The sequence below is a fragment of the Peromyscus maniculatus genome, chromosome 7 (assembly GCF_049852395.1).
Source record: "Peromyscus maniculatus bairdii isolate BWxNUB_F1_BW_parent chromosome 7, HU_Pman_BW_mat_3.1, whole genome shotgun sequence".
Classification (NCBI taxonomy): Eukaryota; Metazoa; Chordata; class Mammalia; order Rodentia; family Cricetidae; genus Peromyscus; species Peromyscus maniculatus.
The window spans coordinates 51,587,468-51,657,683 of record NC_134858.1 but is presented as its reverse complement, the minus strand read 5'-3'; the positions used below and the strand labels follow the sequence as shown (position 1 = coordinate 51,657,683).

The 70,216-nt window shown below is 47.8% G+C and overlaps 2 protein-coding genes across 4 annotated transcripts; one reads left to right on the top strand and one right to left on the bottom strand.

The window, feature by feature from the left end:
* Nucleotides 1–13,360: 13,360 nt before the first annotated feature.
* On the top strand, nucleotides 13,361–30,526 carry Cib2 (calcium and integrin binding family member 2). 3 transcript variants are annotated; one of them, XM_076576297.1, is made up of 6 exons: nucleotides 13,361–13,580; nucleotides 19,170–19,204; nucleotides 25,539–25,650; nucleotides 27,032–27,179; nucleotides 29,786–29,981; nucleotides 30,337–30,526. In XM_076576297.1, exons 1-6 carry the CDS (start codon nucleotides 13,530–13,532, stop codon nucleotides 30,356–30,358), a joined length of 564 nt encoding a protein of 187 aa, XP_076432412.1. In that variant the 5' UTR covers nucleotides 13,361–13,529; the 3' UTR covers nucleotides 30,359–30,526. The 3 variants fall into 3 exon arrangements, with proteins under 3 accessions (XP_076432412.1, XP_076432414.1, XP_076432413.1); XM_076576299.1 differs by lacking the exon at nucleotides 19,170–19,204 and having other exon boundaries at nucleotides 13,364–13,580; XM_076576298.1 differs by lacking the exons at nucleotides 13,361–13,580; nucleotides 19,170–19,204 and adding an exon at nucleotides 25,074–25,176.
* Nucleotides 30,527–31,132: 606 nt separating this feature from the next.
* On the bottom strand, nucleotides 31,133–41,288 carry Sh2d7 (SH2 domain containing 7). The gene is made up of 6 exons (XM_006971584.3): nucleotides 41,107–41,288; nucleotides 40,426–40,515; nucleotides 37,187–37,352; nucleotides 36,731–36,943; nucleotides 34,073–34,756; nucleotides 31,133–32,526 (listed from the first exon to the last, which is right to left on the bottom strand). Exons 1-6 carry the CDS (start codon nucleotides 41,280–41,282, stop codon nucleotides 32,476–32,478), a joined length of 1,380 nt encoding a protein of 459 aa, XP_006971646.1. The 5' UTR covers nucleotides 41,283–41,288; the 3' UTR covers nucleotides 31,133–32,475.
* Nucleotides 41,289–70,216: the final 28,928 nt, after the last annotated feature.

The following is a 70,216-nucleotide window of genomic DNA, read 5'->3' as shown; positions in this document are numbered from 1 at the left end:
CCAGTTCATACAAACTCACTCTAACAAACTTTCCTAGTTCATTCTAAATGTCTTTACTAAAGTATCATGTGGTGACCCAGGCTTGTGATCCCAGTCTTCAGGAGGCTGAGGCAGAAGGCTCTCCAGGAGCTTGAAGCCAGCTTTGACTACAGAACAAGACTCTTGTCTCAAAACACAGAAATAAAATGAATCTGGGAAGATGGCTCAGCAGTTAAAGGCACCTGCTGCTCTTCCAGAGGACCTGGGTTCAGTTCCCAGCACCCACATAGTGGCTGGCTCATAACCACCCATACACCAGTTCTAGGGAATCTGACACCCTCTTCTGACCTCTGTGGGCAGCAGAAACACATGTGTTACACACATGTGAGTAAAACACTCATGCATAAAATGAAAATAATAAATCTAAAATTATTTTTTAGAGGGGAAGCTGCAGAGATGGCTCGGTAGTTAAGAGCACAGGTTGCTCTTCCAGAGGACCAGAATTTGATTCCAGCACCCACATGGCCACACCCTCTGTAACTCCAGTTCCAGGGAAACCCAGGAATTCTTTCTGGTCTCTGAAAGCACCAGGCACACAGACATACATGCATGCAAACACCCATACACATAAAATAAAAATATCACCAGTGAAGCATGCATCTGTGTATTTAAGGTTTTTATTGCTGTGATAAAACTCCATGACAAAAAAAAAAAAAAAAGCCAGGTGGTAGTGGCACACGCCTTTAATCCCAGCACTTGGGAGGCAGAGCCAGGTGGATCTGTGGTCTACAGAGTGAGATCTAGGACAGGCACCAAAACTACATGGAGAGACCCTGTCTCGGAAAAAAAACAAAACAACAACAAAAATCTCCATGACCAAAAGTAACTTGGGGAGGAAAGAGTTTATTTGGCTTCCACATCACTGTCCACCATTCAAAGAAGTCAGGACAAGAATTCAAACAGGGCAGGAACCTGGAGTCAGGAGTTGATGCAGAGGCCATGGAGGAATGCTGCTTATTTGCTTGCTCGGCCTGCTTTCTTATAGAACTAAAGACCACCAGCCCAGGGATGGCCCCACCCACAATGGGCTGGGCCCTCCCCCATCAGTCACTAATTAAGAAAATGCCCTACAGACTTGCCTGCCTCAGCCCAATCTGGTGGAGGCAATTTCTCAACTGAGATTCCCTCCTCTCAAATAACTCTAACTTGTATCAAGTTGACATAAAACTATCAGCACAATTCCCATCTCAGTTTTAGGGGGAAATCCAACAAATCTGAAGAAAGACATTAAATAGAGCAGTAAATAAGTAGACAAAGGATCTGGACAATCAGTTCACAGCCAAAAACACACAGAGAAGCTTTAACCATAGCCAGCCTTCGTTGTATTCAAGTGCATGCATATCGAGGAAACACTAAAAACTTTTTAAAACCCCTTTATGCCCAGGGCTGAACTAAGACTCTGGGGTCATACACTATTCCAAGGTTGTGGCTGACCTTGAAGAACTGCCACGGCTTTTTGGAGGACAATTTAGCAATATGTCTCAGGAGTCAATAAGCGTCTCACTCTTTCACCCAGTTCGCTCTATTCCTGGGCGTTCATCTCTTACAAAACTCCAGAAAGGGAAGCTGTCAAAGTTATTCATTATAGGACTTTTCTTCAATTTTTTTTTTTTAAATTTTGGACACAGACTGTGTTGTGTTAGTTACTTGGGTTAAAATACTCGATAAAAGCAACTTAAGAAAAGAAAGGTTTATTTTGACTTGGCAATTGAAGGGTATAGTCTGTTATTAGAGGGAAGTCATGGCAACAGGACCAGGAGGGAGCTGGTTGCCTTGTGTCCATGGGGGATGGGGGTGGAGTGGCATGTGGCTGGAGAGACAGCTCAAGAGCACTAGCCGCTCTAACAGAGGACTCAGGTTCTATTCCCAGCACCCACATGGTGGCTCGCAGCCATCTATATCTCCAGTCCCAGGAGATCTGATGCCCTCTTCTGGCCTCTTGGGGCGCTGTGCACATGTGAGGCTCATACCCACTTGCACACAGGCAATAAAAATTAATTAGTAAAGCAAATAATTTTTTAAAAGAAGAAGCAGAGAGCCATGAGTACTCTGGTTCAACTAGCAGTCTCCATTTTATGCTGTCCAAGATCCCAAGAATCAGGCCAGCCAGAGCCACATAGTGAAAAAAAAAAGTCCAAAGCCTAAAGTATGTGGAGGGACACAGTGTACTATGGGTGGGAAGGCATGGTTGGGTGGTACTGTGTTGTCAGGATCAGGTAGCAGCTGGCTGCACCCATCAGTAGTCAAGGAACAGAAAGAGGTGGATGCTAATGATTGGCTTGCTCTTTCCTTCTCCCTTTATCTCATCTAAGCCCCATCCACGGGACAGTGTCACTCATATTCATGGGTGGGTCACTCTTGGGTAGCAAGAGCAAAGATCCAGAAGTGCGACAGTCAGGTGGTGTCTGGGAAAATAAAGGGCAGAGCCCAGATCCTCACAGGTATGTCATAGGAAGTGGCATGGACTCTGTCCTGGAGGAGCGAGGGGACATCATCTGACAGATCACGTATTTTACTCACAAACCATTGTTTTGCTTAATGAATTCTGGCCAAACAATTTGCCCTGTGAGGTTATTGGGGGATAGTATCTCTAGGGTTGCCCAGTAATAAGACCTGAAAACACAATTCATGGGAATTGTTCAAATTGCATTGATCTCAACTGTCTCTCATATTTGCTTACCCTGCGGAACCTGGCTTTTCTCTGTCTGCCAAGTCCACAGGTCAAGGGCTCAGGATGCTATGCAAACAGCAATAAAACTTACTTCAAAGCAGATAAAGAGTCCCAGGTCTTGATTCTCCCTAGAGTAGCTGAGCACAAGGCATCAAAGGTAATGGAGTGAGCCTGACTTGGTGACATAAGCCTATGATCCCAGTTACTTGGAAGACTAAGGCAAAAGGATTAAAAGTTTAGATCCTTCCTGGAATATACAGTTAGTTCAAGGCAAGCCTGGGAAACTTAGTGAGACTGTTTCAAAACAAAAAGTATGGGGCTAGATAGATGATTCCACAGTTCATAACACTGGCTGCTCTTGCAGAGGACCTGAATTTGATTCCCAGTAGCCACATGGCAGCTCATAATCATCTGTAACTCCAGTTCCTGGGAGTCTGGACACACCCTCTTCTAGCCTCCATGACACAAGGCACACATGCAGGCAAAACACCCATCCTCATAAAAAATAAAAATAAGGGCTGAAGAGATGGCTCAGAGGTTAAGAGCACTGGCTGTTCTCCCAGAGGTCCTGAGTTCAATTCCCAGCAACCACATGGTGGCTCATAACCATCCGTAATGAGATCTGGTGCCCTTTTCTGGCCTGCAAGGATGTGTGTAGGCAGAACACTGTATGCATAATAAATAAAAAAAAATAAATTTAAAACCAACCCCCCCCCAAAAAAAAGCAAAAGCTGGGAGTAGGGTAGGGCCTGGAATATATTCCAGTGGTAGAGTACTTGTCTAGCATTTATGAAGCTCTAGGTTCTGTACTCAGTACATCTGAACACATAAAGTAATGGAATGAACACTGGAAAGTCTATCGCCTGTGTCCACAGTACCTAGGACAGACAGAACCTGTTGCCATTTGAAAAGATATGGCATCTATTTTCAGTGAAGGTGTCATGGCAATAGCAGGTAATCCCCAGGCAAATACAGGCCCTCATCCACACTCAGGCATTCTCTAAATGCATGAACTTGAATTCCCACTTCCCTACCTAGAAAACCGAGTCATCAAATCCACAGAAGTTTCCGCAGAGCTCTGTGATGAATGCAAATGATACCTTATAACACCTCAAAATGCTTGGAGCCAGATGTGGTGCTACACGCACCTATAATCCAAGCATGTGGAAGGTAGAGGCTAGAGGACAAGAGTTCAAGGACATCCTTAGTCACTCAGGGAGTTCAAGACCAGCCTGGGCTATGGGACCCTGTCCCTAACACACAAAACAAGTGCCAGTAAGATATTTCAGTGGCCACTTGTTCACAAGTCTGAAGACACTGGGTACTTGTAGCTCCCTATAACTGCAACAATTTCCTCATTCTCAAGCCTCTCACCCCATCCCTATAAAGGGTTGCAGCCATATTCCCCCCACCCCACCCCACCCCACCCCCGGCAGATCCCCCACTTTCACTCAGGAGAGGCTGGCGATGTATATAGTAATAAACGGTCTGCTGAAGGTCAGACTCTGGTCTCTTTCTACCTGCTGTCTCTTTACTCTGCCTCAGAAATCCAACAACTGGGATCCCATTATAAATATCCACATCTTAGAAGAAAGCTGGAACATCTGTGTAACCCCATCATCCCCTTAGGAGGCCAAGGCGGGACGGTCGTAAGTTCAAGGTGTCATTGGGCTACAGTGAGTTCAAGGACAGCTGACTTAGTGAGCGCTGTCTCATAATAAAAAAGTGTGTGTGTGTGTGTGTGTGTGTGTGTGTGTGTGTGTGTGTGTGTGTGAAAGAGAGAGAGAGAGAGAGAGAGAGAGAGAGAGAGAGAGAGAGAGAGAGAGGTGGTGGTGGCTGGGAATACAGTTCAATGATAGAATACTTGCTCACCCATTTGAGAGGCCCTGGGTTCAATTCCCAGTACCACAGAAAGAAAAAACAAGGGAACAAGCAAAGCCATTGATTGACATGGAAGGGCTGTGGGAAGACAGAAAGAACGTAGTGATTTATTGCATCGATGCAGCCCCTTTTACCTGTCAAACTCACTTCTTGGCTACTTGCTGATATTGGTTTTCCTTTCAAATTTTAAATTCATCATGAGACTCAAAAATGAAACAAACAAAAGGCTAATGTTTCAAAAGTAATTACAAATTGTCAGATACCTCTATAGAATCCCCAACCTCAACCCTGAGGTCCCTTCTCCTACCTCTCCCCCTTCACTGTCTTCCTGTGTTATAGATAGCATCGACAAGTCTGCAACTGACTAGGAGCATGGATCCCTTAAACAGTGGTAGCTATATGTTCCATTTCCTGCCCCGACAGTGTAATCAAGGGAAGAGTCAGGGCTCAGATATGCTTTTTTCTTTTGAGGTCTCATTATGTAGCCCAGGCTGGCATGGGACTTCCTATCCTCCTAGTGAAGTTTCCTAAATGACAGGATCCTAGGACTCAGATTTAAATCCATACATTAGCCTAGCATGGTGGCGCGTGCCTGTAATCTCAACACTCAGGAGACAGATGCAGGTCAGTTGCCACAGGTTCCAGGTCAGCCTGGACTATATAGTAAGACCCTGTCTCAAAAGCAATCAGTCAATCCACCCATCTATAGTTGTGGCACTGGGTGCCTTCTCTGAGACCATTTCTTCATCTATTAATAGGAAAGTAGCCGGGCGGTGGTGGCGCACGCCTTTAATCCCAGCACTCGGGAGGCAGAGCCAGGTGGATCTCTGTGAGTTCGAGGCCAGCCTGGACTACCAAGTGAGTCCCAGGAAAGGCGCAAAGCTACACAGAGAAACCCTGTCTCGAAAAACCAAAAAAAAAAAAAAAAAAAAAAAAAAAATAGGAAAGTATCACCAGACGCTACAGACTAATGAGGTGCTTATGGGTGATTGTGTTCAGTTGATATGAAGTATCTGATGTGGTTTTGGACACCAGGTATACACTCAATGTTCCTTCTCCTTCTAAGTAACAGCCTGTCTTCCTCAGGGCCTGTTCTGAACATCTGGAATGGCTTAGGGCATAAGGCATAGAGAATGAAATCAGAGCCTTGCTTCCCGAATTCCTAGCTGGGTGGCATTGGGCCAGTCACCTTGCAGTTTGTCTGTCACTCGGGATCCCTTGGCCTTCCTCCCAGTATCATAGTTCAAAAGAGAGGGCGTCAATTAAGGCCATGAAAATAGCAATTAACGGGGAATTAAAAAGGGAACGTTCAACTCAAGTTGGCTTCCTGCATTTCCTGTGAGGGTTTGTTGAGGTTCTGGCTTTTCTACCTAGACTGTGTGGTATGCAAATGAGCAGCATGTCAGCAATTACACAAGAATGTCCCAGAACAGGATCTGAACACACAGAATTCTGGTTTGTTCCTGGACACTCTAAGATGGGGAAAACATTTGTAATAATGATTGTAGTTTGGCAAGGGCTTCTATTTCCCCCAACTCTTAACATTTGAGAAAGGGAAGTCAGGCAGAGAGTCTTTTAAAGGCCCCTGTCTGCTCCACAGCTTCCGGCTTCCTGAGCCTTAGAGGACAGACCTTCTTTCCCACAGGCCCTTGCTGCATGTGTCTTCACGGAGTGGAAGAGGATGGCAGCCCCTGAAGACTGCTCAATAGTTCTGTGGACTGCTTAATTGCTTCCTGCCCATCCCAAAACTACCAATGGCAATGCTCCCAGGAATCTGCAATTCCTGTGGTGGGACCTGACTGTTCAGGTGACCTCCGCTGTGCGCACTGGGGGCTGACAGAGTAAAATCCCAACTGGTTATGAGAAAACGCGGAAAGTACGAGTGCCACCTGCGGAGCTTCGGCTGCTCTCACAACAAGGCGCAGCCTGAGCCTGAGCACAGGTTCAGGTGTGGTCCAGCAGCAACTAGGAACTTGTCAGATGCCCACAACCTCAGCCACAGTCGGACTAAATCAGAACCTCTGGAGCACAACTTCCCTCGTGATTTAGAATCGAGAACCTAAGAAACAAGGCACATCTCGAAGGCCCTTCCTGTCTTGAGTTCCATCTTGATGCTCAAGGAACGTGAAGTATTTTTGTGAGCTATGTGGAGTTGTGCAACAAGGGGAGAAGTCCCCAAGCAGAGAAGGAAGGGTCTTTCTCTTCAGAGCCTTCTCCTTCTCCTCTGCTTCAGAGTGTTGTGCCCAGATCGTAACCCCCAGAGAGACCACCAAGGACGAGCATACCAGAATGCAAAAGCAAGGTTTATCTGTTACAAGTCATGACAGGGAACTCAACTCAAGCCATCTCAAGTGAGGCAGAGAAGAGTTACTCTTTCTTGGGGAAGTTAGTTTTTATAGGCAAAACCCATACAATTTCTTAGAGGGGAGGGGGTTAGTACGGGTCCATCCTTGATTGGTCCAGTTTTTCCCGGGCCTGGACTTTATCTTATTCTAGCTTATCTGTTTGCCCTGTCAGGAGTTTTACAACTCATCTCCGGGGTCTGGTCATGTTATCTCTGGAGAGGGGCATCTTGTGGTTAATTGGTTACCATCAGACATCCTGACTTTGTTCTTTTGAGTTCCTGGGGCTGGCACTATCATTTCTGGGGACTTGAAACTGGCCTGGGTCTATCTATATTGAGATATCTTTGTCTAAGGCCCCCTTTTTGAGACAATAGAGTGAGGGTCTTGTTGTGCCTAGATCGTGTCCCCAAAGCCGCCACTGGAGACTTTAGGTACAGAATGCAAAAGCAAGGTGTTTTCTAAGTTTACAAGCCTCCAGGGAGGCTCTTCCAAATCTCTCACTCACAGCAGGGAGGTTGGATGGAGTGCTCCCCTTTCTTTGTGAGGCTAGTTCTTAAAGGCACAGACCATATAATTTATTTTAACCCGCCTCCCTTTTTAGTCTTTTGGTCGAATATCCTGACTGTTTTCCAAAGTCCCTGTAGCAGATACAGCCACCTGGGGAAAAGGGGTCTAAGTTCTTATCTACACTTAGGAATCCTGGTTTAAGCTTCTCTTTGTCTGTAGGGGATAGAGTGGGGGCGGGGGGTTTACTGAGGTATCACACAGAGCTGACTTTTCTTTTCTTGTTTAACATTCTTCTTCTTTTTTAAATTTACATTATTCTGTCTATACAAGCACTCATGAGCATAGGTGTAGGATTGGGGCATGTGTACCAAGATGAGTGTGCAGGGATCAGAGAGTAACTTTGAAGAGTTGTTTCTCTCTTCTATCATGTGGATCCCAGGGAACCAACTCAGGTCCTCGGGCTTGGCAGCATGCTTTATCTGCTGAACTGTCTCACTGGCCCTGGTTTTGTTTTTTTCATGCAGGGTTTTGCTATGTAAATCAGGCTCACTTTGGTCTTGCAGCAATCCTCCTGCCTCTGTTTTCTGAGTACTAGAATTATAACTGTACCACCATGCCTCAAACTTACTTGGTTTTGGGTTTTTATTTTTTGACATAAGATCTCATTGCGTCACCCAGGCTGACCTGAAACTTGTGGGTTTTTTGTTTGTTTGTTTGTTTGCTTGCTTGCTTGCTTTTTGTTTTTGTTTTGTTTCGTTTTTTTCGAGACAGGGTTTCTCTGTGTAGCTTTGGCGCCTTTCCTGGAATTCACTCTATAGCCCAGGCTGACCTGGAACTCACAGAGATCCGCCTGGCTCTGCCTCCTGAGTGTAAGGATTTGGTCCTTAATTACATCATCAGCCTCCGACTGCGCCCCAGCCTAAAAAGCGGGCGGGCCCTCTGTGGGCTCTCTGTCCCCTCTCCTTTCCGCTCCTTCCTCCCGTCGGCGCCCCCCTCCCCATCTGCCCCCTCTCTCCCTCTCCCCCGCCCCCCAATAAAGCTCTAAAAAGGTAACCATGGCTATGATTCTTTTAATCAGCACGTTCCTCCACCGGCATGGAGGCATGGACGCCGCGGGCGGTGACCAGCCACGAGGAGCATCGCTGTGGCATAACCAACACTGAGTACTGGGATTAAAGGCGTGCGCCACCACCCCTCCACCTGGAATGTGTTAGGTAGCCTGGGTTGACCTTGAACTGAACTGAACCCTCCTGCCTCATTCTGAGAGCTGAATACAGACATGAAAACCACATACTTGACTAGATTTTATTTTTCTTATGTATTTGTAAACTTTATGAATTTTTACATTCTTTGTTTTTAATTTTCATTATTAGTGTTTAGTATTTATTAAACTGCACCCAAGGTTAAATTTTAATGGCAGTCTTGGGAGTATCAGAGTAAGATCAAAATATCCCGCATTTCCCCTGGTAGGGTCCTGGAGAAGTCCTAAAGAAGACCACCATCCACATGTGCAATCTGCAAGAGCATTTATTACCAGCATGCTGGGGCAATCCATCCTACACAAAGGCAACATGGTGACACGTGGGCTTCTTTTAAGCACAACTAAGGGGAGTTCCTAGGGCAGTTAGATCATCTCAGATATGATTGGTTTAAGCAAGTGGCAATCATATTAGTGCGTTCTAATTGGCTAGGACTACTCAGGGACTGGTTAAGGCTACATCTTCTCCATTTTTGAGCAAGTCTGGATGAGCCCCAGGTTCTGTCCTTATTTGGTTATTACCTTGAGCTGTTGTGGAGGTTGGCTGGCCTAGTATGTGCTGACTATGGGGGCTGGCTCAGTGGCCCAGGCCTGGTATGTGCTATCTCCCGAGTAAACAAGAACTGGAGTTATAGATGTGAGCCTCCACGTGGATACCAGGAGATGAACCTGGGTCCTCTGCAAGAGTAACAATCACTTTTAACCACGAAGCAGTCTCTCTGTATTATTATTATTATTATTATTATTATTATTATTATTATTATTATGAATTGTGAGGATTTTCCCATGTTAGAAACAGGTCAGTGGGCAGCTAGTCTCTGGAGACATCCTGGCATTATCTTGTTCCTGGTGGCTTTTTCATCTAATGACAAGGAAGGGGCTAAGAGGTAGGCCCATTTCATACACTGTTAAAAATGAAAGTAATTTTTCATGGGCAATAGATGGGTAGGGCTTGAGACACTCTCATCTCTTGTCCTCATGAGTACCCCTGTTTTTATTTAGCTATGGCCCTCTTCTTTGAAGAATGCACTGGTCAGAGCCCAATTTCTGGGGTCTCTGTGGCCTCTCTAAGAGTAGAGATGACTTACCAGAAATACAAGGTCCTTTTAGAGGAGTCCTGTAAGCCTTTGGGTCTTAGTTTACCTTAGACAGCAAGGGCCAAAATAGTGGCTATCTTCTTAGCTGTCTTCATTGTTGCTTTGGTCTGTAAGAACAACTAACACTCTTTAACTGCTGAGCTCTCTCTCCAGACCAATAATCCCCTATTAATGTATACTGATTTACTCTCTTAAGTGACTAATCCTAGGTGGCAATCCTTAATATATATAAATTTTATTTATTTGTTTGTTTATTTATTTATTTATTTATTTATTTATTTATTTATTTATTTATTTATTTATTTATTTATTTATATACAGTATTCTACCTGCATGTGTCCCTGCAGGCCAGAAGAGGGCACCAGACCTCATTACAAGTGGTTGTGAACCACCATGTGGTTGCTGGGAATTAAACTCAGGACCTCTGGAAGAGCAGTTGGTGCTCTTAACCACTGAACCATCTCGCCAGCCCGGCAATCCTTTTAATTATCAAAGTGGCATTGCTTGGAGTGTCCAGTGTTTAGGCACACCTAATTATCTTTGCTTAAGGAGCACCCCAGTATAAGCTTGAAAGGACTGTCCTTACTGAATTTCAGTTTGGAGGACAGCAGCTTGATTGTTTTCCTAAAAAGGCAAGCTTTAGGTCTCTTAGAAGTTAGGAAACAGTGCTAATGGCCATAAATGGTTTGGGTACCTGATGCACAAAAGCATCTCATATACACAATAATGCTTATTCGTTCAAAACAAATGTAAGCAGCCTAGATTTTAAATGACAAAGATGCTCTGAATGAGAAGTTGTGTTTTTTCCACTTGTAGCAATAGGACTGAATAGCTTTGTATGTGCTAGGTAAGTGCTCTACCCGAGCTATAGCCTTCCTCTTTTCTTCTCTTTCTTTCCTTTTGTTGTTGTTCAGTTGATATGTACCCCTGTAACTCACTATGTAGACCAGGCTGGCTTTGAACTTGTGTTAATCCTCCTGCCTCTGTCTCTTTAGTGCTGGGATTACTCACATGATCCCCAAATAACACCTCAGTCCTCTTTTTAAAATTTGAGTCAGGATCCTGGAAGGAAGTTGGCCTTTAACTCAGTGTATTCCAAGCTGGTTTTGAATTGGTAATTCTCCTGCCTCAGCTTCTGAGTAGCTGGGATTACAGGCCTGCTGCACCTTTGGGCCTTTGCTTCTCTTTCTTTTTTTCTTATTTATTTATTTACTTACTTACTTATTTTTTTTAAAGATTTATTTAGTTATTACGTATACAGTGTTCTGCCTGCATGCCAGATCTCATTACAGATGGTTGTGAGCCACCATGTGATTGCTGGGAATTGAACACAGGACCTCTGGAATAGTAGCCAGTGCTCTTAACCACTGAGACATCTCTCCAGTCCCCTTACTTACTTATTTAGATCTCCTGGACCTTGCTCTGTAGAGCAGGCTGGCCTTGAACTCAGAGATCCACCTGCCTCTGCCTCCTGAGTGCTGAGATTAAAGGTGTGCACCACCTGGCTCTGAGCTTTGTTTCTTTGTTTCTTTATGAAGGGTCCCATGTCCAGTTGGTTGTACACTCAATAGTATATCTGCCCTAAATCTCTTTTATGTCAAATTAGTGTTTAGGCTCAGGCTAAGACACTAAAAGGATTCTATTTCTCTTACAATGCATTTAATTAAAATGCCAAGGAAACATCACGGTCTTTGTCACACTTCTCTGGATATAGTAAGTTCTCTGAATTTTCTCAAGTAGCAAAGAAAGCCAAGCAAACTCTATCCTCCTCCCCAAGGAACCCAAAGGGCCTGAGAAGCCTTACACAGTTGGGTCAAAGGCCAGATGCTCACCAGGCTTGCAATCTTTACACTACCCTCCCCCAAAACCTCACCCCAACCCCTGGTCACCCGTGCCACACTGCCTTCTTTTTCTTGCTAGGGATGGAACCCAAGGTCTCCTGAATGTTTTGTAAGCACTCTACAACTCAGCTACATTTCCTGCCTTCCAAGAGAATTTCAGAGCTCAGACCTGCTTCTCTGCAACAGGGTTGGCAAAGAAGGGCTTGTCCAAGGTCAGCCCATGTGGCAGAAGCAAGGCCTGATTCAGACCCTCCTGTAACCAGCCTGCAGAAAGGAAGACCTTCTAAAGAGACACTTGTGTCCATCAGAGTGCTGAAACCAAGGACCCCAAAGAAATGGGAATTTCCACAGAAATTTCATCCTGGGAGAAGGAAAATGTACCAGCAAGAGGGGGAACTTGTCTCCAGGAAAGGGATACTTTTTTCTTTTTCCATTTTTTGCTTTTTGAAATAATGTCTTATTGTATAGACCTGGCTAGCTTAGAACTCACTATGTAGACCAGGCTGGACTTGAACTCACAGCAATCCACCTGCCTCTGACTTCTGGAAAGAGATTTAATACAATGTTGGGTCAGGGGTGGGCAGGACCATACCTTGACCAGGACTGCTTAGATGTGCATATCCTTGGCCCTCTAATTACTTTTTTTTTTTTTTTTTTGGTTTTTCGAGACAGGGTTTCTCTGTGTAGCTTTGCGCCTTTCCTGGAACTCACTTGGTAGCCCAGGCTGGCCTGAACTCACAGAGATCCGCCTGGCTCTGCCTCCCGAGTGCTGGGATTAAAGGCGTGTGCCACTTTCTCTTCAGATCGTATAAATCTTTCGCCTTTTTTTTTGGTTTTTTGAGACAGGGTTTATCCTTGTAGTTTTGGTGCCTGTCTTGGATCTCGCTCTGTAGACGAGGCTGGCCTCGAACTCACAGAGATCCGCCTGCCTCTTCCTCCCGAGTACTGGGATTAGAGGCATGCGCCACCACTGGCCGGCTCTATTTAATTTTTTAATCTCAGTTTAGGATTCAAAAGGCAGACTTGGGTTCTCTGGACCTCTTAGTCCCTCTTCCCAATGCGGCCACATTGAAAATTTCCTTTTTCTGCTTTCAACTTTAATTTCCTTAATTTATTTTTATTTTATTTTTTTTCAGAGCTGAGGACCGGACCCAGGACCTTGTGCTTGCGAGGCAAGCGCTCTACCACTAAGCTAAATCCCCAACCCTGCTTTCAACTTTTAATTTGGTTCTTTTAATTTTTAATATTGAAGACGGACCTGACTTGGGAAGTAGGTTGTGACCTCGCCAAGCTCAATAACACTCTCCTTCTCAACCTAGGACCACACACCCCATTGGAGGCTCCAGGATTGTGCCCGTTCTATCACACTCAGTCCTCAGGCACGACCCTGCGGGTCAGAAGTGCTGGGTGCGACGGGAGGCATAGAGAGTGGCCGGCTAGGAGTCAGGCAGCCTTCGGAGGCCACCGCTTGGCCATCCCAGTGCGCTGCAGGAGCATAGACTGAGAAGGCGTCTGTGCCCTGGGAGAAGTCACCTCCCTGCTCAGTATAAACTGGCCTAAGGCCCCGCCTCCTTCTCCCCCAGGCGCGCCTCCGCCCCAGGCTCGCCTCTGGCCCCGCCCCATCCCAGGCCCGCCCCTGGCCCCGCCCTAGCCTTAGCCCCACCCCCGTCCCAGGCCCGCCCAGGCCCCGCCTTCGCCCCGGCCCCTGCGTCCCTCCCACTGAATTGCGGGACGGAGCCGAGCGGGCCAGGCTAGGCTGGCGACGCTGCCGGCCGCTAGGCTGGCAAGGGCCGCGGGCGCCGGGCTCGGGGCTCCAGAAGCCGCCGATGGGAAGCGACGCCCCAAAGGGCGAGAGACGCCGCCGCGGCCACCGATAACGCCGCGGCCACCATGGGGAACAAGCAGACCATCTTCACTGAAGAGCAGCTGGACAACTACCAGGTGAACCCGGCGCGCCGCGGCCCCCGTAGTCCTCCCCTCTGTCCTCTTCCGAGGCCTCGCTTTGAAAGCGGAGTCACTGAGGTTCAAACCGTGCCGCCGCCTTCAGCGCGCAGCGTCACCCTGGGTGGATGACTTCCCCTCGATGAGCCTCAGTTTCCCAGGCCGGGGGAATAAGAGCATTCCAATTAGAGGATTCTTTCTGTCAGATGCGCCTCACCCACCCCCTTCTCTCCCTCATTAACCTTCTTTCCTGCCCTCTCAGGCTGGACCCCAGAGATTCCTCCCAGCCCACTGGGCATGACCCCCCATTCCAGAAAGGTCTTGGAGTAGGGAGCGGACAAGAGGCCCCAAATGCAGTTGCAGGTTGGGGTTTTGTTTATCTGTTGGGGTTTCTCTGTGGCTCTAGAATTAAAATAACTGGAGGAAGGAATCTACATAGCCGCCTCTCTCAACTTACTTGGTGGTTCCAGTAGCCACTCTCGCCCCAGATTCTTCCAGTTTCAGAGCGAGCTAGCTCTTCATGTCAGTGATCCCCAAACTCCCAGCCATGGTAACATTTTTCTTTATAGGAGGAAAGTTTATTATCTGGCTGGCCCAGAGTCCTGCCCAGCTGCCTAGCTCACCTCGACAGGACAGGTGGCTGTAGTCTCCCCAGGAGTCTACATCCTGAACCCTGCACTCCATCTGCCTTAGTCGGTTTCCACACTGGCCAGGTTCAGGGAGTTTCCTGGGCATGGGATGCTTTTCTCATGTCTCTAAGTAGTGTCTCTCATCTTTCAAGGCCCTGCTGTGAAGTTTCTTCTCTGTCTCCTCTAAACAGATTGGGCAGGACTGTTTTCTCACCGGTATTCCTACCTTAGATGTCTGTAACTTTCATGAATATTCAATTAGCAAGAAGACCTTACCTCCAGTGTGACCCAAGTGATGGAATATGTGCTTAAGAAGAGTCCTAGTGCTGGGCAGTGGTGGCGCACGCCTTTAATCCCAGCACTCGGGAGGCAGAGCCAGGCGGATCTCTGTGAGTTCGAGGCTAGCCTGGGCTACCAAGTGAGTTCCAGGAAAGGCACAAAGCTACACAAGAGAAACCCTGTCTCGAAAAACCAAAAAAAAAAAAAAAAAAAAAAAAAAGAAGAAGAAGAAGAAGAGTCCTAGTGGACAGGGCAGGGCAATAGGAAGGCAGCTCTTGCTTTGACTGGAAGGCTCAGAAACAGCGCGGAGCTTGCACAGGGCCTTGGGAAATGAGGACTTTTGCCCGGCAGGTTCTAAGAGGCATTCTGGGTGGAGGTAGATGGCAGGCAAGCACCCCAAACCCAGAAGAGAAGAGTGGCTGGTGGCAGTGGGGGTCCTGCATCCCCACTCAGACCAGCCTGGCATTGAGTTACTAGTCAGACCCAGTCCAGTGTTGAGTTCTGATCCTTTGCCAGGACTCAGCTAGACCCTGCCAGAGAAATGAGAGCCATGAAACGCGAGAGCCTCACATCTCCTTCCCTCTGGCTCCCTAGCATGGCCAAGCAGGGCTGAGTCGGGGCACTGGAGTTACATTCCCTCTTCCAAGTAACCCTGGGTTTCCTGGACCTTCACAGCCGGACAGTCTTCTCTTTCCCAGGCAAGATGCCCCACTTTCTGCTCTTCAGACGCCACTGATTCCCAAAGTTTAAGCTGCTGCCCAGGCCACTTACATGCACAGCACACCCATCATCCTTACCACCCCCCCACAGGGCCCACTGCCCCCGCCCCAACCTACTGCACACCTCTAGCCACTCCAGCTTTGCTGTCCTTCAGCCTGTGTTTTCAGTTAAAAACAAGCCCTATGACTCAGCCTACTTTGCATCTTACCTTGAGATCTCCTCCATCTCAAGAACTGGACCCCTGCCTGCTCTCGGAAGTCTCCTGGGCTCAGAGGTCTAACTGGAGCTTCCTTCCCCTCCTTGGGTCCTTGACTCCAGCCACAGTCCTTGTAGTCTTGTCTTTTGTCCCTCTTCTCTTTTTTCTCTCCTTCTGTCGTCCCCCACTTCTTCCATCTTTCTTTCCAAAGGCAGCATATGCCTCACTGAAAATCATGGATTGAGAGTTGGATTGACTATGTACTAGCCAGGCCCCTGTAGGGAACCCTAAGAAGCCATCCACTGGACCTGGAGGGATGTGCAGACATAAACACTATGCCCAGCTTTAGGGAACTTGCCAAACACAGGTACAGCCGCCTTCTCTCCAGGTAATTCTGGTGCCTTGGGATGACTGAACGGAGTCGGAACAGGGCTCAGCCTAGCCTGGTCTGGGTTCAGCTGGTCTCCAACCTCTTTTCTTACTTGAAGCCCCGGGCACTCTGCAGGGCTTCTAGTCAAGCTGGTGGTGTTGTCTTAGCTCCTCACCAACAGTCTGTCTAGGCCTCACATCTTTAGGAAGGGTTCCTTGACCTCATCCTGGTCCATTCACCTGGGAGTACCCAACGGGCCTATGACATTTTTATATATACCTCTCCAGTCCTTCCTCTGGCCACTGAATGGTTGCTACTGGGAAATGTTGCTGTCTATATTCCTCAATTCCTGTGAAGCCTTGTCTAGGCACATAAGAGGCTTGAGGAAGGAAGGAAGGAAGGAAGGAAGGAAGGAAGGAAGGAAGGAAGGAAGGAAGGAAGGAAGGAAGAAAGAAAGGAAGGAAGGAGGGAAGGAAGGAACACAAACATAACATAGGGTTGGTTCTAGGAGGACAAAGAACTCCACACAGGGATTCTGAAGTCCTGGATTCGAGTTGTAATTGGGCAGTTACCATATGGGAGAAGAGAACAAGTTGGTGTTCTCTTCTGGGCCCAGGTTCCCACTTTTACGGTGGGAATCCTTACTAATCCAAATATGCTTATGTCACAGGACTGTCATGGGGATCAACTAAGGTCATTCTGGAGCCAGCCCTCCAGCCGAATGGTGATTGGTGGGGCCATTCTCAGGCTGGGCTGGCAGAGTCAGAGAGGAGCCACCTCTCCTTCAGATGGGACAGATTGTGACTTGGCTCCTGACCACTGCCGTAGGCAGTCCGGGTACATAGGAAGCAGATGCCAGACAGAGCTCTTGAGTAGAGAGGGAGAGGGAAGGGGTTGGAAGTGCTGGAGGGGAGGGGAATAGGTAGCACATGCATTTGGAGGCAGAGTTACGTCTTAATGGAAATGACCTCCAGGCTTCTACTAGTAACTAGAAGATCCCAGCCTGGCCTGTTTGGTGCTTCCAGGATCCTAAGACTCCAGTTATCTCAGTCCAGGCCCCCGAGACACAGTTTTTACATCTGTAAAATGGGGAGATAGTGACTGTTCCAGAGTAGTGCTGAAGATGAGATGAAATTGGCAATTTAGAGTCCCTCGTGCAAGGTACCTGGTAATTGTGTGCTGGCTGTGAGGTGGTTCTCAGCCTGGGCTACTTTAGAATCACTGAGTGACTGGGGGTGAAGTGGGAGCCCTGGGGGGGATTGAACCTAAGGCTTTCCGTGAGCTAGGCACTCTACCATTGATGTATACCCCCACCCCTAGTCTTTTCACTTTTAACATGTTTAGACAGTATCTCACTAAGTTACCCCAGGCTGGTCTTGAACTTGTGATCCTCCTTCCTTAGCCTTCTTAGTAGTTGAAATTATTATAGTCCCGTTTGGAAGGATTGAGTGGCTTTGAAGGTCACTGATGCCTGGAAGGACCCAGGGACTTCCCATTTCTTTGGTCTGAGGGATGGCAAGGTCCGGGTATTTTAAACTGCTCCCAGGTGGCACTATTCTGGTGAAAATTTGCTCTTGCTAGTAGGATCGGCACCCCTGGGAGGGCTTTTAAAGTACACGTTACCACCCAGAGTTTTTGACTCAGGAGTCTAACCCAAGTGTTTACATTTCTACCATATTCCCAGGAGGCTGCTGCTGTGGCATGGGCACCATACCTTAAAGATCAGTGCCAGTAAGGTGAATCTAGGTGTGCTAAGAGGGCCAGGATACATGGAAAACTTTCACACCCATTGCCAGCAGTATTCTTGAGGGGTCTGTATGTTTTCTTTTTGACTCGGGGTATGTGTAAGAGGAGCAGAGATGGAGGCCAGGACTCCCCCTTCCCTATCCCAGTTCTCTGACAGCCCTTCCAGGTTAGTTAGCAGAGCCCTGGTCCCTTCAGAGGGCAGACCTGGCCCTCTAGATAGGGAGTCAGTTCCTGAAGGCTCAGCTAGGCTCTCTGTGCTGCCTGCCCTTGGCCTCTGAGAACAGCTGAGGGACCAGCCCATAAGCCCTCAGCCTGCCCGAGTCTTAGTCCTGCTAGACAGAGAGTGTTCTGTGTGCACTGAGTGGGGATAGGGCTGCTGCTTCCCAGCCTGAGCTGACTCCTACGGAGGAGCCATTGCTAAAAGCAAAGTTGAGCCCTTCAGGGGAGACCCCTGAGTTTCCAAGGTGGGCATGGCAGCACGGAGTCCTTTGTCTGTCTGTCTGTCTGTCTGTCTGTCTGTCTCCTCCTAGACAGCAGGTGGCATAGAAGGACAGATTCACTGGGCTTCATGGGAGCCTGGGAATTCCACCACCTTCCTCTTGGCCTGTACAGAGGCATCAAGGAAAGCCCGAGCTGGCGTGCACACACTGGGGGCGTCCTCTTTGGCCCACCTCCGTGTGCAATCCAACCGGCCTGGTGTCTAGCAGCTCCGGGTCTTCCAGAGCCAGCCTGGCTGTCGGTACGCCTGGGCTGTGTCCACTCACCCCCTCATCAGCGCGGCTCTGCTTAGCATAAGGCCCCAGGAGGCCCCGCGGGCTCTGCCGAGTCTGAGGCCTTCTTCCTTCGTGCTACAACAGTGGACAGAGGAGCCAGACAGCAGGAGATCATGAAAAAGCCCTGCACTGGTGGGCATTTTAGGTCCCATTGGGTCACTTTCGCTTCCTCTCACCTAGGCCTGGTGTAGTAACCATCATGTAAGACTCTAGGCCATGGGTGGATGGAGCTCATCCAGACAGACAGGTCCTTAAAGAGTCCAGGTGCTCCCTTCCCGTCCCCCTCTTCTGGGGTCTACCCCTCACACCTCGGCCTCCATCTCTCTAATGCCTCCTCGGTGTGACATCCTTTGTTCCTTCAGCCTAAGGCCACAGATCCTATACCCAGAACGGTAGGTCTCCAGACTCAGAACGGCTACCCATGGCGACCCAGGACATCTGCTTTATACTGCCTACCCACTTGAGGCCCTGTTCTCAGTGCCTATGGCGGCATGCCGAGGCATCCTGTTGATCCACTCTTGAGGGTCTCTGGAACTGTCTCTTAGCTACCTCCCTGCTCTCCCACAATGTAACCCCCGACCCTCAAATTACTGCGGCCACCCGTGACTCCATGTTCTCCTTTGCCAAGTACCCCGATATGTGTCACCCAGCCCTACCCCACCTATGGATTGCTATCCTGGGCCCAGTTGGTGGTGGCAGAGGGGGGGACCACAAGCTTCGGGAGGTGTCTTCTGGACCTACTGGAGCTGGCTGTCCCCTCCAGGGAGGCCTGAGGAGGGGTAGTAGGCACTCATCTGCCTTGGGTCCAGGGTGGTTGGGTGGGGCCCTGGAGCTGCAAGGATTCTAAGGTCCACCATGTGCGTTTTCCTCCTGCAGGACTGCACTTTCTTCAATAAGAAGGACATCCTCAAGTAAGTGTGGCTTCTTGTCTACATCTCTGGGGCTAGGGCTGTGGTAGGGGTGGGGCTGGAGACCCCACGGGGCCTGGCTGAGCTGGAGCTGAGGAAGAACGTGAGACCTGAGTTCAGGTGGGCCTCAGGCACACATCAGGGCTACAGTATAGACTGAGGTCTCACTGCTCCCTGGCACTTATCCTTCTTCTGGGAATGGGGCGCCTGCTACCTTCTGCACTCCGAGATAAAGGGTTTAGGGCACAGTCTCATCCAGTCCTCCCTGGGACCTTGTAACACGAGAATCCTGCTAACCCCCTTTACACATGAGTCTTTGAAACTTGGCCCAAGTCACTAAGCCAGGGTCTGGAGATATGGCCTTCTAACTCCAGGTTCCTGGCTTTCTTTTTTTTTCCTTTTGGGGCCTGCTACCATAGGGACACCCCTCCCCGCCGCCCCGTCTTTTAAGCTAGGGGCTCTAATACTCCACTGGCCTCAATGTCTGTCACCTGGGATGTCCAAAAGCCAAAGACATGCCCACCCCCCCTGAGCTGTTTCCCAGGGGTCTCCAGGACAGCCCCTCTCCTAGTGGGCTAAGGAGGGGGTCCCGCACAGGAGAGATGGCAGCGTTGGCAGTCTCAGACCAGTGAGCAGGCATTACAGGATGCGAGGAAACCTGCAGCCCTTGCCGGCCCCTCTACCTAGGCTATCCGGTGTCACTAAAAGCCAGCGAAGTCTCAGGATCAGTTTCCCTGGAGATGGATGCTCAGGCTGGGGCTCCAGCCTGGCGCAGCCTCCCCAGAGAGGAGGAGGCTGTTGTCCTTTGTCACCATCCTGACCACTCTGTGTGGACAGTGTCCCTCCGCCAGCCTACCGTCCTGTCCTGTCACTCACCCTGTTTTCACTCCTGGGGGGTCAGAGGCCCCCCAGATTGGTTCAGGCCTGGGCTGTCCCCCCATATCCACAGCACTGGAGTTCTCTGGCCTCAGAGAGGTTTGGCCCCCTGGAGCCCCGCTTTCTGGGGTGCTATCAAGGGGCAGTAATCAGAGGTGTGCCGCCTGACCTCTGGGACTAGCCTATGCAGAGTGGTGTGTCCCCAGCGAGGGTTTCTGGGGCTTTTCAGTCTTACCGTATCAATCCTCTGTCTAGGTGTGCTCCCAACCTCCTTAGCTCCTGCTCTGTAGACGCCATGTCCGAGCTGCTTGTATTCTGAGGCTCACAGTATTTCTAGTCTGGTCCAGTTCCTTGCCACCCGGCACTTACAACGCTCCTAAAGCCAGCCAAAGCTCTGGAGATTCCTAGGCTCGGTAACTAGCTTCCCTGGAGAATTCAGGTGTCCCTAGCCATGCCTGGCACCTGGGCATGGTGCCTGTTAGCTGCCAGTGAGCGTGTAAAGAGTGTGGTAAGGGGAGGGAGGACTGGCCACAGAAGGATGTTCGAGGCAGGCAGAATGCAGAGAAAAAGACACAGGCCTGCGCCCCCTCCTCACCCCTACCATGTACTAATCCTGTCCTCACCCCTACCATGTACTAATCCTACTGATTGATCATCAAGGTCTTAGGGAAGAATGGCTTACGACCAGGCCAAGAGTTGGAGCTGGTCTGACAGGCCTTTGGGGGGTGTCTCTGGCGCATTAGCAAATGATGGGCTGCTGGGCAAAGGTTCCTGGCTCCTCACAACCCCAGTTTTTTTTTTTTTTTTTTTTTTTTTTATCTCCACACTAGAGAAAAAAGCAAATGTCAGGGCCCCCCTTGGGCGAAGGGACTTCTCAGGCAGCTGGACACCCTGTCTGAGCTGTTGCCTGGCTGGTTTCGGGGTGTCACCTCCAGCAGAGGCCTGTGTCACTGGCCTCCACAGCCCTGCCAGGCCAGCCTGTCTCCACTGCTCACATCTCAGTGAGGCCCGGAGAGGGCAAGGAGCAAAGACCACCCAGCTGTGTAGAGCAGGTCAGCGGCAGAGCCAGGCCGGCCAGACCCTGCCTCCACTGGCCTGCCCTCCCAGTACTTTGATGCAGCCCCCCCCCAGCCCCCCCACTTCTCCTCCTCCCAGCTGCCTGTTTCCTTGGTAAGCTGCACCCTGAATACTGACCAGATGGCAGAAGGGAAACTTGAGCAGGAGGTTCTTCTGTCAGAGATTTGGATCACAGATAACCATGATTCCGGACTCAGCTGCTCCCTCTACCAACAACCCCAGTAGATCCCATTTCTCTCTAGGCTCAGCCTTTCCACCCCAGCACCGGTGAGTGGGCAGCCCACCCCACCCACCCGCCCACTCCTTTCAGCCTCCCTGCTTCCTGTGGGTCAGAGCTTAGCCCTTCCCTGTCCTCAGTTACACTTTGTTCCTGAACGAGTGCACAGGAGTCCCTGTCCCCTCCATCCAAGACAAGCCCATCCAGGTGACACCCCAAGGAGTCTGCCAAGAGAGTGCTGCATTGTTTATTTTTTTAACATTTTAGACATTGGTGTAATCGATTTTAATGACTTTTTATTTTTTTCTATCACACATGAGGAGTCTGAAACTTAACTGCTGCAGGGGCCAACCTGCACCAGGAGTAAAGGAAGTGGGCCAGGCCCTGGGTCCTTTCTGAAGAGCTAGCCGCTCCCAGCCCCAGCAGGATCTGCAAACAGATGTACAGTGTACAAATCTTTCAATTTGTAAATGGTGGCAAATAAATTTGAAAATTTAATTTAATCCTTTCTTTTCTAAAAATTTAATGTATTTAAAACCCCATGTGGGAGCCAGGCATTCGTGTGGGCTATCAGTTTCTGACTTTTCAGAAGGATCTGTCTTTCCCCTAATGATTTCAAATGCTGTTTATCATAGGTTACGTCTCATTAATACTTGGGTTTGACTCTAATCTGAGTCTGGCACCAATGTCTATTTCTTTTTGTTCTGGGGGGCGGGGGCTGGGCAGGAGGCAGGAAGTTAAGCCAGATCTTGCTATGTGGGGCTGGCTGGTTGCAAACATTCATAGAAACCATTGTTTCATCCCTTCAGGTTCTGGGATGAGGGCTTGGCTTTGCCTCTCCCTCTTCCTCTCCTTATCCCTCCCACGCTTCTCTCTCTCTCTCTCTCTTTCTCTCTCTCTCTCTTTCTCTCTTTCTTCTTCTTCTTCTTCTTCTTATTATTATTATTATTATTTTGGTTTTGGGTTCTTGTTGTTGTTTTGGGTTGGTTAGTTGGATTTTTGTTCTTCCTTTTTTTTTTTTTTTTTTTTTTTTCTTTTTTCGAGACAGGGTTTCTCTGTGTAGCTTTGCGCCTTTCCTGGAGCTCACTTGGTAGCCCAGGCTGGCCTCGAACTCACAGAGATCCGCCTGGCTCTGCCTCCCGAGGGATTTTTGTTCTTGAGACAGGGTCACCCTGTACAGCTCAGACTGGCCTTGAACTTGGGATCCTCCTCCAGCTTCAGCCTCCTTAGTGCTGGGAAGGGCTCCATTAACTTTCTCAGTCACCCAGGTGGCTTTCACGCAGCTAGAGCAGCACGGTTGTCATTTCTGGTCCTGGCTGTTGTATAAATCTTTTTTAACTTGGTGTCCTTTATTGGGGCAAGGGGTGACAGAGATATAGGTCTGTCTGTCTTTTCCTTTCTTTAGATGATTTTCCTCCCACAGTGATTTGGTGTTTCAAATTCTCTGTGGAGTTCCTTAAAATTTTCCATCATTTACTTGTTTTACTTTTTTATTTTATTTTTATTTTTCATTTTTTAAAAGATTTATTTCACCAGGCGGTGGTGGTGCACACCTTTAATCTCAGCACTTGGGAGGCAGAGCCAGGCGGATCTCTGTGAGTTCGAGGACAGCCTGGGCTACAGAGTGAGTTCCAGGAAAGGCACAAAGCTACACAGAGAAACCCTGTCTCGAAAAACAAACAACAACAAAAACAAAAGATTTATTTCATGTGCATTGAGTGTTTTTCCTGAACATATATATCTGTACCACATGCCTGCCTGGTGCCTACAGACATCAGAAGAAGTGTTGGATCCCTGGAGCTGGAATCATGGGTAGTTATGAGCCACCATGTGGGTGCTGAGAACTGAACCCAGGTCCTCTGCAAGAGCAGCAAGTGCTCTTAACTGCCGAGCCATCTCTCCAGCCCCAATTTTTACTTACTTTTTATTTATTTATTTGTTTGTTTGTTTATTTTGTGTTTTTCAGACAGGGTTTCTCTGTAGCTTTGAAGCCTGTCCTGAAACTCACTCTATAGCCCAGGCTGGCCTTGAACTCACAGAGATCTGCCTGCCCCTGCCTCCTGAGTGCTGGTATTAAAGGCATGTGCCACCACCGCCCAGCTGCCTGGGTGCACATGTATGTGTGGTGCATCTTTGTGTGCATGCATGTGGAGGCCAGAAAACAACCTCAGGTGTTGCTTTTCAAGCTCATCCACCTTTGTTCTGAGACAGTTACTCATTGGCCTGGAGCTCACCAAGTGGACTGGGCTGGCTGGCCGGTCCTCAGCGATCTGCCTGTCTCCTGCTCTTCAGCACTGGGATTAAATGTGTGTATTTCCAGGGATAGAGGGATGCCTCAGAGGTAAAGAGCACTTGCTGTTCTGATAGAAGACCCTACTTCAGTCCCCAGTACCCCCATGGTGGCTCACAACTGTCCCTAAGTGTATGTGGTGCACATACATAAATACAGGCAAAACACTCATACACATAAGATAGAATAAATGAATCTTTAAAAAATTAAATAAATGTTAAGATTTTTAAAAACAAAACCCATGTTTTTTTTTGTTTTTTTTTTTTTTTTTGTCATCACATCTGACGTTTTCTTTTCTTTCTTTGTTTAAAACATAAGTTCTGGGGATTGAACTCGGGTCCTTTACTGATTTTACTGACTTGGTCCCTGGTCTGCTGTGGTCTATGTATCAAGGATCGTCTCCTCGGCCTACCAGATAGTTTTATGAACACTGTCCTATTTAATTTTCACAAGTGGGAAAAATGACAGACTGTTCCTACTTCTGACTGCAAATCATTCTCTGTGGTTACTCCAGTTACCCAGGGTCACCCCACTAGCTAGTGAGCAGTTTAGGTGCAGGTCCAACCTCAGCCTGGCTTGAAGCTTCTACTGCATGATCCCCACAACTTTGGGGGCGTAAGCAAATTCCCAGAGGTGCCCAGCATCAGCCGTAGCACAGGTGGAGGGAGTGGATGTTAAAGTCTACTCCGAAATGTAATCGTCAAAACCACGGTGGGTCTGTCAACGGTGAACAGATTAGCCCAGAATGGTGGCACAGGCCTGCAATCTCATGGGGAGGCTGCAGGCTGCTGAAGCAGGAGGCTTGCAAGGCCTGGCTATGCAGTGAGACCCTGTCACCCCCACCTCCTCCAAAAAGCACAGGAATTACAAAATATAAATTTTGACGCAACGACTGTTATAAAAAGAAGGGCAGTGTTCCTCAGTGCAGGAAATAGCAGAGAAAATCTGAATGTCCGCTTGTGGAGAGTCCCAGCGTTGATCTGGCCACCCTGGTGTCTGCTGACCCCCTCTCCCCCAAAGGATAGGATTTTAGGGGTTTCCCCCTTCTGCTCTGTCCTTGTGACCTCAGGTCCTTTGATGGAGATGTATTCCTGGAGAGTAAGCTTGTGGCATTGTGCTTATTTTGTTTGCTTATTCAGGACATGCTCTGCTCTAGGAGAGCCATGTTTACCAGGGTGGCTTGATGCACATGTGTGCGTGTGTGCGTGTGTGCGTGTGTGCGTGTGTGTGCGTGCGTGCGTGTGTGTGTGTGTGTGTGTGTGTTTGTGCGCGCATGTATGTGTGTGTGTGTGTGTGTGTGTGTGTGAGAGAGAGAGAGACAGAGAGACAGAGAGACAGAGAGACAGAGAGAGAGGGGGAGATGGAGAGGTCATAGGACAGCTCATGGGGTCTGGCTCTCTCTTCCCACCACGTGGGTTTCAGGGATCAAGCTCAGGTTGTGTGTTGACAGGAAGTACCTTCACCTGTTGAGCCACCCTGCCAGCACCACATAGAAAACTTGAGAGACCAAATCAGGTCAGGTGGGGGAGCGGGAGAGGAGGGGAGAGACGGAGAAAGAGGGAGGTGTGGGGACAGGTGCCCGGCTGAGGAACGGGGAGGAAGTACTGCTTACTATAGGGAAGGATGGTGGCCGTGGTTCCGGTATGAGTGTGTGGAAACAAGGAGGGCCTGGGCACAGTTGGGTCAGCAGTACGGGGATTCTGGCAGGACCTGCTTCCTCTCCAAGCTATGCCCCTGTGGACAGAGCCGGCAGCTTCCTATTGGCCCGTCACTTGGTCCTAGATGTGGACAGTTTTTCCAAGCCTTAGATGGGTGGCTCTGGGTGGCTGGGGCTCAGGGATGGCAGCCGCCAGCGTTTTCCTCTGTTTCTCTCCAAGGCTCCACGCGCGGTTCTACGAGTTGGCCCCCAACCTCGTCCCAATGGACTACAGGAAGAGTCCCATCGTCCATGTGCCCATGAGCCTCATCATACAGATGCCGGAGCTCCGGGTATGCGAGAGGCTGCTGCTGGTGGGGGGTTGGAGCATGGGGAACTCACACCCAGGCAGGGAGTAGAGGCCCGGATCCAGACTGAAGCCTGACTCTACCCATTGTGACGCTCTCGACCTCTACCGCTGAAGCTCTCTGTGCCTCGGTTTCCCAATATACACTTTACATAAATGAGTTACGGAAGTGGGTAGGGCTTGGTAGATGTTCTGTGGGTTTGTGGTTGCCCACTGCCCAGCTGTTGGCCCGTGCCCATCTGCGTGTCCCTATATGGAGTAGCCTGGGCTATACTTGGCAGTCCTTGGTCTGCTCTTTCTGATAATTTTTTTCTCTTCTCCTTGTCTGGTCATGGATTCTTGGTCATCTCTAGTGGCACAACTCAGACTCAAACTTCCTGGGAGCGTTTTTAGAATGTTCATCTGGATTTGGGCCATGTGGGGTAGGCTCAGCCAGCTCTATTGTGTGGGTCCTCAAGCACTCACCTACACATTGAAGGTTTCTTGATTTCTTCACATGGGATATAGAAAGGACACTCCCGCAGCATTGGGCACAATTCCACAGGGCTGTGGGACTTGGCAGGCCTGGGATGTCTGGCTTAAGGTAGGGTAAGAGAGCTACATGGCGTCCCCTTGGGCCTGCATCCCAATGCTGTCCTGAGAGGTGACGAGCACAGGCTGGACCCTGGCGAGTACTGCCTGTCCTTGAGGGAGTGGGAGACCAGGCTGAGTGTCATGGAGAGTGTGAGGCACTGTAGGGACTTTGTTTCTAGGCCTCTGGGGCTGATCTGGGCTGAGCAGCTGTGATGGAGGGAACGTGGCCCTAGATGACTTGGCGTCACCGGAAGGAACAGAGACAGTGTTGGAAATGAGAACAAATGGGCTATGTGACTGGAGGCATCAGAACCACCTCTTGCTGCTTTCGTTGGTCCAATTATCTGTCATGTTGGGGCCTTACTTCCATCCCTCACCTGTCTGGCCTGAATTAGCCTGAGCCGAGGACTTCCTGGAGCGGTTGTCTTCTTTGCTGGGGACCCAGCCCAGTGTGTGGAGGGAGGAGCCCGTGTAGGTGCCTCTGAAAAGTGGGATAGGTGGCATGCAGGCTCTGCTCAGCCTGCTGTGCGCATGTGTGGCCCCTGTGTAGCACGAGAGCGCGCCTGCTGAGTCAGGTCCTGGAGCAATGCCTTGATCTCTGCCTGGCAACTCCTCCAGGGACCCATTAAATAGCTGTGACTATTGCCTCACTCTAGAGGCCGACACACACACACACACACACACACACACACACACACACACACACACACACACACGGGTTGTGACAGGCTACCTTCAGACTAGCCCTAGGCCCCTGCCTCGTCTACGTCAGTGATGGCTGTGCTTCTCTCCAGGAGAATCCCTTCAAGGAGAGGATTGTGGAGGCTTTCTCTGAGGATGGCGAGGGGAACCTCACCTTCAATGACTTTGTGGACATGTTCTCTGTGCTCTGTGAGTCGGCACCCCGAGAGCTCAAGGCAAATTATGCCTTCAAGATCTACGGTAAGGAGGGGCTGGCAGCAGGGCGGAGCTGTAGTGCTGAAGGGTGCATCCTATGGGCCATTGGGGCGTCCACTTCTTGCTGGGCACACTAAGGCTGCTCTTTGAGGACACCTGTCTCAAGGGCACGAATCACGCCCGAGACTCATCTTCAGAGAGAAGGAAAGACTCTCCCACCCTGGGTGGGCGTTGGGGTGAGGAATAGGGACTAGAGGACCAGGGGAGACTGGTCCCCTGGAGACAAGAGGACAGACACCCCAACAGAGGGGGCAGTAAGGCTTGACAAGATGAGGAAGGCTTGGGATGTGAAGGGAGGGGTCAGTGAGAGGCTAGAGAGGTAAACTAGGCTGTGAGGAGTCAGGGTCTTGCTCTCAGGACTAGGACACTGCAGGGTTCAGGCAGGGAAGGGCAGTTGTTCTAGAAAGATCACTGGGAACATTTGAATTGTGAACTAAAAAAGTCAGGCTAAACCCGGGGACCAGACAGGAGGCCTTCTGGGATACGATGATGAGCCAGGCAGGGAGGGAAATCCACAAGAATCCCCCTCACATGCCACAGGTAGGGTCTTCCCATTTCCCCAGCCTGCTGACCCACTGGCCACTAGAGGGCGCTGGTCACACAGACGGTCACACAGACGTCTCCCATAGCTCCATGGGTGCTACCACACAGCTCACCCACCAGGTCAGATCACTGAATCCCAAGGAAGGGTTTGAACTTTTACTGGACCAGATAAGGAGACCACAAACCTCCCCGCACCTTTGAGAAGCTGGGGGATCTCAAAGCGGTGGGCCCATCAAGGGCTGCCTATTCATTTTGTGATTACGTCAAAGGACTTCATGGTGCAACACATTGTGTTCGAATGTAAGAAAGCAGACCCTGTCTGTCCACCCTCCATATATGTAGATTCTAAAATTTCATCCATTATCCCTCAGTCTTGGACCCCACAGTGCTGCCCCTGGTAAAGACTCTTGTCTTCCTATAAGAAAAAAGTGCTGAGCCCTTGGGGGTCCCCAGTTTTTACTGTTAAATTAGCCTAGGATTCTATCCAGCTCACTAGCCACATATCAGGCTTTTTTTGTGAAACCCCCTGCAGGCCCTTCAGGAGCAGAGATAAACCCCACTTCCTGCCCACTGTGGAGGCCTCCACAGGCAGGGGCAGAGATGGGCAGCTCAGGTTACACTGGAGGGCTTCTGCTCTAAATCCCTACATCCGACTCTGGCCAGGGGTCCTTGTCCTCCCCAGCTCTCTCCACCTGCAGAGTGCAGGCATTCAGTAAACGAGGAGACAGAGTAGCTCTTTCTTGTCTTCATCACTGCCGTTCACGACCGCCGAGTGGGCAGCCGGCGTTCAGTGGGAGGGACCCTCTGCCTAGACAGTGGTGCTTGGAAACTTGTAGGCCAAGTGGGTGTTTGCTGGGAAGGCCTCAGAGGCGTGGGAAACCACGTGCACAGAGCTGGCAGCTGTGCTCTGGGGATGGAGCTAGTCGTGATGAGCCTGCACACGGCTCAGGCCCACAGAACCACTGTGTGCTCTCTGGGGACAGTGGTAGTGCCTTTTGCCCAGGAGACCCAAATCTGCCCTTTGTTTATTCTGTGTACAAAGGCCTTCCCTGCTCTGGCCTCTCCCTAGGGCAGTGGTTCTCAACTTTCCTAAAGCTGTGACCCTTTTATACAGTTCTTCATGTTGTGGTGACCCCCAGCCACAAAGTTATTTCATTGCTACCTCATAACTGTAATTTCGCTACTGTGATGAATCATAATGTAAATATCTGATATGTGACCCTCAAAGGGGTCATGGCCCGCAAGTTGAGAACCACTGCTCTGGGGGATCCTGTATCTCCTGACTTCACTTCTGTTTTTGTTTTCAAAATTGACAGATTAAGCTGTACATACTTACTGCATACATCATGACATGTGTGTTAATTAGTCATGTATGTCTGGAGGCCTACCAGAGGTGATGAGGAACCATTTAGAAAGTGTGGGTCTTAGAGTCAAATGGACCCAGTCAGAGTCCTTGCTGTGTCTCTGACTGGATCTCTGACTGGGACTCAGGCACTTGACCTCTCTGGGTCCTGGCTTCCTCGGCTTTAGGAGTTCACTGTGTGGACTATTTGGCTTCAGTGGGAAGTTCTTAGGGTGCTTCAGATTTGGAACTGTTTGGGCTGTGGCTGTGTGCACCCTCCTAGTGGGGTTTTGTGGGTTCCCCCAAATGTTAGTTTGTTGGCTGTGGATATTTAACATATGCCTTGTGTGTGAGCCTGTTGGTTTCAGGGACCCCTCTTTTTTTTTTTTTTTTTTTTTTTTTGGTTTTTCGAGACAGGGTTTCTCTGTGTAGCTTTGCGCCTTTCCTGGAACTCACTTTGGAGACCAGGCTGGCCTCGAACTCACAGAGATCCGCCTGCCTCAGCCTCCCGAGTGCTGGGATTAAAGGCGTGCGCCACCACCGCCCGGCTCAGGGACCCCTCTTGTCTGAGATACTCTGGGGACTCCGGAGGCTGGTGGAGAAATCAGTGTGGTCAGCTGGGAGGAAGGGGCAGTACTGGACAGGACGCCTCCCTTCTCGAAGCCCCTATCTTGACCATCTCTGTTCACCCCACCTAACCACACAGACTTCAACACTGACAATTTCATCTGTAAAGAAGACTTGGAGCTGACGCTGGCCCGACTCACTAAGTCAGAGCTGGATGAGGATGAGGTAGTGCTTGTATGCGACAAGGTCATTGAGGAAGCTGACCTGGATGGTGACGGCAAGCTGGGCTTCGCTGACTTTGAGGACATGATCGCCAAGGCCCCTGATTTTCTCAGGTGCTGGTACCCCAGGGCCTGGGCTTGGGTTGGATAGGCCAGAACATTAGGGTCACAGCTGGCTGCCTGGTCTCATGGGAGTGACATATGCAGGCCGGAAGCCGCAGGTGGGAGCCCCTCTCCCGAGATGCATGACTGGCCCTTACATGACTATTCATATCGCGAGAGGCACCAAGGCCTTGCGTGGTGCATGGGAAGGATCTGGGGGTGGAAACTGGACACCTGCCTTCCGAGCCTCCTGTAATTACTTCTATGAGCTTCTCTAAGGAAGTGAGTGACCAGGGTGAGGTTAGCTCTTCCCTGTGGAGCCCTCCGCCCAACCCAGCCTCACACCCTCTCTCCGTTCTCTTCCCAGCACTTTCCACATCCGAATCTGAGGACATGCCAAGGCTGCAGGGGCCTGGAAGCCCACCTTCTGGCCTGCTGTCTGTGCAGGTATGGTTTCCAAGCACTTCAGGAAAGGAGCTGTAGCCTCTGGGGTTCTCACCCATGGACATTTCCTGTGGCCCTTTCAGCAAAAAAACAAATAAAAAACTTAAGAGCAATGAGGTTGTGAAGAGCAGGACCCTTCCCGGGGGGCCCCCAGTGGTTCAGCCACAAGACCAACGGTCCCCCTGGGGGCCCTCTCAACCACCCCCTCGCCCAGTCCTTTTCTCACCCAGCAATGTCCCCTAGGAGGGGAAGGTGGGAGACCCAACAGGAGGGGTGGGGCTGGGTTATCCATATGCCGGGCAGACACCCCGTACCCAGGGCTAAGGGCAAAAACCCAGCAAAGGGAAACAACGAACAAAAGAAGCAGAGACTGGGGTTTTAACAAGCTATGCAATCTTTTACTAAAGCCAAGACTGGGCTGCACCCTCCCCCACGCCTGCCCTGCCCTCTCCTTCCCCAGTGTGAAGCTGTGTGAGCAGTGGGTCCAAAGGGCTCTGCCCCCGCTCCCTCCCCAATGACATGGTGTTGCTGGTGTGTGCTGACCTCAGACTTGTGAATTCCTAGGAATAAAACACTTTTGTGTCCTGCACTTTCTGTGTCTGTCAGCATTAGGGATGCTCAGGGGTACCTTTCAGGCAGTCCGGGAGGCCGTCTTCTGTGTCAGGTACCAACTTTGGCTTCAGGCTGTTGGGTGAGGATTGCTTCCATTTTCCTAGCAGCAGTTACAGCTGCCTAACAGAGTGCTCACCACTGTTTGCTCCAGGCTATCCCACGTCTCTTCAACCTTTCAAGCTCCAGGCTATCCCACTTCTCTTAAACCTTTCACCGCTACCACCCGCCCCCCCCCCCAACAGATAGGGACTTCTAGAAGTTCTCCTTTCTAGAGAGGGAAAAGAGCATTAGCCCAGGGTCTACTAAGAAATGACTTTCCTCACAAACGTGTACTGAGCCAGTTCTGCCCGGGGCCTGCATGGAGGCAGGCGGAGAGGGGACAGTGGTCTTGGTTCCTGACTCCTGCGAGTGGAGGAGGGGTGGAGAGAAGAAAGCAGGCCAGTGGCCCACCCTGTGGAGGTGGGGACACATGGACAAGGAAGAGCCAGCTTGGCCAAGGGAACAGCTGGGGCAAGAGGCCTGAGTGTCCCATTCCAAAGCTGGTGACTGGGAAAAGCCCCAGGAGCTCTCCGGAGGCCAAACCGCCAGGCTGATGGTGGGTTCCATGGAGGAATCTAGGTTGATCCAAAGTTCAGGGCTGGCTGGAGGCAGAGGGCAGGCAGGGGTGACCTGCTCACATAGGCATGGCATCAAGTGTCCCCTGACTGGCTCCAGATGTTGCCCAGCAGTGCATCCCCAGTTTAGGCCTGCCTTATTGAGGGGTCTCTGTTCAGACCCCCACCAGCTACGTCCTCAAATAAGTTTCTGGGTCTCGGTTTCTTCATCTGCAGCACAAGCTAGGATAAAGATGGAGGAGTTGGCCAGGAAGACGTGGGGGGGGGGCAGTTCCCAGGGGCCCAGCCCACTGCTGGGTAAAGCCATGGCTTTTGAGCTGGACCTTGGCTGGACCCAGCTTCTTACTCCAATCCTCCTGGGGCAGGTACAGAGGATGTGGCTCCTGGCCTTTTCCCTATCGCCTGGCAGGACCACGAGGAAGGGAACTGGTTTTGTTCTCAGGAGTAATAGCATGATGTCATTTAGGCAGCTGGAAGAAGGCAGTGTGCCTGGGTAAGGGGCCTGCCACATGCTTGCTAAGTATCTGAGGTAGGAGGTGGGCTCTGTGTGTTCATCAGCCTGGCCTCTACATGTTCACCCAACCCTTCCTTTAGTTAGTCCCCGCTCCCGCTGGCCTTAGTTCCTTCACTCTGTGGATGGACAGCGTCGAGGACACATCCAGGAGTCACAGGCTATGGCAAGGTCTCTCCCTGCCTCCCAGGCAGGTGCCTAGGCTGCACCCCAGAGCCTGGGTCCACAGTGGCTGGTTGCGTCACACCTGCAGGTGAGCTGAGGGTATCTAGTGATCCCTGGTGTGGCCTGGATGCCAGGAAACCCTCTGGATGCCAGGCCTCCCTCAGAATTTGTGTTTCTTGTCTGTGAAGAAGAGCCTCCGGAACTTGTCAGGCTGGAAGGAAGGGAAAGATGTTGGAGCCTGGGCTCCCCAGCAGAGAGGGGAAGACCCAGGCTTAGAAGCTCTTTGCTCAGGTCTGGGGTGAGGCCCAAGCTGGAAAAATGATGCCAGGTATGGTATGGCTCCCACAAGCCTCTCTGGGGCTCCAAACCTCACTTTCAGCCTTCACATTTAAGATGAGGCTTTGCCTTTGTCTGGCTGAGGAAGGGTGGTGGGAAGGAGGCCTGTGAAAAGGGGTGGAAATTACTGCAGGGCATGGTCTCCCCTCCCGGGTATGTCCTGGTCTTCCTGCTCCATCCTGCCCAGCTGGGGCCTTGCTATGCCCTGGTGGGGCAGGGTGGAGGAGGGGAGGGGTTATATACAGGACTGCCAGGGTTAGAAGAGGACATGGGAGGGGCAGACATGGCTTCTGAGGTCCTTAAAGGACAGTCTACTGACTAACTCTGAGGGGATCAGCACCTCAGAAAATGTTGGGGATAAGAGCTAGGGCGGGAGGTCACAGCCCTGCCCTGAGGGAGGAGCTGGTTCCCTAGAGGCCTTTCGATTTGAAGCTCAGGATGTCCTAGTTCAGGCCAGGAGAGGGACGGTTCAGCTTTCCCCGGACTTGAGGCTGTGTCCACAGGAAAGAAGGACCTTTCCATTCCTATTGTCCACAAGTATAGGCAGCTGAGGGATTGGGGAGGGCGTGGGCGGGCTCATCTGCCTCCCTGGCACCCAGGAGCAGCCACCTCCCTCTGGTGTTCTAACCACCCGTCCCACATGCTCTCCTTCTCTCTATCATGAATCCTCAGAAATAGTCGCCCTGCCCACTAAGAGCCACCTCTGACAGTGTCTTGTCAGGAAAGAATGTGGGATATTGTTCCTTGGGCAGCTGCCCTGGGCATAACCAGATGGTCAGCTCATTTTACAGACAAGGAAGAGAGAGCTTGAGTAGGGTGGCCGCCTAAAAATACAGGCTGCCCAGTTAAATCTGAGTTCCAGGTACATAAACGGTTATGATTTTTTGAGACATATCAAAACTACTGGTTTATGTTCAATTCAAATTTAACTAGATGCCTTGTATTTTTATCTTGGTGAATTTGGCAGCCCTAATCATCGGGGAAATTGCCATGGCCAAAGCCACAGGCTAGAGAGCTGCTTATTCATGACTACTGCCAAGGGCCTCCTTTCTGCCTCCCAGTGGTTCTGACAGCCCTGCCGTGGAGTGCTCTGTCATAGAGGAAGCTCTTAGGTGGGCTAGAAGCCCTCATTTTACCCCATGATCTAGCAGCTGCTTCTCCCACCCTTATATGACCAGGTGGAAAAGTTCTGGGCCCTTCTGAGCACCAGCAGTGACCTGCTCATGCTTGACCCCACACAGGTTCTCTCTACGTAGTCCCGCCTGTCCTAGAGTTCACTATGTAAGCCAGGCTGGCCTCAAACTCACCAAACCCCTCCTGCTTCTGCTACTCTAGTGCTGGAATTAAAGACGTGTGCCTCCATGTCTGGCTCACCAGGTGTTTTGTAAGGACCTGACCACCCACCTTCTCAGGGAACTCACCTTGTGCGCCCGTCCTGTGTCCTTGTTCTTGGAGGCTGGGATTTGCTCATAGGTGTTCCCTGGCTCTGGGAGCTGAGAGGTCCCTGGGATCTTCTCATAGCCACAGTTCATGGGCCCTGATAGTTGGCTGTAGGTGGGACTGGTTCCAGGGTATGGGAACTTAGTAGCGCTTTGCCAGCAGGTTGGAATCTGCTCATAAGGGCCGTGGTCTGGTCTATCCCTACTCTCCTGGCGTAGGCCTGCTGTCCCAACAAGCTGGTAGGTATCCGTAGAGCTGGCCTCAGAGGAGGACTGAGCCTCGTCGTGGCTCGGCTTTCGAAACCCCTGCTTCCAAGTAGTAGCCCGTGGTCCCAGGGCCTCAGAATTGGGGAGCAGGGGCAATCCTAAGGAACTGTAAGGCATTGCAGCACACTGGTCTGTCTTCACCCCAGACGGGGCAGGCTCCGGGCTTTTGGGATTGTTCTGGTCTTCATCTGAGAGATTCCTTGAGGGCTTTCTGCCTGGGGAACAAGCCAGGCTGCCAGCTGGAGCTGGCCTGTGTCTGCCGGACACCTCTGTGCCCAGGCCTTTCTGTGCGCGGTTCGCCTTCTTCAGGTCCGCGTAAATGATATCACTGGGGCCTGCAGAAGGCTCATCCAGAAGGGAGGGACTCCTCTGGGGAATGGGGGGCACTCTAGTGGGTGCCTGGGAGAGAGGGACAGAGAATGTTTTAAAAGGCACCCCATTGTTGCCGTGACCTCACAGCCCCTGAGCTGTCTTTACAAGCCTCCCTCCCTCTTGCTTCAGTTTGCCTATCATATGCAGGAACTGGTTCATGACGTTCATGTTTCCTGGCTCTAGGATTCTAAGTACGATCTTTACCTTGGCATCCAAGGTAACCAGCTCAACAGCCAACCCAAAACCCATCCTGTCCTGTCCTCCTGCCTCCAGTGTGGTCCGTGGGTTCCCCAGGGCCCCACAAGCCCACCCATGCACTGCTGTGTACCCTTTGAGAGTAACTCTATCCCAAGCCCTTTGCTCATGGACCCTTTCAACAAATATTTACTGAGTACCAACAGCATGACAGGCAGTGTTGTGTGTCCCCACGCGCCCCCCCCCCCATGCCGAGACAGGGTTTCTCTGTGTAACAACAGCCCTGGCTGTCCTGGAGCTCACTCTGTTGACCAGGCTGGCCTCGAACTCACAGAGATCTACTACCTGCCTCTGCCTCCTGAGTGCTGGGATCAAAGGTGTGCGCTGTCACCACCGCCCAGCTCTGATAGGCAGTCTTAAGCCCTGAGGCCAGTTTGTGTTTACATTCTAATCTGGAAACAAGCACCATGGCGCTGTGCTACAGAGTGTACAAGGACTTGATGTAGTATATGATACATGATAGAGGACTGTGTCATAGGTAATGTCGTGTCAGCTTATGATCAGTGCTGTGGAGAGCAAAGCAGGTAATAGAGTAGAGAAAATAACAGGTGGGAAAGGTACCATGTCCTGTAGGTAGGTCAGGTGGGAAAGGTACCATGTCCTGTAGGTAGGTCAGGTGGGAAAGGTACCATGTCCTGTAGGTAGGTCAGGTGGGAAAGGTACCATGTCCTGTAGGTAGGTCAGGTGGGAAAGGTGGCATGTCCTGTAGGTAGGTCAGGTGGGAAAGGTACCATGTCCTGTAGGTAAGTCAGGTAGGAAAGGTACCATGCCCTGTAGGTAGGTCAGGTGGGAAAGGTGGCATGCCCTGTAGGTAGGTCAGGTGGGAAAGGTACCATGTCCTGTAGGTAGGTCAGGTGGGAAAGGTACCATGCCCTGTAGGTAGGTCAGGTGGGAAAGGTGGCATGTCCTGTAGCTCAGGTGGCCTTTTTTGAGGAGAGACAGGATGCAGTATGAGTATAAGTGAGGTCACTCTCTGGTAAGAAGAGACCCAGGCAGAATATACAGTGAGTTCAAAGATTTGTGAGTTTAAGAACGATCTAGAAGGCCAGTGGGGCCATGGTGAGGAAGGGAGGGAAATTCTGGGTACTGGAGAGGCTCTTGTAGATCCTGAGGATTTTAGATTTTATTCTGAGCATAAGAAGTCTTTGGCATGTGGTGTCACATGCCTTTAATCCCAGCACTCGGGAGGCAGAGGGAGGTGGATTTGTGAGTACAAGGCCAGCCTGGTCTACAGAGTGAGTTCCAGGACAGCCAAAGCTGCACAGAGAAACCCTGTCTTGAAAAACAAACAAAACAAAACAAAAAAGCAACAACAAAAACAAGCCCTTGGCATGCTGTGCTCTGTGTATCAAGGACATTCTCTGAGCCTATCCCATCATACAGACATCCCACTTTATAGTTTGCTAAGTGATTTTCAGATATCTCATAACTGTTCGCATTGAGACCTCCCAAGAACATCAAGAATGGTAAGTAGATTCAGAGAATTCATGCCTCACGCAAAGCCTTACAGTGAGAAAATGGAAGAGTCTAGTCTAGGTTTGAAACCCATCCTGCTGACCAGGGCAGGCCATAGTGTTGGCAGATCACAGGGGACTGACACCCGGTTGTGCTTCTTATACCGTGGGCCTGATGCTCGGCCGATGCCTGAAGATACTGCTCTGGTGGTTTCTAAGGACCTGACTGTGGTAGGAACCCCTCATCCCAGGCTCGCAGCCATCGGCCTGTATAGCACAGAATCCGCCTCACCTCTGCACTTTCCTCTTTCGAGACAGTCCAGGGACTCACATCCAGGCCTTTCTTGGTGTGCAGGAAGGAGACCTGGGGCTTTGCAGGCAGGCGAGGGCTGGTGGCCTTGTCAGGAACCACGGTGGGAAACTCCATGGCAGCTGGATTTTCCAGGCCTAGATTAGTCTGCTGGAGGCCCGTGTTGACAGCGTCATACAGGTCATTTTCCTCTAGCTGGAGGCAGTGAGGATATAACAGGCTTATGGTCATACACTGGCAGCCTCCAACTGTCCTCAGGACAGTAGGAAAGGGACGGAAACATCCCACTAGGTTCTTGACCTTGGCTAAGGTACTTTTTTGAATGAGGACCGTGACTCCTCCGAGTTCCCTTGATAGGATGTTCCTGGGTAATTGCCACCCCAAGGACACCCAGACACCCCATCCTACCTCCCTCACCCTGGGAAGAAGAGTGCCTACCCGTGGGCAAGCAGCAGCAAGGGTCTCCCCAAAAGGCTCAAGCTGCACTTCCTGGTAATGGCGTAGGAGCTCTTCCAGGGTGCTGTGGCTGAGGGTGTCTCCTGAGACAAGGTACCGTCGATTTCGGAGCTGGTTGATGACAAAATGGCGGCAGCGATCACTACCCCTGTAACACAATTACACACGGGCTGGGTTGTGCTGCTGGCTGCCAAGGGCTGCCCTCTCCATGTGCATCTGTGGTGTTCCTCAGGGAACTGGGGCAGGGGGTGGGGTGTAGGGTGGATGGGGTTGGTGGAGGGGTGGGGGGGTAGGGGTAGGGGGTAGGGGTGAGGTGTGTGTGGAGGGGTAGTGGAGGGGGAGCTGTTTCAAATGTCTGGGGCCTTGGGAAGAACCTGAGCTTGTTCTTGGGGAGGGCAGGGCTGGGACTAGAGTGATTGAGACACCCATTGAGCCCAAAACAAGGGCACCCCAAATCTTGCTCATCAGATTTACTAATGCAATAATTTATCTCTCTCTCTCTCTCTCTCTCTCTCTCTCTCTCTCTCTCTCTCTTTTTGTGGTACTGGGGGTCAAACCTAGGGCCTCACATAGGCTGTCCAAGTACTGTAACAGTAAACCGTGCTCCCAGACCTATTTACCTGTCTATCTTAACTTTAAATCCTTTAATTATTCACTCATTTATCCTTGAGAGAAGATCTCACTTTATAGCCCAGGCTGGCCTACAGCTGTTTAGTCCAGGTTGGCCTCAAACTCAGGCGGATCCTCCTGCCCCAGCCTCCCCAGTACTGGGACAGTAGGTATGGGCTACCATGCTTGGCTAACACAGTATTTTAGAAGCTCAAAATGAATGAAAACAAAAAAATAACAACAACCCATAAACATAAAAACAACGAGGAAGAAAATATCGAAGCTGCCAGTAAAGACAAGAGCCAACCCTGCGCCTTACCATTCAGCTTCACCCGGCCCCATCCTCTGGAACAACTGGACCTCCCCTCCTATAAAGCCTCACCCTCTTCATTTTCCCTGTTTTAACGGGAGAATGATTTAAACACAGAGCACATGTGGGCGTGCAGCAAGGTGAATTTCTACATAAAAATGCCCCTGTAGCCACATGCAGATCAGGATATAAAACCTCGCCTAGCCTCTCCCTGCCAATGCCCCACAGGTGGCCTCTTTCTGACCCTACTGCCATACATACATTTCTTCCTTTATGGAATTTCCAATAAATGGAAATTATGCAAAAGTCCTCATTTGTATCTCACTTCCTTCTCTCAACGTGTTTTTCAGATTCGCTGAGATCCAAACAGATTTAGCTTCTTCCTTTCAAAAGTTATGTGGAGTGTCTCATCTGATAGAAAACCTATAGTCTATTGGGTATTTAGGCTATTTCATTATTGAGGTTGTTGTAAATATAGATGTTGTGCATATCTTTTGGTGAATGCATGTGCTCATTTCTACTGAGAATGTGCCGAAGAATAGCAGGAGCAAGACTGATCAAAAGACACGTGTATATGTGTATTTTACACACACACACACACACACACACACACACACACACACACACACACACACACATAAAGGAAATCAAAGTTATCAGTCTTCTGCTTGTTTGGGGGCTCCCCTCTATTCTGGGAAGGTCGTTCTCCTCAACTAAGCATGCTTCAGGAAGGATGCACATGTTATGCTGAAGGAGGAAGGAGACACTCTGTCTAACCACCCAGATCAGCTGAATCCATCCTGTGGGGTGACAGATGTTGCAGCCATATTGCCTTCACATCCAAATTTATTGGTCTTTTATAGTGAGAGCTTTTTGTGTCTAAGAAATTTGTGTTTATCCCACTTTCATGGGCAGTTGGTTAGCTTGTTGAAGTGTTTGCTTGTTTCCTTTAAGAAAGGTTATTGTTTTCTGTCTTGGATCTATGATCCATGTATAGTTATTAGCTTTTGTACCTTGTGTGAGGTAGCGACCACTTTCTTCCCCATTTGGATATCAACATGCCTTGTGCCAACTGTAGGGAAATCAGGAATGGCCGTGACACTCCCGGTGTGGATCAGGGAGTCACCGTGCTGGCTCGTCTTTGGACTCTGCTGCTCCTTTTCACTGTTTATATTTCTCTGAGCACCTCCTCTTGCTGTCTTTTATGAGGTGGCCCTCTGCCTAAGGTCTCATGAGGGCGAGAGAAGCTCAAAGAAATACATAATAAAAGCAGACCCAAACTGAAAAGAGATCTGAAAAAGCTTACTTATTATATTTCCAAGTACCCAAAATAGTGCATGGGGGAAAATGAGTATTGATTAGTGATGAACATTTATTTAGCTCTTCCAAGGTTTGTGCAGCCTGTTCGAGGCACTTTCAAATGCATCATCTTACTGAGCACTTCCAACAGTCCTGTGACAGTAATTAGAATCTTCCTGCTTTACCTATGAGATGGCAGAGGCAGAGAAGCTTCCTCCGGGTTAGGATCTGAACAAGGAGAGTCTGTGCACATAATTTGACTCAGAATCTGAGGACTTGGAAGTTTGCCCTGCGGCCCTGGCCTCCTTCCAGGTCTCCAGAGGGAGCCTTCTACCTTCCCAACTCAGCCTCCGTTCAGGCCAGGGTTCATAGTCATCACCTCTGACATTGGACTAGGCCCATGTCTCCTCCTCTTTGGTCTCATGGCCTTACATTAGTAAGACCCAAGATCTTCTACTGGTGGTGTGGGTCCCCACAGTCTTCACACCTCTAGACTATTTCCATTTCTCCCTTCTTATGCTGTAAGGAGGACCCTGGTGAAGTGGCAGTCTGCCTGGACTGCTTCTTTGTGTCAGAATTCTCATCCAAGGCTATCCTGTTCCCACATACCCTGTATCCAGCTGCACCCAGGGATCTGGGGCTCCCAAAATCCTACACTTCCGCTCCTGCCAGTCCATCTGCTAGAAGACCTTCTTATACCCAGCTGTGCCCTCGTCCCACTAGCAAATAGCCATTCCTCCTTTACTGGGCTCAGCGTTCATCGGTGCTCACCAGGGAGATGTTTTATCTGGCCCCCCTTGTCTCTTGGAAGGCTGTAGCCCCATCCTTGGTGATGGTCAGTGCTGCTGCTCTGAAAGGGTTGGCCAAGCATGGGTTGGATGAATCATGGAGCCAGGGCCCAGGGAGAACCAGACAGTGGGCTTCTGGGCCTCCTGTTTGCCAGCAGGCTCTGGGTATGGAGTCTTGAGGCTGCTTGCCCCTTCATAGAGGGCCCCCCACTTACCTGTAAGAAAGGATGTAGCCGACAGCCCGGTCACTGAGGCGGATGAGGAAGGAACCAAGAGCTTTGTCCCTGAGCAGCTGCTCTGTCTGCCTGGACAGGGGACATGCCATTAACTGGAGCCTGTACCCTCACAATAGCCAAGCCTGAATTAGACCTGCCTCGGGATCTTTGCAAGCTATAGCCTTAGGTCCTCGATTGAGGCAGCCTTTTAGTCCTTGATAGAGAACCTTCTTAGACCTCTGAGGCTCTGAGGCCTCTCAGGTGTGATCTGTGCACACAAATATTCCCAAGCACAGATTGCCAAATCCCACATTCTGGTCCCTGTGCCAGGATAACCATGTGTCTAGGTTTCCTGGTCAGTTTTCTAGCTTAATTACAATAGTATTTCAGTGCTGATATATGGCGCAGTCTTTTAACTTTTGCCAAGATACTCAGAATTCATCTAAACATGCCCAGCCCCCACACGGTCTACTTTCTGTCCTTCCCATAGCTACAAAGACTTCATGAGAGAAATGCCCTTCAGACCTGCCTTCAGAAGCTTCCTCAATCTGTCCCCCTACACCCCAAGTGTCCTGCCTAGTGAGGAAATTTCAGGAGCCCAGAGTTCCAGAATCCTTGGGTGATATTCTCAGCCCTGAGGAACTGTGGGCCATCTGGCCATGTTGTCAGGGGCAGCCTTACTTGCGAGTGATGAATCCATGAAACCAGGGGGGCAGAGCTCCATTTTGCAGGATAGAGGGGGCCTGTGTCTCCATGAACCACTTCAGGGCCAGCTCCTGGATTTCAGCCAAGTCCCTCCCATCTCCAGCCTCCCCTAGTGCCTTGGCCGGATGCAGCTGCTCTGGGCCGCCCTCCATCCTGGTGAATACTGATGGGCAATAAGTCCCGGTGATGGCTACAGTCCTTTATATCTGTGTGGGATGCAGCTCATTTGCCTGAACCCACACCCTCGCCAACGCCTGAAGCACACAGGAGTCCTATTACCTCTGGACTGGCAGATGTTTCTCTTCTGGGAAGCTTCGGGACCAGACATTTGGGCTGGCTAGAGTCACTAGCAGGAGGCTACCATAGCAGCCTGGTGAGAGATCAGGCTTTCCACGATCTCTGGGCCAGCAAACGAACTGCTGACTTTGGTCTCATTTCTCTCAACCTCCAGCCTGCCTCAGCTGAGAAGCAGACATTAGCTTCAGTCACAACACTGCCCCTGTCAGCAAAGTCCTGGATTTAAATTAGATGTATCTTGCCCTGGCAGAGGCTTTTAGTGTTTTAGTGGGGAAATTCCACGCTGATTAATTTTTCCTCCCAATGCAGGTTACTGTATCAAGTACCTACTGTGCACCATATAAATCTGGGAATAAGGCCACAGCAGCTGGGAAAACATTTTTGTTATTGTTCTCTCTCTCTCTCTCTCTCTCTCTCTCTCTCTCTCTCTCTCTCTCTCTCTCTCTCTCTCTGTGTGTGTGTGTGTGTGTGTGTGTGTGTGTGTGTGTGTGTGTATACGTGCATGCAGTCATGTACCCATGCATGCATGTGTTTGTGGAAGTTAGAGGTTGGTATTGGATGCCTTCCTCTATCTTTCTCCATGCTGTGCTTTGAGACAGGGGCTCTCACTGATCCTGGAGTTCCTGTTTGGAGCAGTCCCTGGGGTCCACCTTTCTCTGCCTCTCAGTATGCTCAGCTTTTATGTGGGTGCCAGGGATCCAAATTCAGGTCTTGATGCTTATGACGCCAGCACTTTACCTACTGAGCCATTTCCCCAGTCCTGGAGAAGCACTTTTTACTGACGGAGGTGGACAGACAATAAATGTTTGTGCATGTATGTGGAACACTGCAGGAGGCAGGGAGAGGAAGACAGAGCACGTGGGCTGCACGTCATGGATTGGAGTCAGTCTTACCTAAGAGCAACAGTGGGTGTTGGAAGGAGGAAGCCAGTTGCCAACCACGGGGGAAGTAAGGGCAGAGACAGGATGTTTGGGATTAGCTTAGGGCAGTGGAACACTTTGTTGACACAAACATTCTGTGGGGCCTTTACCCACCACCCCCACAGCTTCCCAGAGTTTTCTTGAGTGCGAGCAGCAGGAAATATTAGATAGAAGGATTTATAGCGGAGAAACAGATAGAAAATAAAGGATAGCCTTGAGAGGGCCTGGAACCTATTCCAACGGGCCCCGACTGTCTCTGGTCCAGGGTTTTTATAGAGACGCCAAGGGGTGGAGCAAAAGACCTCCTCCCCCAGCTCAGCCAAGTGCAGACCATCTCAGACACCTGCACTCAGGCCCGTGGTCCTGATCATCCTCTATTCGGACCTGCTGGGTAAAGCCACGAGGAACCCCAGAACGGGCTCCCACAACATTCCCAATCTCCAGTGTCAGCATTCTGCAGCAGAAACTGAGGCTGGAGGACACTGAATTGCAGAAGCAATCAGCCCCCCAAAACACGGGATAGAATCTTCCTCCTACCACACAGTGGCATAGAGGATCAGAGGGTTGCTGAGCCTTTGGAGATATCACAGTTTGCTCATGCAGCGGACATAAAAGGTTGCTATGATGAGGTCATTATGATGAGTAGGAGCAAAATGGTAAAGAATGAAAGATCATTTACATAAATTCAAAACACAATAGAACTAATCAATGATGCTAGAAATTAAGAGCAGAGGCTATGGTGGGGTGGGAGGAGAGTTTAATGACTTCCAGGAGCGCCAGGAGCTGGCAAGTGCTGGTATGTTTCCACTTTCTGATCTGGGTGGTGTGCTCACTATGAAAATTCATGGGGCATTTGATAAGCCCGTGTTCTGCTTCAACAGAAACCACTTTCTGAAAAAGGAGAAGACGGCACAGCCACATTTCCATGGTTCCGATTGGCTTGGTAGCCGCGTGGCCCTCCATGAAATGTTACAACTTTTATAATGTCAGCGTCTTCCTCTTGGAAATGAGGATAATAATGTGACACGTGTATTAGCTCATTTTCTGTTGCTACAGTGAAACACTTGAGGCTGCGTACTTTGTATTGAAAAGAGATTTATTTAACACATGGTTTTGGAGGCTAGAAGGCCAAGATTGGGTAGTTCTACCTATTTGGGCTCTGGCACAGACAACCTTAGCCATATAACAGGGTGGTGGATGCCATCATGGGGACATAACTGAGAAGGAGCGATCACATGCCTGGACAGAATCAGACTGGCTTTTTTATAATAACCCACTCTGTTTAGACTTCTCTAGAGTTCCATGAAAACTGAATTAATTAATCCTTTCCCAGGACAATGTTTCCCAATGACCTGTCTTCTAAGCCTCCTTCAGGGTTCCACCACCTCCCAACATGGACACTCTGAAGTTCAAGCTTCCAACACATAACCCCTTAGGGGACAAGCCACATCTAAACCATAGCAGCCTGTCATTTGGAAGGTCAACTGAGTTAACTCCTTTGAACAGACTTTGGAGTAAAATAAGAAATTAGGATTACCCACTGCTTTGATGATAATACTGCCAATGGTGGTGATGATGTAAAGATTCTTAAATATGGAATAGTCAGCCCCTGTTGGGTAGACTATTATTTTTTTAATAATTTATTTTTTATTTTATGTTATGTGTATTGGTGTTTTGCCTGCATGCTTATCTGTGTGAGGGTGTCAGATCTTGGAGTTACAGACAGATCTTGGAGTTAACTGAGCTGCTAGGTGGGTGCTGGGAATTGAACCCAGGTCCTCTGGAAGAACAGTCAGTGCTACTAACCACTGAGCCATTTCTCCAGCCCTAGACTGTTATTATTACTGCGACCTCATTATAAGTCATTTCAAGTCTAAAATAAAATGTGTTAAGGGAGGGCGTAGCAGTGCACACCTGCAATTCCAGCACTAGGCAGGTAGAAGCAGGAGGATTACAAAATTGAGGCCAGTGTAGGCTCCAGAGCAAGACACCAGTATGAGACCAGCCTGAGTTATATAGTAAGATCTTGCCTCAAAAAACAAACAAGGGACTGGAAAGATGGCTCAGTGGTTAGAGTCAGATCAGCCCTTGCTGAGGGACCTAAGTTTCTCATCCAGCACCCACAACAAACAGCTGACAACAGCCTGTAACTCCAACTTCAAGGGGTTCAGAGCATCCTCCTCTGGCCTGTTCAGGTACCTGTACTCATGTGCACATACCCCCCCCCATAATTAAATATGGAATAAAATCTTTTTTTTTTTTTTTAAATACAGGTGTCTCTATGTAGTCCTGACTAGCCTGGAACTCACTATATAGAGCAGGTTGGCCTCACACTCACAGAAATCTACCTGCCTCTGCTTTCCCAGTGCTGGCATCAATGGAGTACACCACTATGGCTGGCTTTGAAATAAAATCCTTTGAAAAATGTGTTTGGGCGTGTGTGGGTTGCATTTGGTTTAGTGGGAAGGCAGGGGCATGAAGCGGCCTGCAACCTGAACCTGGGGGCCCTTCCTTCGCCTCTCAGCCTCGTCTTCCTCGTTTGTACAAAGGGTGACAGTGCTTACCTCGCAGGGGCAGCTCTCAGCACAGGGACAGGCACATGGCTGCACAGCAAGTGTTCTGGAGAGCCACCTACCCAGAACACTGATTCTGTAAATCATTACTTTCCAGCCTTGACAACGGAGTGTCAAAGGAGCCACCAGGAACGAGTCGTCATGTCTGAGAGGGCTCTTTGGTCTCCCCCATCACAGACCAGCCAGAGAGATCGTGGGGATCTGTAGTCCCAGGCCCAAGTTGGCAAGGACTAGAATTCTCTAAAACATAAAGCAGGGGAGGAAGGAGAGTCTGTCTTTATTTGCCCTAGCTTTTCATTGAAATTCAGGATCTCCTTCCTGGTGAACACAGACAACAAACCCCACTAACATTAGCAGCACCTGCCCTGTCGTCAGCAACGGAAGCCACAGATATTTTCCTATCTCATGACGGCAGCTGCAGACGTGGGGACAGACTTTTTCCTCATCATATCAGGATTATAAAAAACCAACCCAAGGCTGGATCTTGCTTTTTAGCACAATGTAAAAACACAGTGCTAGTACTACACCAAGATTCTACTGTGACCCTATTTCCACATAATCTAGTCCCCCCTCCCCGTTCCTCTCTAGGTCCAATTTTGTGCATTAAAAAAATATCTAAGAGGCACATAAAGCTCAGCAGATCTCCCAGAGGCCCACGGCACCGTAAGAGTGAGACTTCTGGGGTCCATCCCAGAGCTGGTTTGCTGCCAGAGTAACGTCCTGGAAGTATTCAAATGCAAAGAAATGTTCTGCTTTCTTTTTCCATGATCCGTTCTCGCTCCGCCAACTTTTAGGCTGGATACGTTTATGGGCAGAACCTGATCATTTTCCTATGAAGACAAAGGCTTTTCTGTACAGAAAGGAACATATCCCAGATGGCTGTGGACCAGGGGTGACAATTCTGAAAGTTAGGCAAATAAGGAGAGCTCTATATTTACACTCAAAGGAAATATGGGGCTGAGGAAGGGCAAGTACTGGGTTTGGAGAGAATTGGATATGCTATGCAAAGAATTATGGGTAGGAAAAGATTGTTCCAGAAGAACTCTGCATCCCATTGTTCAGTTCACTCCATGCGGTCACCTGGAGGATGCTGGGCCCTGGGTAGAGAGGAAGCTGTGGAGTGGTCCCCTCATTTTCTACTCTGGCTTCCAGAGGTGTAGGGAGGGGCTGAAGGGGCAACAGGCTCTGGAATCAGACTAACTGGCTCAGGCTGTCAGCTCCCACTGGCCAGCTCGGTCTCCTCATCTATAAAAATGGAGTGGGTAGTCAAGTGCTTGCTGCACAACCGTCAGGGCCTGAGTCCCTCCATCAGATAAGAAGCTGGGTGAGGTGGCTTGTTCTTGTCACCCCAGCTTTGGGGCGGTGGAGTCAGGAGGATCTCCAGCGCTCACTAGCCAGCTAGTTGTATTGAACTGACGAGCTCCCAGTTCAGTGAAAGACCCAGTCTCAAAAAATAAGGTAGTGGGGCTGGAGGGGTGACTCAGGGATTAAGAGCACTTTCTGCTCTTGCAGAGGACTCAGGTTCAGTTCTCAGCCTCCACACGATGCTTCATAACCACTTGTAACTCCAGCTCCAGGGACCTAACTTCCTCTTTTGGCCTCTGTGTACTAGGCAAGGCATGCACATACGACACACACAAGCATGTAGGCAAGCACTCATACAAATACAATAAAAATAAATATTTTAACAAAATAAGGTAAAGAATAATGGAAGGGAGACATGGAAGGAAGAGACCTATGGCCTCTACATGCATGTGCACATGCATCTGCACATACATGTACAACACACACACACACACACACACACACACACACACACACACACACACGGGGAAACTATCTACATGGTCGTGTTGTGGATATAAGCTGAAGATGTGTTTCATTTGTTTATGCTGTGGAATATTTGTTTAATAATGTAAAGATGTGTTGCATTCTTTCATGTTGCATTTGTTTAACTCTGTAAAGCTGTGTTACTTTGCCTGCCTAAAACACCCGATTGATCTAATAGATAGCTGAATGGTCAATAGGCAGGAGAAAAGATAGGTGGGCCTGCCGGGCAGAGAGAATAAATAGAAGGAGAAATCTAGGCTCAAGAGAGGAGCAAAGAGTGAAAAAAGGACAAGGAGAGGAGGATGCCAAGGCCAGCCACCCAGCCACACAACCACAGAGTAAGAAGGGAAGAAAGACATACAGAATAAAGAAAGGTAAAAAGCCCAGAGGCAAAGCGAAGAAGAGAAATGAGTTCATTGAAGTTAGAAAAACTGGCTAGAAATATGCCAAGCTAAGGCTGGGCATTCATAAGTAAGAATAAGTCTCTGTGTATTTATTTGGAAGCTGGGTGGGGGGCCCCCAAAGAGAAACAAAATAAAACACCAACTACATGGTAATGTTTGGGTGTGGATGAGCTAAATGCATGCAGTGCAGCGGCCAGGAGGTATGGCTACCCGTGCTGGCAGCATGGTTCACACCTTGCCTTCAAGCTCTTACAGGTTGGGAGGTCCCCAGAACTTGATGGCCTGTCCTTGTCAATAATTCCTGGGCTGAGTCCTCATCTCTCAGGGCCCCGCTCTTCCAAATAGAGAGTTACAGATTACCTGGGAAAGGACTCTTCTCAAGGCGTTTAGCCTGACTGGCTCTGGGAAGCAAGGCTGAGGTATCTCTGCCAAGCCTTTCACCTGACTGAACCCAGAGTGGAGCCAAAGCAAGCACTGTCGCCTGCCTCTTTCCTGAGGCCCTGCAATAATGAAGTTGTCCACTGCAGGGTGCTGCTGGCCACCAGACTCCTGGGCAGAATGCCGAAGGGGACATGCCATGTGCGGGTCTGAAGTACAGGCACTGCATTTTCAAACCCCTGGTTCTTCTGTGAGTGGGGCATGATTTTGTTCCACGGACTTGAGGACCAGAGAAAGAATGACCCAATTCCTCCTTTTTTGAAGGGTCCTCCATTCTGCCCTGCTTTGTGCCCAGAGCAGTCCTTGGCACAGGAGCAGTAATACGTATTATTATTCAAATAATTGACATTTTTAATGTTTTTTTTTCCAAAAGGTTCTACACATTTTATTAATGAACAAACCAATTAGCTCATGAGAGACTGACAGCTCTCTGGGTATGTCCGTGAGGAAGTTTCTAGAGCGAGTTACTCAAGGTGAGAAGATCCACCTTAGCCATGAGTAACACCAGTCCATGGACTGGGGTCCTGGACAGAATAAAGAAGAGAAAATGAGCCGAGGCCCAGCATTCCTGACTACAGATATGATGTGGCCAGCTGTGTCATGGATACAATGTGACCAGATGTGTCATGGATACAATATAACCAGCTGTGTCATGGATACAATGGGACCAGCTGTGTCATGGATGTGATGTGACCAGCTGTGTCATGGATGTGATGTGACATGTGACCAGCTATGTCATGGATACAATGTGGCCAGCTGTGTCACACATACGATGTGACCAGCTGCGTCACGCTCCTGTTGCCGTTCCTTCCCTGCCACAAAGGACTGTAGCCTCGAGGGGTGACCCCAAACCAACCTTTCCTTCCTTAAGGAGCTTTTGTTGAGTGTCTCATCACAGCGACAAGAAAATGACTAAGCAGAAAGGAAGAGGAGAGGAGGGAGGGGAGCGAGTGGGAGACGGAAGGAAGAGTTGTCTGTATGGAGGCATCAGGGTGCTCACCTTCATGCCTGGCGTTTGGGAAGCTTGAATCCAGCCTGGGCTCCATAGTAGACATTGTTTTAGAAAAATAACAGCATTAAACCTTATTCACTCAGGGCCTGACCCTACCTCGCTCTCACAGGTGGCCACTGTTACTCATTTCTTGAATGCACTTCTGGGTTACTGACAGTATGCATACAACACACACACACACACACACACACACACACACACACACACACACACACCACCACCACCATTCCAAAACCCCTCCCCTCTTTTTGAGACAGATCTATCTATGTAGCCATGGCTATCCTGGAACTTATTATGTAGACCAGGCTAGCCTCGAACTCACAGAGCTCTGCCTGCCTCTGCTTCCTGAGTTCTGGGATTAAAGGAGTGTGCCACCACCTCTGGCTCACCCTCCCTTTTTTGAGACAAGGTCTTACTATGTTGCCCAGGCTTTCCCAGACTTCTGTATTCAAGTGATCCTTCCTCTTTAGTGTACAGAATGTCTTGGACTACTGGTATGTATTACTACCCCTGTTTTAATTTTTCCCCTTGCTTACATAGGAGGCAGACGACTGTATGGTGTTCTACTTCTTGCCTTATAAACATGCAATGATGCAATGGTGCTCTTTCCACCAGAGTACACAGACAGGTGTACTCTTGCTTTTGGAGCTCCATACTATTCCGTTATCACATGCCCATACCCCCATGTGATTGGACTCATCCCATTACTGAGATGATCAAATGGAGAGGTATATAGGCTTTGGGGCCTACATGCCATTTCCAAGCCCAGTCACATGGGGTATGTATGTGCTGGCCTATATGCCATACTGAATTGAATTGCATGGGGGTGTGAGTGTGGTTATGTTGGATGACAAACCTTTTCTGAGCCCTGTCACATTGGGGTGGTGTATAGGAATTTTGACCCACATGACCCTTCCAAATTCCATATATGAGTCTGGTTACATGTGGAAAGATGTATGAGATTGTTACCACACATGACATTTCTAAGCCCTATTTTATGGGGACATATATGGACAGGTTGTCAATTTTGATGATTGTCACATGGAGGAATATATATATATATATATATATGTTGGCCCAAATATTATTTTCAGTCCTGTGACATGGGCAGTATGGGCATGCTAGCAGGCAGAGCTCTTATGAGTTCAAGGCCAGCCAGGTTTACATAGTGATTTCCAAGCCACTCTGGGAGATTGAGTGAGATCTTGTCTCAAAATAAACAAATTGCCCAGAGCACATAAAAGGATCAGAACCAGGCATGGTGTCAACATACTAATAATTCTAGCACTTGAGAGGTTGAGGCAGGAGGATTATGATGAGTTCAAGGCTAGACATAGTTAAATCTTGTGTCAAATAGCAAAGATGAAAGACCAAAAAGGCATACAGGCTGATCATATTTTAATGAGAAGAATAGTATAACCCTCAAAGAAAGCGCCTAGAATTACCCAGTGCCTGTACTGACCTAGTATTCTCCTGAACAAGCCTACTTTTTTTTTTTTTTTTTCCATTCGGTGACACTGGGCATCACTTTAGAAGAGGGTTGGATTTACATGGAAAGTACTCTTGAAATCGCCCTGGATCTTCAGGAAACACTGGGAAACACTGCCACCAGGTGGATGGTGGCAATTTCATTCCAGTTCTAGACTGTAAGTGCTCTGGGTCACTAGCATATGATGAGGGGTAGGAGTAAAAAACCTTCATCAATACGATAGCTCAAAATAAATATTCTCATATTTGTGGGATGGAGAAATTAGTGAAGTCATGGCTACAGTAACTTATTTAGTATAATATGCCTTAAATTGTGGTGGCCAAGAATTGAAAATTAATACCTAGGAACTTAAATTAGTACAGAATTAAACAAATGACTAAAGCAGTTCTTCTCTTTTAGATATAAATAACTATTTTAGTCAACCTGATTATTCCAAAACCATAATTTTTTTTAAAGGCAGGGTCTCAGGGAGCCCAAACTGGTCTAGGATTTGCTACGTAGTTGAGGCTGGCCTTGAACTTGTGATCCTCCTTCCTTTACCTCTTGAGTGCTGGGATTGCAGGCAGAGCTGCCATTCTCAGCTTCTCAGGTACTGCACATAGAACTCAGAGCTTCGTGCATGCTAGACAAATACTCTGGCAACTGAGCCACATCCTCAGCCCCCAAACTGATTACTTTTGAAGTTGTTTAAACGTTTCCATTAATCTTTGAATTGTTTTACTTATTTTTAGTGTTGGCTTGCTTTTCTGCTTCCGTCTGCCCTCATTACTTTGGAGTGGTTATCTGCCGCATCCACTATCTTGACCATCTATAGAGTTTAGAATTACAACTCTGGATCTTTAACCCAGACCTTTAGGACTGAGGCATAAATGGGGAATGAATCCTGGGGTTTTCTTTCGAGTAGCTAGTCCAGACTTGTGCTTTAGAGCTCATATGTAATTCTTCAAGCAAGGCCTGGGGGTTCCTGGGCATGAAAGTGCTCAACTGCAAAGCCAATAGTTGAGAGGCAGAGGCAGGAGGATAAGAGTTCAAGGTCATCCTCAGCTACCGAGAGAGTGGGAGGCTAGCCTGGGCTACAGGTGACCTTGTCTCAAACAGACCAACAAAAAGACCTGGGAATAGAACAAAGGGGGTGGGGGATCTCAAATATTTAACAAGATCTAATAAAGCTGCAGTATGCAGAGCATCTTGGAAGAGAGAAATGTCCAATGTTAAGATTAACATGTGCTCAAGGATGTCTCAGCGACAGGCTAGTGAGTGCAATTGTACTCAAACAGAGTTAAAACCATCTCCAAGGCAAATGTTGGCCTCACCTGTCTAATGTCAAGTTTCTTGACAGAACACCCTGGTTAAGAGTTGGGTATTTACATCATCTAATAGATTCCTTTGGTTCAGATTCCAGGCTCTTTCTGAAGAGTCAGGCTTTCTGTGTAATGAATGTCAAGAGAACAGATAGACCAAACTAAACCCACTGTCTGGGCCACCAGCCTGTTATCTTTCTCACAGAAAATTAATGACATGGTGTTTTGTTCCCATGTCCATCAAATGTATAGGGTACTATAGTCACACAATGGAGTATTGCTTAGCAGTTTTAAAAAGTCCTTCTAACAGATGCAATGATACGGATGGATTATGTGGAGCTGGTCATAGAGTAGTCTCCAATGTCACGTCAGTGAAATTCAAGATTAGGTAAAGCTGATCCAGGGTGGTAGAAATCAGAATAGAGGTTAAGCTAGAAAAGGGGGTGGGGAAGAGTTCTGATCTTAGGGGAATGATCCATATTGATAATACATCAGTAGATACACATGTCAAGAATTTTCAGGATGAGCACTGAAGACGTGCTATTTTCTGTGAGTCAAATACATTTCAAGATTGAATTACTGACATACAAAACGACCCGCTTTACTCATTAGCCTCTTGTGAGCCTTGTGAGCATGAGAGGAGCTACAGTCGGCCAGGCTACAGTGAGCTGTTCACCAATGCTAAGCCTATTAAGGGGCCTGTGGTTTGTGTAGTGGACTGCAGGGATCACAGCAGTGTGTACACGTTGGGGTATTCATCTTGTAAGGGTTTTTGTCAAATTTCTCACTAAAGAGAAGTAAATGTTAATAGCATTATTTTATGCTATTGAAAAATACATTTAAAAATAAGTTTGACATTGTTTTTGGTGAATTGTTAGCTCCTCATTAATATATACCTTTTGCGGGGGCAGTTCAAGACAGGGTGTCTCTGTGTAGCTTTGGAGCCTGTCCTGGAACTCGCTCTGTAGACCAGGCTGGCCTCAAACTCACAGAGATCCGTCTGGCTCTGCTTCCCAAGTGCTGGGATTAAAGACATGTGTCACCACCGCCTGGCAAATATATACCTTTTTAATTGACACAATTGTGTTCTATTTTCTACTAAACATTATTTCTCTAATTTTATTACTTTGTAGGCTGTGGAATTCTCACTAGTTTCTTTAGAAAATTAAGGTATTTTCCAGAATCAAACTGCCACTTTTACTAAGAGGCAAGTTCAAATCATATATTGTATTCACTCTTTTACTGAATTAGAGGGATATTCTTTATTTAGAAAAATGCTTGGCCAGGCGGTGGTGGTGAACACCTTTAATCCCAGCACTCGGGAGGCAGAGGCAGGTGAATCTCTGTGAACTCGAGGCCAGCCTGGTCTACAGAGTGAGTTCCAGGACAGGCTCCAAAAGCGGCAGTCTCAGCTAGCCACATGTACTAGTTTCCCAAGGCAACACCTTGTGAACTACCATAGAATACTTCATAGTCTAAAAGATGGATTGCTCTCTGCCAACAACCTGATTGAGTTCAGAAGGAAAAATTCATGCCCAAACCATAAGAAACTGTCTGCTTATTTAATTGAGACAGGGTCTCACTATATTGCTCTAGCTGGCCCAGAACTTGCTAAATAGATCAGACTAGCCTTGAATTCACAAATACCCACTTGCCTCTGACCCTAAGTGCTGAGTTTAAAGGTGTTACCACCATAACTGGCTTTATTCATTCATTTATAATGACAAAAATAAGATGCATCATATTTTCCTTCCACATATAACTCAGAAGACAAATTACTTGTGAAGATGATTTGACAAGTCCAGGATCATCGCGCCTTCCTGTGGAACTGCCCTTTCCTATTTCTAAGTGGGTGGCAGCTTTTGACATGCCAACAGAGCCTTGCTTGCCAAAGACCACAAAAGAAGCCAGGATCAGAAGAGATGTTCACAGGGTTTCTCTAAATGTGAAAATAACAGCAAGAGATGAGCTGAGAGCAGAAGATGAACTTTTAGGGAAAGGGAAAGGGGACCCAGGAAACAGGGGAGAGAGAGGAGGGCAAGATGGGACAGAAAGAAGGGGACCCAAAAATAGGAATGTATGGAGATGTCACAGTGAAACCCATAAGTTTCTATAATTAGTATGTGTTAATAGTTGTAATACCAAGTTCCAAGTTCTTACTAAAAGGCGTGTTGGTAAGTAGGTAGAAACGGCTATTTTGTTTTGTAATTATTGTGTTGTAGATATTTTTTTAAAAAATTATTTATTTTTATTTTCTCTACATTGGTGTTTTGCCTGCAGATATGTCTGTATGAGGGCATCAGATCCCCTGGAACAGAAGTTACAGGTGAGCTGCCATGTAGCTACTGAGACTTGAACCCAGATCCTCTGGAAGAGCAGCCAGTGTTCTTAACCGCTGAGCCATCTCTCCAGCCCCCTGTGTTGTAGATCTTAAATGGACATATATAATTGCTGTTAGTCTTTACAAGCACATTTTAAAAACTGTAGTTTTATTCTTCTTATTTGGTTAAAAACACTGAAAACACTGAGGAGCAGAGAAGAAAGCTGCTTCAGGTGCCGCGTGGGTGGCTGGCAGACACCACTAACCCATGCTTCTGTCTCTACAGTTCACCTTCTTTCCTCTGGACAACCACACTAAAACAGTCCATCAGCTTTCACGGTCTTTGTTTCTTCAGTAGCTAAGTCTTGATCTCAGGAAAGCAAAGCATCAGAAAGCATTTTGACAAGAGAAATCAGTTGTTGGACAGACCATCAGCTCTTAGGTTTGTAAATAGTCAGCACAGTAGCCTGGCAGCGGTCAAGCGGGAGAGCTCTTTTAGTAAATGAATAGACAAGGTCAGTAGAGACTCAAACTCCCTTGAATGTCACTGGGTAGTAGTCTCCAGAATTCTGGATTTCAGAAATATAATTGAAAACATAAGTTGATAAATTAATAGAAAGAATAGAGAAAAGAAAAAAAAGATAATTGCTAACTTTTAATCTGTCCAGAAAGAATGTTACAAAAATCACTATTACTCCTGATTATAACTATTGTTCCCATGGTTACATTTCCCTTCCTGCAAGCCAGACAAACACAATTCAAAAACAAAGGACTGCTCTTCCAAAGAAAGGGCAGCTGGTAACCTTCTCTGTGTGTTTGTTCTACATTATGGTCAGATCGCTCATATTTGTCTCACATAGAGCACTCTGTCTGTAGCTGCTCTACCTCCAGCTGTGTGCCTCCTAGAAGTGATCTTTCACAACTACATGAACGGCACATTTCAAGACAATCTATTAAATGAATAGCTTGTGCTCAGCACACACAGACCTTTCGCTTTGAGTGTGTGTGTGTGTGTGTGTGTGTGTGTGTGTGTGTCCATGTGCATCAGTGCACATGTGTGCATGCTTGTTCCCATGCATGTGGAAGCTAGAGGACAATCCAGGGTGTCAGTCCTCAGGAGTTACCCATCTTTTTGAGACGAAGTGTCTCCCGGGCCTGGAACTCACTAAGGAGAGTAGAGTGGTTGGCCAGTGAGTCCCAGGCACCCTTTGTCTCTGCCTCCCCTGGGCTGAAATTGCAAGTGGACTCTGCCATGCCTGGCTTTTTTGTTTTTGTTTTTGTTTTTTTAAATGTGGGTTCAGGGGATCAAACCCAGGTCCTCATGCTGTGCCTCCCTTTACCAAGTGAGCTGTCTCCTCAGCCCCTTAAACTTAATTTCTTTCTTTCTTTCTTTTTTTTTTTTTTTCCCCCAAGACAGGGTTTCTCTGTGTAGCTTTGGAGTCTGTCCTGGAACTCACTCTGTAGACCAGGCTGGCCTCGAACTCAGAGATCTGCCTGGCTCTGCCTCCCAAGTGCTGGAATTAAAGGTGTGTACCAACTTGATTTTAAAACGTTGCTAATTAGCATTTCTGTTTCTGGCATTTCTTAAAAAGCCGTAGTATGAAGCGGAGAGCTACATAATCTGTCAATCATTTGTTTAAGGTGGTGACTGACCTTTGAGGTTTCTATGCCCCATTTGTTAGTATTTGGACATTGGCCTGAGCCGGGGATAGTCCAGGAACTAACAGTCTAGAAACCCGAAGAAGAAGAAAATAAGGAAGTCTTATTGTTTCAACCAAAAATGTTCATTGAGTGTTTATTAAGTCTTAGACATAGACACGCATGAAATTCCTCGTGTCACTAGATTCTGACTAAGTAAGGGCAGAGACTCTGTGTGGTCCTGGCTGCTCACAGAGTCCTCACCCAAGCAAGGAGTCTGAATGAATGAAAAGATAGATAGGAGACCCTTGTAAAAATCACCACAAAATCAGATGAACCCATTTATCAAGCAGGAATAAACTATAATGAGTGGATAGTGCTTGACATTTATATGGGTAATTCTAGGACAAATATATATATATATAGAAAATACAAGATAAAATGAAAATAAAATAAAATAAAAACAAAAGTGAAAAAAAAAACAAAACAACACCAAACCCAAACCTAAACGAAATTACTTGGCTTCTGCAAACTACTGTGGTCCAGTATAGGAAATCAACCTTGTTAAAGACAATCAAAATTAGAGCCATATTTTCGGCCTTTGCTCTGAGGTAAGGGGGGGATAATTGGTCTTTTGATTATTTCCCCTAGTTTTCTTATTATGCATCCTTAGTGATGCTGACTTCATGTTAGTATTAAGCTGGACCTAAAACACACTTGGAGCCTCTATTCTGGGCAAAGCAGTGTGTTTATTTAATTATCACAAACACTACATGGTGAGGGCTCTTATCGCTCTCATCTTATAAATTATGATTCTAGGATGTGGCATGGTTAATTTGCCAGTATCACACCACCAGCAAGTGGCGGATCAGATTTGAACTCAACACATTTCCCTAGTTTTTCTGATATATTAATTGCCTTCCACTAGATTTGGGTCATTAGAAATACTTACACTGTCTAGAGTTACAGTCTCTAGGAATGGGACCTAGAATCTTGCATTTGAAATGGGCTTTTCAGGTGATCCTTCAACCTCAACTTGAATCATAGAAAAAGTCACCCCTGCAACCCGAAATAGAGGTGTGTGGGAGGGCAGAGGCCGGCTCACACTGGAGAACATAGAGAGACAGGAAGAAATTACTAGTGAGGTTAAGCAAACAAGTACTGGTTGAGCCAAGCAGCGGTCCGTATGCCTGCAGAGGTCACAGCATCCTCAGAGTTTCTAAGGTGATTGGCATTTTGAGCGTGCCTCGTCCTTCGTTGCCTTCATTTTTTTTTCACGTGTTCCTCACGGTTCTTTGCCTGGAGAATACTTTCAAACCAATTAGGATTGATCGAGTCAAATGGAAGCGCCAAGAGAGGGTTTATATAAAGAACACACAGGATACAGCTCCGAGCTAAAGCCTTTGACAGCATACAAAGAACATAGCAGACACTGTTCGCCATCCAGGGAAGAAAAAGCAGCTGTGTCGCTCCGAGTCTGATCCAGGCCCTCGTCTCTGGTTCCTGTGTGCTCACCTTTGTTTCCGGCTCTCTCTGCCGCCCGGCTTTCCCCGCCCACTTGGGTACCTCTGCTGTGTGATTTGGCTGGTCCTTGCGCTCATTTCTGTCTCGTCTTACAAGTCCTTGAGAGTCTTTCATACACCATTGTCCCATCCAAGATCTCTGCGTCCCAAATTTCACATTCCCAGCTCGGGGAGTCTGATTGGCTGAGCCCAGTCTTTGTGTTGGTTCCCAGCTGAACAGGCTCTAGTTAGCTCATTCTAGACTTCTCAGGAGCCAGAGGAAATAGGACCAGTCAGGGTCAGTATGACAAGTGGAGGCAATCTCAAAGGTCACAGTTTGTATTGGCATCTCCAAGAATGCCCAATATACTTGATCTAATTCATACTTACACTGTAGTTCCCAGTACTATTACTGTCTTGGATGTTACTTGTAACTTTTGTATTTTTTCCTAGTTCAATAGACTTTTAGCATGATTTAGCATTGTATGAATTCAGTATACCCTTGCGTATAAAAAGGAATTCATGCCGGGTGGTGGTGGCTCACGCCTTTAATCCCAGCACTTGGGAGGCAGAAGCAGGCATATCTCTGTGAGTTCGAGGCCAGCCTGGGCTACCAAGTGAGCTCCAGGAAAAGCGCAAAGCTACACAGAGAAACCCTGTCTTGAAAAAACAAAAAACAAACAAAAAGGAATTCATACAAGTATCCACATCTTAGTAGAAAGTAATACATACTACCATCATCATAGTCTCTTTCTTGTAATTTCTGTCTCTCAAAAAATTTTTATGTATGTAGTCGGACTGAATTCTCAACAAAGTCATGAGATTTCACATTGGAATGTGTGGAATCACTATTTTACTAAGGGTTAATACCCAGGCCACAGGCTGTGTGTGTGTGTGTGTGTGTGTGTGTGTGTGTGTGTGCACATGTGTATGAGTGTGTCTCTGTGTGTATTTGGCATCTGTGTGTGTGTGTGTATGTGTGTGCATGTGTGTACATGTTTGTCTGCACATGCGTGTATGCATGTATGTGAATTTGTGTGCATGTCTGTATGTTTTCATGTGTATGTGCATGTGTATGTGTGTATGCAAAAACAGAGCTCACCTTAACGGGGGATAAGAGATAGTTTATTCTGGAGCCAAATGTGAGTGACCATGGCCCAGTGTGGTGGTTTGAAAGAAAAATGGCCCCCAAAGGGAAGTGTGGTCTTGTTGGAGGAAGTGTGTCACTGTGGGGGTGGGCTTTGAGGCCTCTTTTGCTCAATCGTCCCTCAGTGTAACAGTCAGTTGACTTCCTGTTTCTTGCAATACGTAGGACTCTCAGCTATTTCTCCAGCACCAGGCCTGCATGTCATGCTCCCTGTCATGATGATAATAGACTGAACCACTGAAACTGTAAGTGAGCCACCCCAATGAAATGTTTTCATTTATAAGAGTTGCTATGGTCCAGCCAAGCACTGGGCCAAGCTCCAGGAGTCCAGTTGACAAGAAGGAGGAGGGACTGTATCAGCAAGGGGGGCGGGTCAAGATCACGAGGGGGAAACCCACAAAGACAGCTGACCTGAGCTAATGGGAGTTTAAAGACTCTGGACCGATAGCTGGGGAGCCTGCATGGACTGATGTAGGCCCTCTGTATGTGGGTGACAGTTGTGTGGCTTGATCTGTTTGTGGGGCCTCTAGCAGTGGGATCAGGACATGATCCCACATGACCCCTGGCACCTGAGCTGACTTTTTGGAATCTATTCCCCATGCAGGGATGCCTCGCTCAGCCTTGATGCAGGGGAAGGAGCTTGAGCCTGCCTCAATGTGATATGGCATGCTTTGTTGACTCTCATGGGAGGCCTGCCCCTTCTGAGTGGAAGAGGAGAGGATGGGGGTAGGCAGATGGGAACAGGTGTGGGGAGGGAATGGGAAGAGAGGATGGAGGGGAAACTGTGTTTGGTATGTAAAATAAATGTAAAATTTGATAAAGAAAGAAAAAAAGGAAAAATAATTAAGAAGAAAACAAGAAAGAGTTGCTGTGGTCATGGTGTCTCTTTGCAGCAACAAAAATACTAAGACACCCAGGAACACAGATTCAGGTTACTACAAATTCCATGGTTCCAATGCAGAAGCAGTTTCATGAACTTTTTATGGTAGCAGAACAAAGAAAGTCATAGATCAAGACACTTTTTAAAAAAGATTTATTTATTAGGTATACAATGTTCTGTTTGCATGTATTTCTGCAGGCCAGAAGAGGAAGCCAGATCTCATTACAGATGGTTGTGAGCCACCATGTGGGTGCTGGGAATTGAACTCAGGACCTCTGGAACAGTGTTCTTAACCTCTGAGCCATCTCTCCAGCCCAGATCAAGACACGTTTAAAATGCACTGATGTAAACATTGGCGAGATGGGTTATAATCTCAGTGCTAGGCCTCAGTGCTACCCAGCAGTGGTCTTAGCTCTGTGATTGGTGGAAACTAAGGTTCACTGATACATTCTATAAGGTTTTTGTCTGTTAGTCATAGGTCTGACCCAGGGGTGGGTGCGGCGAGCTCCTCGACCAGCGAGGAAGAACGACCACCACGCGAGGATTCTTCTCAGATCACACTTTATTGGAGCGCCTCTTGATTAAGGGAGAGTGGGAGGTGAGGGGCCCCGAGGACTAAAATGCAGCTGCTTATATAGGGAATCAGGCAAACGTGCCGTACTGTGATTGGGTCCCACCAGAATGCTAGCACGGGGAGCCACGGGATAGGCTGAGGACATAAGGTCAATTACCATACACGTGCATGCTCAGGCCTCGGGACACATAGTCCTAGGAGCATAGCCATATATGGAGGTGTTTACAGCTGGGCTACCAGGAAGCCAGCGCCATCTTAGAATGGTGGCTCCCTACAGGTGGGAAAGGAATGGCTATTTCCAGGGCTAAAGATACCCCAAGGTAAATCAGAACTAGATAAACCCAACCTTTCCACGGCACTGAAGTTCATCAGTCAGTCCACATTTGCAGACAGTGTATGTACATATGTGGACATCAGAGTCTCTCCTCTCCTGCAGTCTTGCAGGATCCAGGGATCAAACTTAGGTCAAACTCTTGTGCCCAAGAATCCCTACCTACTGAGCCTTTTCACCTTACCTTTTCTTTTCTTTTTGTTTTTTCAAGACAGGGTTTCTCTTTGTAGCTTTGGAGCCTTTCCTGGAACTCACTCTGCAGTCAGGCTGTCCTGGAACTCAGAGAGATCCACCTGGCTCTGCCTTCTGAGTGCTGGGATTAAAGGCATGTGCACCACCACCGTCCGGCCTCACCCTTATTTCTTAAGACAGGGTCTCTCACTGACACTTGCCCTTTGACTAGACTGGCTAGGCAAGCAAGTACCAGGATCATTCTGTTTCTGTGTCACCAGTGTTGGGATTATAGGCGTGTGCTACCAAGCCTGATTTTTCTATCAGTGCTGGTATCTGAACTCAGGTGTTCAAGCTGATTTGACAAAGGATTTACTTACCAAGCCATATCTCTAGCCCTAGACTTGCCTTTTAAAAACACAGTTCTAGCCGGGCGGTGGTGGCGCGCGCCTTTAGTCCCACCACTCGGGAGGCAGAGCCAGGTAGATCTCTGTGAGTTCGAGGCCAGCCTGGGCTACCAAGTGAGTTCCAGGAAAGGCGCAAAGCTACACAGAGAAACCCTGTCTCAAAAAACAAAAAACAAAAAAACAAAAAACAAAACAAAAAAAAGCACAGTTTTAACACATTGGTAATTTTTTTTTTAATGTGTGTTTTTTCTTTTTTTTTAAATAGAGTCTTACTCTGAAGCCCAGGTTGACCTCAAACTCAATATGTAGTTCAGGCTTGAAGTCAGAGGAAGATATTTGTTTTCTGTTTTTCAAGTGCGTTTATATCCTAACGTGTTCGCTGCGTAGACGGCATGAAGGAGCCCTGAGTGTCTGACCCATATCTGAAGACCTCACTCTGGGTGGATGTGTCAGCAGATCTGCAAGCAAAGAGCTGAGCCATAAAGTGTCAGGCAAAATGACCAAGAGTTGGAAATAAACGGAAAAGCTGAGCAGATGTGCCCTCTGTAGTCAGTCGGGGTGTCATAGGGAACTCAGGGCGTTGGTTTCCACTTGATTGATTTGCTGTTGATCAGGATGTTTTGAAACACTGCAAGAATGAAATAACCCCCACAAATGTTTGAAAACTAATAGGGATACAAATAATTCATTTAAAAAATTAATGTTTAATTAGCTCACAAAGTAGCAGGTTTCCTGTGGCATTTCCACAGCTGCTTAGTTTTGATTAACCCTACCTTACCCTCATAATTCACTTTCACAAGCAATGCAATGTTAGGGGGGAGAATATAATTCACTGTAAGCCAAATTCTCACTTAAACTAGTTTAGTATCCTTCTGGCTACTCACTAATGAGTAAACCGAATAAAACATTTGGTATGATTTCATCTTATGTATGCACGGGAGCCGTGCTTTAAAGAAATAATGTAGTCTCTGTTGCAGAGGTGCGAAGATTTGTGGGAGCACAAAGTGATATCAATGCATTTGACGTCACAAGGAGGGAAGATTGGGAGGATTATTTTATTTATTTATTGGTTTGTTTGTTTATTTATTTATTTTTTCCAAGACAAGATTTCTCTGTTTAGCCCTGGCTGTCCTGGAACTTGCTCTATAGAACAGGCTAGCCCCAAACTCACTCAGAGATCTGACTGCCTCTGCCCCCTGAATGCTAGGATTAAAGGCGTGTGCCACCACTGCCTGGCTTGGAGGTGATTATTTTTTCAAAGAAGAAATTGGATTTGAAGAAGAAATTGAATTGGGTGGAACTGTGGTGGGGGAAAAGAAAGAGAAGAGAGATATTTAGGCAAGAACAATGGAAGGCACTGGACTTCGGGAATTCCCTTGCTTGTAAAATACACACATTAGAGGGGTTATTGTCTCCTTACTTACGCTTTTCAAAGGTGATGGAGCTCGGGTCGTAGGCTATAGGAGGTACCTCACCAACACCAAGATCAAAGACTCAGCAGGGACATGTGACCCCTTTAGTATCTGCGGTGATTTGAAAGAAAACGACCCCCAAAGAGCATGGCACTATTAGGAGGTGTGGCCTTGTTGGAGTAGGTGTGGTGTTGATAGAGGAAGTGTGTCACTATGCAGGCGGGCTTTGAGGTCTCATATATGCTCAAGCCATGCCCAGTGAGACAGTTCACTTCCTGTTGCCTGCAAGTCAAGATGTAGGACCCTCAGCTACTTCTCCAGCACCATGTCTGCTTGCATGCGACCATGTCCCACCGTGATGATAATGGACTGAACCTCTGAAAATGTGAGCCACTCCACTGAAATGTTTTTCCTTCATAAGAGTTGCCATGGTCGTGGTATTTCCTCACAGCAATAGAGAAACCCTAACTAAGACAGTATCTGAGCATGTGTTCCTTATAGACTTAGAAGCCCTGGGCTGCTGCTTAGCTGCTTATAAATGTAGATGTGTATTTTACATTTGTGTTTGAAATTTGACATATACATACATTATTATACTTTTCAGTAAACAACTTATTTGTTCTTATTTAAAATTTAATTCTGGAAAACTGGCACAGAATATATAATGTTAATCTGACTATGATTTCCTAGACATGGTTTTCTCTTTTGAGACATGGTGCTAGAAAATGTATCTCCGGCTGGCCCTTAAACTTGTGATTCTCCTGCCTTAGCATCCCAAGTGCTGAGGTCCTAGTTTCTTTTAAAAATTATTTTATTACATTTACTCTGTGTGTGTGCTCGTGTGTGTGTGTGTGTGTGTGTGTGTGTGTGTGTGTGTGCGCGCGCGCGCGCGCATGCATGCATGCATGCATGCATGCATGCACTATTGCATGCTTGTGAAGGTCAAAGGCCAACTTGCAGGAGCCAATTCTTTCCTTCTGCCCAGAGGGTTCTGGGGAAATGAACTCAGGTCATCCGTTGAGTAGCAAGCGTCTTTATCTGCTCACCCATATGGCCAGTCCCTTACTTTCTTAATTAAATTTTTTCATAGAAAGGTTCTTTACTTAAAATTTTTTGTTTGTTTTGTTTTGTTCTTCAGAAGAAGGTTTCTCTGTATAGCCCTGTCTGTCATGGAACTGACTCTGTAGACCAGGCTGTCTTCTAACTCAGAGATCTGCCTGCCTCCGTCTCCCAAGTCCTGGAATTAAAAGTTGTGTGCCACCACACCTGGCCATTTATGTGTTTCTTAATACGTACATTTATTGCAAAAAAATGGAAACAAATGTGCAAAAGGATTAAAATTAGATTTGCTCTCAATCATACAATTAAAAATAGGAAATGCTAAAATAACTTCTAGATCTTTACACACACACACACACACACACACACACACACACACACACACACTGTTTTTAAAATTCACAAGTACTCTTCTTCATTTCCCTTCTTCCCTCCCTTCATTGAAATTCACATAAAACTGATTCATCGGAAATGAACAGGTCAGGAGCACTGAGCACACTCGTGCTGTCGTCCGCCCATTACCTCTGTCTAGCTCCAAAGCACTTTCAGCTCTGCGTAAGGAGCCCTACCCCACTGAGTGGCCACTTCTCAGTGCTTCCCCTCCCAAGTGCCTGGCCACTACTAATTGGCTTTCCATCTCTGTGGATTTTCCTATCTTGGAAATTTCATACAAATGAATTTTGAGATGGAATCTCATGTAGCCCAGGCTAGCCTTAAACTTACTATGTAGTTGTGCATGACATTGAATACCGCGTCTTCATGCCTCAGTCTCCCAAGTGCTGAGATTACAGACATGAGTCACTGAAGCCAAGCACATTTTTCAGGTTCACCCATGTTATAGCACATGTGAGTAACCCTATACTTTATTTTTGCTGAGTAATATCCCCTTGTAGGTTTGTAGCACATTTTATTTAATTTTATTATCCCTATATAGACAGCATTTTTTTTTTAAACAAATTGCTTTTTAAAAGTTCAGTAAGAACAAGGCTCTCCAGGGGCTGGAGAGATGGCTCAGTGGTTAAGAGCACTGACTGCTTTCCCAGAGGACCCGGGTTCAATTCCCAGGACCCACATGACAGCTCACAACTGTCTGTAACTCTAATTCCAAGGGATCCGACACCCTCACATAGATATATATGCAGGCAAAAAACACAAACATACATTAAAAAAAAATAGAACAAGGTCCTCTAAATAGAGCAAGCAAAGCTCATATGAATTCCCCTGTGTGTATATTACAGCTTTCAGTTTAGTATTTTCATGGGACTCCCGAGTGTGTGAATGAGTGGGACTCTGATTCTAGTGCCTTCTCTTCAGGCTCTTGCCCTTCCATTGACTTACTTTGTCTGACTTTGATGTGATGGGTTTTTGTTTTATCTTACTATATTTTATTTTGTTGTTATTTGTTAGAACTCTTTCTAATGAGAGACAGAAAGGGAGTGAATTTGGATGGGAGAGGAGGTGGGGAGGAGCTGGGAGAAGTACAGGGAGTGGAAAGTGTAATCAGGATATATTATATGAGAAAAAAATCTATTTTTAATAAAAGGGGGGAAAAGAACTGTCCCCCCAAGCTGGGCGGTGGTGGCGGCAGCGCACGTTTTTAATCCCAGCACTCGGGAGGCAGAGGCAGGCAGATCTCTGTGAGTTCGAGGCCAGCCTGGTCTCCAAAGCGAGTTCCAGGAAAGGCGCAAAGCTACACAGAGAAACTCTGTCTTGAAAAAACAGAAACAAAACAAAAAAACCTGTCCCCCCAAAAAAGCTCAATAAAAAACCTTTCACATGTCCTATTTGAAGGACCTTGGGTCAAAGGCGAAATCATTAATGGTCACAGGAGTATGTCTATACAAACAAGCTTGCTGTATTCACAGCGAGGATTACATGAGTCAGTCGACAGCATCAGATTTTGTTTATTTTTGGTTAACTGCTAATGCATACAGGTACACTCACATGTGGAGGTGTACGTATTCTATCTCTACCAGAAACCAAACCCTAAATCCAGACCTTTCCATACTTTTTGTTTCTGCTATGAGTTCTTTAATAGAATTCCGAGGACAGCATTTCTTCACTTTTCACTTCCCATTTTCGACCTGGTGTTAGGAAGTCCAGCCTCTGCCAGTATTGCTCCATCCCGAAGACTGTGGTTACTCAGTCATCTCAATATTTCAGTAATACTACAATGCTTATTCATTGCCTGAGTGACTTTTTTTCCCTCAAAAACTACAAGAACTTAGCAAGGTCTTTTTGCTGTCTATATCTATGATCAAGTTAATTTGTTCTTCTCTCTTTAAAATTATGTTCTGCTTGCATTCCACCCCAGCAAAATCAGTTTGTTTCTCTAGAGGCCTAACATGGCCTCTGCTGTCTATTCCGCACACCAAGACGAATTTAGTGACTAATTCCAACTTTTGTTCAGTCCTTATCTTTATCAGTGCTAGTGGCCTTCTAACTGTGTAACCACTATCTGCCCCACCCCATAGGATGTATTTCCTTCCTGATGCTTTGGGAAGGTGTGTAAATTCCTAACTATACGTGACATGGTCACTAACATGATTTTTGTAATATATCCCCGATACAATTAATAAGTACTTGATTAGTAAACATTTATTTTCCTTTTGAGACAGGGTCTCCCGGGGTAGCTCTGGCTGGCTTGGAACTTGTCTTGTCAACCTGGCTGGCTTCAAACCCTCAGAGGTCCACCTGCTTCAGTCTCCCCAGTTCTGTGATGAAAGGTGTGTGCCACCGAGCCTAGCAGTAAACAGTTTTTGAAGTCCTGCTGTGCAACAGGGATTATGTCAGGCTTTAGGGAGTAAAACAACAACCAACAGCAGCAGGGCGGGGCATCCACTTTAGCAGATGAACAAAACAGTGACTTGAACAGAGCACATCTGCAGTTCCGACATGGGATTCGGAGGCAGGGGGATCAGAAGTTCACTGTAAGTCTTGGCTACCCTGAGGGTGAGGCTGGCCTAGGCTTCTTGAGACCTTGTGCCAAGACAATCAAAAACATAATAATAATAATAATAATAATGGTGGTGGTGGTGATGATGATGGCCTAGGAGATGCTCAGCAGATGAAGGCTCTTGCTGCTGAGCCTGATGACCTGAGTTTGATCCTTGGGACCCACATGGTGGAAGGAGAGAACCGGCTCCCCAGAGTTGTCCTCTCCACACCTGCTCATTGACACATGTGTGCACACACACAAATAAATAAAGAAATGTAATAATAATAATATTAACATTAATAATATTAATAAAAAACCCAGTTGTAGTAGCCCAGAGCTGGTTAGTGTTCTCCACAGTCATCAGGGACTCAGTTGAAACTTTCACTTCTCTACTCTGTCACCCTAGGGTTGGCTCCTTGTCCTCATTGTCCAGGGTGGAGCTCCAATCATCACATCTGTGTTTTAAGGAAACAGGATAGAATAAGGAAGAACGCAGTGATGAAATGGACCATAACGGCTGTCTTGGTTTGGCTTTCCACTACTGTTATCATCTACTCCTGTTATCAAACACCATGACCAAAAGCATCTTGGGGAGGAAAGGGTTTATTTCAGCTTGGAGCTTGCAGTCCAGCAGGTCGGGCAGGAACTTAAGGTAGGAACACAGACAGATGCCGTAGAGGAGCGCTGCTTACTGGTTTATTCTCCATGGCTTGTTCAGCCTGCTGTCTTATATATCCCCGGAACACGGGCCCAGGGGGTGGCACTGTCCACAGTGGGCTGGACCCTCCAACATCAAACTAGCCAGCACAACTGCTTTATAAGAAAAGTTTCCAGAAAGTGCTATGTTTTTGGCTCATTTGTCATAACTTAGGCACAGGTCTAGACAGCAACAAGACAGGCTGGAGAACATAATTCTCTCTCTCTCTCTCTCTCTCTCTCTCTCTCTCTCTCTCTCTCTCTCTCTCTCTGTCAAATCTATTTTTCACATAAAAACTGGGGTCCTGTCCAGGCAGTGGTGGTGCATGCCTTTAATCTCAGCACTTGGGATTCAGAGACAGGCAGATCTCTGAGTTCGAAGCCAGCCTGGTCTACAGAGCGAGAGAGAGTGTTCCAGGACAGCCAGGGCTACACAGATGAGAAAGTCGGTCTCAAAAAACCAAACCAAAAACCAAAGGCCAAAACCCAACCCAACCCAAACCAAGCAAACAAACTGGCTCCTGCTGAGGAGCAAGGAAACAACAGAGAAGACAACTGACAGTTGTCCCACTGAGGCAGTCTCTCTCCAGACAGAGAAGGAAGGGGATCACAGAGTGCATGATGAAAGAGTCTTAAGTCACCAGGGTGAAGTTTTACAGAGATGGTGGCCTGGATTCAGAGCATTGTGTAAGGAAGAGCAGAAATTAGACAACTTGTGTGGTGATGAGGGAGTTTCTAGAGAGAGGAAGTGACCACATCTGGGAGGTTGAGAGTTTAGAGAGTCACAACCCCAGTGTGGTGGGACTGCGCTTTAGAGAGTCACAACCCCAGTGTGGTGGGACTGCGCTTGAGAGAGTCACAACCCCAGTGTGGTGGGACTGTGCTTTAGAGAGTCACAACCCCAGTGTGGTGGGACTGCGCTTTAGAGAGCAAAGGTATTGAAAGGAAACCATTAAATGACAAAATATTTAAAAAATTAGTTCCCACTTAAGTGTTAATTTAGAATGAATTCATGTGCTGGGAATGGTGGCCCCATGCCTTTAAAAAATCCCAGCACTCAAGAGGCAGGGGCAGGCAGATCTCTGAGTCTGAGGCCAGCTTGGTCTACATATAGAGTATTAGGACAGCCCGGACGAGGCAGAGAGACCGTGTCTCCAAAAGAAAAAGGAGAAAGAAAAAGAAAAGGAAGGAAGAATTTATGAAGGCACTAATGAGCAGCCTTAGAGGAAATGAGTCCTTTTGTTTTTGCTTTCTCAGACAGGGTCTTGCTTCACAGCTTGGCTGGCCTATAACTTAGGACTGACCTGCCTCTGCCTCCTGGGTCCTGGAACTATAGGTGTGCACTACTCACCCGGCTTACTTTACATGGCATAATTGCAAGTAGCTCGCAAAAACAAACAAACAAACAAACAAACAAACAAAAACACTGCACCATTCTTTTCTACAATCTTCTAAAGATGATTAATCTTCTTATAGCCTAGTAATAATCTATGAAAACTCACCCTGTTTACTTGCCTGTGAAATTCATAAAGAACCATCTCCACTTCAAAGAGGAGTGTTTAGAAATTTCCTTGTGTGAGGAAAAAGTCAAAGACCTAAAGTTCGAATTAAATGGCTAAGTCTGAGGTGCAGTTACCGAGTCAATAACTCTACGACAGCGTAACAAATGTAAGCACTTCCACCGGACGATGTTTTTTCTCATTTCCTCTTTTTTCCCCTTTTTTCTTTTTTTTTTTTCCGTGTGTGTGTGTGTGTGTGTGTGTGTGTGTGTGTGTGTGTGTGTTGGGAGCTAGTTCTCCCCTTCCACCTTGTGGGTCCTGGGGATCGAACTCGGGTCGTCAGGCTTGGCTTTAAGTCCTTTACCTGCTTGGCCATCTCACTGGCCCATTTCCTCTTTTTAAAAACATTTATTTTGAAACGTGCCTGGCTGACTTGGCTGCACTGCCTGTCTACACACCGAGTGTGTGCCCAGTGCTTTTGGAGACTGGATGCCAAATGCCCTGGAACTAGTTACAGACAGTAACGAGCCATAATGTAGATGCTGGGAACTGAACCTGAGTCTTCTGGGAGAGCAGCAAGTACTCTTAACATTGGAGCCATCTCTTTAGCCCGTCTGCCCCCTCCCTCAGATATTTGTTTTTTGTTCTCTCCTCTTATACTTGTGCCCCCCCCACCCCCTTTTCTAGAACTCCCAATTCTCCTGCCTCTCCCTCCTAAGTACTGCAGTCACAGGAGTATGCCACCACCATGGGTTTTGTGATACTCAGGAATCAAAGGTTCATGCATGCTAAGCTAATATTCTACCAACTGAGTCATATTCTCAGTCCCGATGGTATGATTTCTTAGGTTACAGTATAAAAGCCATTACAGGGTCTACCTTGATCTTTTGACCTTGATATCAATTTATCTTCTGTAAAAATTTTATAGAAACGTAATCAAGTCATTTGCAGGCTTTGTGTATCAAGCTTCTTTTATTTCCTATTAAGCTGACATTTGGACTGCATTTGAACCCGAACCTCCCACCTAAGCTAGAACCGAATTCTTTACCCACAGACACTGAGATACTGTTCACTGTTATTCTTGGCCACTACATTTTGGCGTTGGTTTTGTGATTACTGCTGGAAAGCTAAGTCCCGCTGATACTTAATGTGCTATCAAATCCAACGCTAAGGTATTTACTATCAAAACCTGTAGAGCTGGTAGTGGTAGTGGTAGTGGTAGTGGTGGTGGTGCCTGCCAGTAATCCCAGCACTGGAGAGGGGCAAGCAGAAGAATCAGGAGTCAAGTTCAGTTCAAATTACAGACTGAGCTGGAGGCCAGCACAGGCTGCCTGAGACTCTGCCCCAAAAGCACGTGAAACCTGTGGACATGAGGCACTTACCTTACAATTGTGTTTTCTTGTTTTGTTCATTTATTTTTAAAAATTTATTTTACTTGTGTGTTTTGCTTACATGTGTGTCTGTGCACCACAGGCATGCCTGGTGCCTACAGAAGCCAGAAGAGGGCGCCATTGCATCCCCTGGATTGGAAGTTACAGACAGTGGTGAGCTGCCATGGGGGTGCTGGGAATCAAACCCAAGTCATCTGGAAGAGCAGCCAGTGCTCTTCACCACTGAGCTAACTCTTGAGTCACATGTTACGTTAATTTAAAGGAGCTTTAATCTCCTCATTCTCAGGTAGCTCTTCGTTAGTTTGAGGACTGCCTAGTCTACCTAGCAAGACAGGTATTTCCAAATCAGGAGAAAAAAAAACTTGTTTATTTTTAGGTCCATGTAAAAAAGAGTAGATGGAGAAAGAAGAAATGAAAGAGTGAACTATCGAAGAAACTGTTAGTTGAAGGTGAGTTTAGGGGTGGCCAGATTGGACAATAAGAGGCTTGGCTACAATTTTAGGAGACTTAACTTGCCGACTGCAATCTGAGACATAGTTATTAAGGGGTGATTTAAGGACTCTCCAGGGGAGACGGGAAAGGTGGAGGTTGGCTTTAGATTTTTGAGTTGATACAGTGAGAATGAGGAAGAGCTCTGCTTCACAGTTGTGTGAATGGATCAAAATGTCAGGGAATGCGACAAAACAGGAACCAGCTGTGAAATACTTAAGTGATGCAGAATCAGTAATCCTTCAGTCAGTCTTAGGATGATTCATTCCATGGTGGGTTTGTCTCAACTGCCTAATGCAGTGAAGATTCATCCAGAATCTCGTATTAACAATGGGTTCCAGCGTGCGTGCATGTGTGTGCGCGTGTGT

What these genes read in the sequence shown, in the direction of transcription:
- Cib2 (XM_076576297.1), top strand. Translation starts at nt 13,530, where the DNA reads ATGGGGAACAAGCAGACCATCTTCACTGAAGAGCAGCTGGACAACTAC. An exon ending in TACAGATGCCGGAGCTCCGG is followed by an intron (nt 25,651 to 27,031) that starts GTATGCGAGAGG and finishes GCTTCTCTCCAG; the next exon opens with GAGAATCCCTTCAAGGAGAG. An exon ending in TTATGCCTTCAAGATCTACG is followed by an intron (nt 27,180 to 29,785) that starts GTAAGGAGGGGC and finishes CTAACCACACAG; the next exon opens with ACTTCAACACTGACAATTTC.
- Sh2d7 (XM_006971584.3), bottom strand. Translation starts at nt 41,282, where the DNA reads ATGGAGGGCGGCCCAGAGCAGCTGCATCCGGCCAAGGCACTAGGGGAG. An exon ending in CATGGATTCATCACTCGCAA is followed by an intron (nt 40,516 to 41,106) that starts GTAAGGCTGCCC and finishes TCCCCTGTCCAG; the next exon opens with GCAGACAGAGCAGCTGCTCA. An exon ending in ACACAGGACGGGCGCACAAG is followed by an intron (nt 32,527 to 34,072) that starts GTGAGTTCCCTG and finishes CCTTCCTTCCAG; the next exon opens with CCTGACAAGTTCCGGAGGCT.